General features: G+C 37.9%; 3 protein-coding genes across 5 annotated transcripts in view; 1 reads left to right on the forward strand and 2 right to left on the reverse strand.

The window, feature by feature from the left end:
• The first annotated feature begins 3,335 nt into the window (after positions 1 to 3,335).
• LOC127639879 (cobalamin trafficking protein CblD-like) lies at positions 3,336 to 12,915 on the forward strand. Its single transcript, XM_052122181.1, has 8 exons — positions 3,336 to 3,388; positions 3,782 to 3,821; positions 3,916 to 4,060; positions 4,153 to 4,370; positions 6,797 to 6,905; positions 6,988 to 7,109; positions 11,167 to 11,253; positions 11,676 to 12,915. The coding sequence occupies exons 2-8, from the start codon at positions 3,813 to 3,815 to the stop codon at positions 11,886 to 11,888; spliced, it is 903 nt and encodes a 300-aa protein (XP_051978141.1). The 5' UTR covers positions 3,336 to 3,388; positions 3,782 to 3,812; the 3' UTR covers positions 11,889 to 12,915.
• Positions 12,916 to 19,925: 7,010 nt separating this feature from the next.
• Positions 19,926 to 47,185, reverse strand: LOC127639703 (double-stranded RNA-specific editase 1-like). 3 transcript variants are annotated; one of them, XM_052121869.1, is made up of 13 exons: positions 46,965 to 47,185; positions 44,348 to 44,403; positions 42,448 to 42,507; positions 35,671 to 35,697; positions 31,935 to 32,006; positions 29,226 to 30,163; positions 28,235 to 28,349; positions 27,964 to 28,132; positions 27,462 to 27,613; positions 24,964 to 25,132; positions 23,129 to 23,310; positions 21,822 to 22,000; positions 19,926 to 21,485 (listed from the first exon to the last, which is right to left on the reverse strand). In XM_052121869.1, the coding sequence occupies exons 4-13, from the start codon at positions 35,678 to 35,680 to the stop codon at positions 21,309 to 21,311; spliced, it is 2,163 nt and encodes a 720-aa protein (XP_051977829.1). In that variant the 5' UTR covers positions 35,681 to 35,697; positions 42,448 to 42,507; positions 44,348 to 44,403; positions 46,965 to 47,185; the 3' UTR covers positions 19,926 to 21,308. The 3 variants fall into 3 exon arrangements, with proteins under 3 accessions (XP_051977829.1, XP_051977831.1, XP_051977830.1); XM_052121871.1 differs by lacking the exon at positions 42,448 to 42,507; XM_052121870.1 differs by lacking the exons at positions 42,448 to 42,507; positions 44,348 to 44,403.
• Positions 47,186 to 55,137: 7,952 nt separating this feature from the next.
• Positions 55,138 to 72,089, reverse strand: part of slx9 (SLX9 ribosome biogenesis factor) — a 19,142-nt gene continuing 2,190 nt past the window's right edge. The window contains exons 2-6 of the mRNA XM_052122174.1: positions 71,642 to 71,768; positions 62,115 to 62,183; positions 60,014 to 60,170; positions 57,670 to 57,738; positions 55,138 to 56,066 (exon numbers count right to left, since the gene is read on the reverse strand). Of these exons, the coding sequence (XP_051978134.1) occupies positions 55,946 to 56,066; positions 57,670 to 57,738; positions 60,014 to 60,170; positions 62,115 to 62,183; positions 71,642 to 71,768 (543 nt within the window). The 3' untranslated portion in view covers positions 55,138 to 55,945. The remainder of the gene's footprint in view (positions 56,067 to 57,669; positions 57,739 to 60,013; positions 60,171 to 62,114; positions 62,184 to 71,641; positions 71,769 to 72,089) is intronic.

The raw sequence follows: 72,089 nt of genomic DNA on the forward strand, positions 1-72,089 counted from the left end.
CAATCTCGGAGTCAGCACGGTGAGTACCACTGGCTGGTGCAGGAGCTGCGGCTGGATGAAGTCCGGTTCCAGCGGTACTTCAGGCTTGACAGGACCCAGTTTGATGAGCTGCTGCAGAGGGTGAGTCCCCTGATCTTTCCATTACTGCAGGAGCTGAGAGAGAGAGAGAAGGATCACGTGAGCTCTACTGTCTTCTCTCCTATTGGCTGTCGCTCCCGTAAGTCGCTCTTCATTTGAATATAGTTAAACTTGTCTCAACTTTGTCGCGTCGCTGGACACGCCCACATCTGGTCGCCAACGGCAAGTGTCGCTGGACGCCGCTATGCCCTCATTGAAAATGATTGGGATGGTGTCGCTGTCTTGTGCTACGTCGCTGGCAGTGTGAACGCAGCTTAAAAGTGTATTAAAAAGGGGAAAAGGTTACATTTTGATTTCATGTTGACTTAAAAACCCTTACAAAAAATCTAGAGTTGCCACAAATTCGCCACTCGTTAATTTTCACATGCAAATGAGCTTTGCGGCAAAGTCTTCATTGTCGCCAAAGGCTTGCTGCAGGTTCACCACAACCGCCGAAGAGTTGCAAACTTCTGGCTGACATTTGCGGCGAATAACAAGCTAATTTGCATGTGAAAATAAAGAGTGGCGAATTGTTGAAACTCTAGATTTTTTGTAAGGGTTTATTTACCTCGTTACATGATTTTGTTGTTTTTACTTGTTTGTCTATCTGTATTTTTTGGTATAATGCTCAAGAAAGGACGATAAATAAATATGTTGACCATTTAATATTGCCCTTCAGACCCCATATGGCAGTTTCCAGTTTGATGTGCAGGAAGATAAAGTCATATACAGGTTAATATCTGCCACAGACAACTGCAGAAATGCAGTAATTAAGATTCAGCTCACGATTAGGATTTGAACTAACGCTGATCCCGCGTCGTGAGACTCAAGCATGGCAGGCGATGTCTGTGAATTAGAATTCAACACGTCCCTGTTTATGATCACTCTCATATTTCAGCTCAGAAATATTAGAGCATCACAGTGCCTGTGACTATCTCTGCTTGTAAGAATTTGATGTGCTTATAAGGGCTTTTATTAATATAGAAAAAACTGTGTTCATTTGGGAAGGGGGCGCCGTGCTCCTAGACTTGACAATAAAAATTAGGCATTAGGGCATTTTGATCTTTAGGTTGGGTAACTGGTGCTCCTTGAGAATGTCGCTTGAGTTGGTCCCCCTTGATCGCGTTTTGCCGTTGGTCCGTGGGGCATCGGAAGTACTAGGAAAATCTAGGGGGGCAATGCCTCCACAGCCCCCCTCTTAGACACGGCCATGATTACAAGGCTATTCAAAGCTTATAATAAAAAATGTAAAAAACTTACATTAATTCTTCTGCTCTAGCTTGTGTATAATTTGCGCTGTTAAGTTGTTTAAATCATCGCTTTTACGGTCGTTTCATGCTTTATGGCGTTACGTTGTCATGGCAATGAAGTTCAAAAATTGGATATAACTTTACACAGAAAAGGTTAGTAGGCAAATTTATCGCACTAAAATCATGTTATTAACGCATATTGTTTACGTCTTGTGGCTATACTTTTGAAACAGTTAGTATTTTAACATTGTAGTAGTTAGTATTGGTCCCATTCACTTCCATTGTAAGTGCCTTTAACAAACACTTAGTGAATCCAATCCAGCATTGGGTGACTGTTGGAGCGCTACATAGTTTTGTTAATCACTATGCTGTTTCTAAAGACAGAAATTCCTTCATGAGCTTGGGTTGACCTTGCAGGGCCGAGAGATGGTCATACCGCTGGAAGTGCTCCCACGCGACACACCCATCCCAGAGAGCCGCTGACCTGTTCGTTCTCTCGTCCGGCCTGAATGCACCAGATGGTAGATGCTGGTGATGCAGATGCAAGTGTACATATGTGGGAGTGCGGTGATGCAGAGAAACTGTTCACTGGTATTAAATTATGTCATTTTATTTATAATATTTTATTTTGTTTCCATGCATGGCGAGGTCTAAAGGACAGTGAAACAATGAAGGGGAAGTCCGCCCCCTGGACTGACGGTGAAATGATAAATGTTGACCACCTCCCCCAACCATGGTGCAAGTGCCCCACCAAAGATTGCCAAGTACCAGCCCTGTTTCAAATATCGCAAAATGTACAAATATCTGTCATGAAGAATAAGCATCTTAAAACTGAAATTGAAAAGCAGAGAGAGAGAGAGTGGGAGGGTGCTTCTGGCCAAAGCCTCACTTCATTTCAACTCTCTTCTAATCTAAGGACACATTTGGTCAGATTTATACACAGTCTTTAAGGGACTACCCTGCCCGTTCAAACAAGCTATTTCGCCCTGCTGACACATTCGCCCTGTCTAACCTTCCTATGCTGCCACATTGCCTCATTTGACAGGCTCTGCTCTTTTATAACACTACAAACTCTCTTTTTTCTCTCATGATCTTTGCTGTAATTTCCTGCTGTTTAGGTCTCTGATTATTTTGAGCCATCCAAACTATTATGTTTCTGCTAAAGCTGCCTACGAGTAGCTTTCCTTTGCTTTTGCTGACACCTAGTGGACACTATCTGTCAACGCGGGTGGAAAGTCATGACGCAATCGCAGGTGTACAGTCATGACGCAATCGTCCATTGCGATTTCGCAGTTGACCGATCGTCAGTATAAGCATCACACACACACACACACACACACACACACACACACACACACACACACACACACACACAATTTTAATCAAATGAGTAAGATATGAAATGTCGCGAGCGATTTGTGAACTAAATTAAGAGTGGAAATACTCTGATTTATATGAAAATGTTGATTATTTACATGCCTACTCGTTAAAATATATTAGTAAAAACTATAGCATAATTTTAATATTAGACCATTTTTTTCATGCTACATTACCTAATATAGTTGCTGATTGTAGATGGTCAGGCCAGTTAAGTTTTTCTTAGTTTGCTTTATTTTGTTTTGATTTGATTCATATTGCGATTTTATTTTTACATTTCTTTTACTTTACTTTTATATTTGTTTTGTTTTTATTGTAACCTATTTGATTTTGCTATGCTTAATTTAGTCTTTTATTTTGTTTGATTTAATTTTATATTGTTGTTTATGTTGTTTGTTTTCTTTGGCCACGCTTTGCCTTTTGTTTTTCTTAGCTTTTGTATTTATTTTATTTCATTCTTTTTTTTTATTATTTGATTATTATTATTACTATCATTTTTAATTTATCATATATTTAATATTTGTCATTATTGTATTTATTTTTTCATTGCGTCGCGTGTCCTGTGCGTCGCACCGTCATTACGTCACGAGTCACGTTTCTCAGCGTGCTGACGTGATCAGCAGACTCTGAAGAAGACGAGCAGGGTGAGTTACGGAGAATACACTGTCCTTTACTTAAAAAACACTGTAAAATAAACACACATCACAAGTATACCTGTGACATTTACATCTGTAGTAAGAGAAGAGCGCGTCTTTGACAATTTGACTGTTAAATCACACGTTATTTGTGTTTGACGTGATAGTGATCTGATCATAACAGCATGTGTTTGTGTTGAGCTGTCTGTCAATATTATCATGCTTCAAAATAGATGTCTGGTTTACACATGGCACGATGTGTTAAAACGCAATTGCATGTTACAGATGTTTTATGTATAGGAACTTCAATGGGCTCAATTGTTATGTTTCTCCTTATTTCATCTTTTTATGACATTTAATGTACCAGAATCCCATAACTGATGATATATATGTTCTTTACAGCATAAAGTGAAGTTGACCCGTCTCCACCAGTATGGCGAGTGTGAGTCTTTAATTGATCTTTCAGTTCTTCATTCAGATCTTTCATGTGTTTGCAGTGCTGTTGTAACACTGTTTCTCTTGGTTGAACTCTACAGGTGATCTGCAGGAGGGCCCGACAGGTGAGCCAGTCATTTGCAGTTCACGCACTGGCTCAGCGAATGGCAATGTTGAGAGGATTTTCAGAAGCTGGTTCATCTGGTTCAGATGAGCCTTATGTAGCTTTACCATACCAATACTCAGGTGTGTAAAATTGTGTCAAAAGGGCTGACATTTTTACCCATCTTTGGACCGAGCAAAACTAAATAAACATGTTGGATTAAATTCTCTTACAGGTCCTAGAACAGTTTGGCCAGACGAAATGATGGGTCCATTTGGGCCTCAAGACCAGCGCTTCCAGTTGCCGGGCAACGTGGGCTTTGACTGTCATCTTAAGGGCACTGGGTTACAGAAGAAAGGGCCAGTACATCGGACCGTCCCAGACGTTCTGTCTGCCCCATCCAGCACAGAGCGGCACAAGTTTATACTTGCCCAGTTTGTTCATGAATATCAGGTAACAACCACTTAAAAAATGATTTAGTTCTTCAGTAGGAAAAAAATAAATAAGTGTTGTAACTTACAACCTCACTTCCAAACAAGTGTGGACAGTATGGAAAATTATAATGAAAACATAAAGGAGTATTTTGTCAATTTTATTCACTCTCTGCTATATTGCAAGCACGACAACAACACATTATTTGGTGTTTTACCTTGTTTTTTTTAACACATGTTAAATCAGATGACAGCAACATGCTCCAAAAAGTTGGGACAGTTGAGAGTTTACCACTGTGTAACATCATCATTTCTTCTAATAACACTTATTAAGCATTTGGGCACTGAAGACACACGTTTAGCAAGCTGATTTTCCCCTATTCATTCATAATGCAGGTCTTCATCTGCGCAATGATACGGGGCCTTCATTGTCAAAATTTGCCCTTCATAATGCACCACACATTTTCAATTGGAGAATGTTTAAATTTATTTAAAGGGGTCATAAAATGGATAATCAAAATACTCTAAATGTTAGAACTCAAACCTTTCCACAATCTAAAAAGAGCATTTACGGTTATCAAGCTATTGAAACGTCTCATTTTGAAAACTGTGTTTGTGATGTCACAAGACAATGCACATATGTTTTTACACGCCCCACATGTCATCGCACCCTTGGCCCCGCCCACTGGTGTTCAGTTCATATTGTAAAGAGGGAGAGAGAGAGAGAGAGGCCTAGTGTTACCAACTATTCTTGAACATAGTTGGTAACACTAGTGTATGTGCAGCTAATATTTGCGTGGACTGCTTGTGAACCAGTCATGATACAATTCAAGCTTGTCATAGGAACTGTTATTGAAGAATGGGGCAGTTAAAAGCACTTGGACTTATCAGCAAAACCGCAAGTTAAGTTTAATTCATGAATATTTCAATGACTGTTTGATAGTTATGTTTCTAATGTGCTTGAGTCAACTTTAAAATATCTGGATGCAATGTGTTGGTATTAAATGTTGCCCACACAGATGTTTAAGTTAACCACTGGTTTTTCAACCAGACGCTGTTAACAACTTGGATGATCCTTTTCCTCTTTGGCCCGGAGAACACGACTGCTGTTTTTTTTTTCCCAAAACCTTTGAAATGTGGACTTGTCAGACCGCAAAACATGATTTCACTGTTCTACTTTCCATCACAGATGAGACTGAGCCCAGAGAAGTCTGCGGCACTTCTGGACAGTGTTGATGTATGGCTTCTCCTTTGCATAGTAAAGTCTTAACTTGCATCTGTGGATGCAGCGGCTAAACTTAAGTTACACAAGAAAGTTACACAAAAAAAAGAACAAATAAATTCACAAGGCAAAACATCAAATAATGTGTTGTCGTGCTTTCAATATAACACAGGGTGAACTGTTTTTACAAACCACTTCTTTTTGTTTTATTCGTATTTTCCGTACTGTCCCAACTTTTCTCGGAATTGGTGTTATGTAAATCACATCTTTTCCACATTACTGAGTTTTTGTCCAAACCAGCCACTACTTTTGGCATTTGACACATTTTGTCAGTTGCGTCAAGCTGAGTAGCTCCACCCACATTGGTTCTCAGTGGTCCACACCATAGACTGTAAAAAAAAAAGATGGACGACGCCCCTTCGCTCTTTTCCATTGGTGAGAACTGAAGCCGCCAGTGTCCCGATATGGCGCTGACATCTTGGGACTTGAGTCTGCGCAGTTGCGATTTCGGGACCAGACCTGCGCAGTAGTGAGCAGGAAGTAAAGCCGCGAAATCAAGGCCCCGCCCTCACTCTCGCTAAATCAATCGCAAGCACACGCCTCTGCACTTTTGACTTTTGATTTATGATGGTGTGAAATAATTAATTATAGAAATTTAGATATTAAATTTAAAGCTCCAATCTCCTCAGTCCTCCGAAGATCCCGAAAAAAAGTCTGTTGGTGCTTCAGTGACTACTTCGCTCAGAGAACCTGTCAATCACAGCTGTCAATCATGATGTCACAGCACCGTTTTTATAGCATCAAATAACTAAAAACAAACTTATTTTGAAAACAAACACTTGAAATTACATCAACGTGATAGAAACGACAGTAAATGACAGAAACTATCTTTGGAAAAAAGATATGTGAAGTGTAATTTAATTGTTTAGTTGGTCTCACGTCCCGTTGAATAACATGGGGAGGCGGGGTTTATGACCTATACTAGGACCAGTCACCGGGGGGGCGATCGAGATGTTTTGGCTACAATTTTGAGGGCTTGTGCGGCACACTTGGTCCACACAGATGTACATTAAACATCAAACATGTTCTGATTGGCTGTAATTTGGTCACTTTTAGCAAGGACAGAAAATAATACTTGACATGTTGCACCTAGTTAACAATGTAATGCTTTAGTGCTGCTTTTTTAAATAACAGATGCTGACTTTAATCTTTAATGTGTTGTGCAGGGGAAAGAAGTTTCTCTCATGGCACAGCGAGGCAGCAAAGCAGAACACTATTTTAATCACTCAAATGTAGAATGTTCCATGCATTCCTGTCCAGAGCTGCTAAAGAAAGGTAAAGCAGATTTCTGTAAAACACTTTTATATAAAAGTTGTTTTGACAGTTTGAGAATAATGTCTTTGTTTTGTTTGGACAGAGTTGGAAGTATTTTTCCCTGCACTTCCTACAAGTCCCATCACGGTTGTCACGGTGACACAGAGAAATGAAACTGTGGACACGGAGGAACTGGACAGAGACCACAAACAACTGCTGGATAATGTGAGTTTTGTTATTATACATGAGTGGATTCTGACACACGTCACATATGCCTAAACGGTCTGTTGCAGAGATTTCAGAAGCAAGCACTTAGCGGTCTTTTATTTTGTAATTTATTCTTTTTATGTAAATGCTGGATGTTTCTAGAGTGTTTTGCAGCGCATACATTTAAATTGACTCGCATGATTGGTCACCACATTAAGAAGCATAAAAATTTTCTTGGTTTGAAAGCTGGAAATAAATAAAAAAACACAAAGCAGTCAAAAACCTGTTTTGGTCTAAAAACACATTTCTACATAAACAGCCCATCGCAGCTTCTGGCTCAACATGATGAAATGCCTCACATTTAAAACAACCCAGTAAATTCATTAAACGTCTTATCTTTTGGAATTTAAGACCGTTTTATTTTTAAAACTTTTTCATTTTTGGGGGGGAATACAAAATAAAATACTTTTTTCTTAAGTTAGAAATTAAGAATTGTCGCCAGTGGTGGCTCAGCAGTTGAGGCTCTGGGTTACTGACTGAAAGGTCGGGGGTTCAAGCCCCAGCACCTTCAAGATACCACTGTTGGGCCCTTGAGCAAGGCCCTTGACCCTATCTGCTCCAGGGGCGCTGTTTCATGGCTGACCCTGCACTCTGACCCCAGCTTAGTTGGGATATGCGAAAACAACTGCATTTCATTGGCTCTGTACCTGTACTCTGCACAATGACAATAAAGTTGAATCAATGAATCAAGAACAAAATAGTATTTTAGAAGAACTTTTGAAGGACTTTTCAAGCTTAAAATGCCGCCTCTATGTTATTGCGAGTCTCCGTAGCAGGGGGCAGTAAGCACAGACCAGCTGTAAAATAGTCAGCTGGACAGAGCAGAGTGAAGGAGTCTCGAGACGTGTTTTTTAAAGTTGTAAACTACATTCAACTTGACACAGCGTTTACAGCTAGAGACGATGAAAACCAGTGAAACACGACGCTGCCAAAGTTTCGATTTACCAAAAGAGTCTAACGAATGTGTACAAACGTAACGCAAGATTGTGTGTTTTGAGAACAAGTCTACCTTTGACAGATTGATGAGTTCAATTGAAAAATGGATTAGTGTGGACTGCATCTTGTCAATGATATGGAAATAAAGCAAACAATTGGATATATTGATTTCTGAAGCCACTGTTTGTATCTAATGAATGCTCTACTTGTCTTCCAAAATTATGTAAATGTCTTTGAATTATCTGATATTATTATAAATAAATATCACATTTATTATGCAGCATATTATAAATTGAACTATCTTTATTTGAGTGTCTTTTTCAGCCAATTAAATGGGATTAATTAGATTTACAATTTTAAGTGATTGATGGCCCTATTAATTTCAATTTGAAAAAAATTTCAATTTGTCCTTTAAATGTTGTTATTTTTCACTCTGACTGTTTTAGTTTAGTTGGCTTTAAGTTAGTTAGTTTAGTTAGTTTTAGCATTTTAAGGCTACCAAAGATCAGGCGTTAACTGAAATTATTTAAGTATGGTTGACAATGTCAAATGTATCATGGCCGTCTAGTGTTAATCACAATCTAGTGGCTTTTTCATGTTTAATTAAATTTAAAAAAAAAAATCATATTTTATAATGTACTGTGTATCAAAAGCTAAAATTAATTAATTTGTGGTCATTTTTACTTCATTGTTAGTTTTGGAGTCATGGAAAAAAAAAAATCTGAAAGTATTCAGACCCCTTAATTTTCATTTTTCACTCCATACCTCAATGACAAAGCAAAACCCAACTTTGCAAATGTATATTTTGACATAAGTATTCAGACATTTTACTATGACGCTTTAAATTTAGCTCGGGTGCATGCCTTTTCTTCGAGATGTTTCTACACTTTGGAGTCCACCTGTGGCAAATTCAATTGATTGGACATGATTTGGAAAGGCACACACCTGTTTAAGGTCTCACAGCTGAAAATGCATATCAGAGCAAAAACATGCCAATAGGCCAAAGGAACTTCTGGCAGAGCTCAGAGACAAGATTGTGTCTAGGTACAGATCTGAGGGAAGACTACAAAACCATTTCGACTGCATTGAAGGTTCCCAAGAGCACAGTGGCCTCCATAATTCTTAAATGGAAGAAAATTGGAACAATGACTGGATGACTTGGACTCTTTCTAGAGCTGGCTGTCCAGCCAAACTGAGCAATCAGGGGTGAAGGGCCTTGGTAAAAGAGGTGACCAAGAATCCGATAGTCACTCTGGTTGAGCTCCAGAGATCATGTGTGGAGATGAGAGAAACTTGCAGAAGGACAACCATCATTGCAACACTCCACAGATCTGGGATTTATGGCAGAGTGGCCAGACAAAAGCCTCTCCTCAGTGCAAGACACAATAAATCACCTAAAGGACTCAGACTGTGTGAAACAAGATTCTCTGGTCTGTTGAAACAGATTAAACTGTTTGCCCTCAATTCCAAGTATCATGTCTGGAGAAAACCAGGCACCGCTCATCACCTACACAATACCATCCAAATGGTGAAGCATGGTGGTGGCAGCATCATGCTGTGGGGGTGTTTTTCAGCGGCAGGGACTGGGGGACTGGTCAGGGTTGAAGGAAAGCTGAACGCAGCAAAATACAGAGATATCCTTAATGAAAACCTGCTCCAGAGCACTCAGGACCTCAGACTGGGCCGAAGTTTCATCTTGCAGAAGGACAATGACCCTAAGCACACAGCCAAGATAATAAAGGAGTGGCTACGGGACAACTCTGAATGTCCTTGAGTATATAAAATATATAATTACAAATATTCAGATAATTTAAATGCATTACATTCCTGTAGCAGAAGAGTTAATCATTGATAAGACAATACAAAAAGCGGCGATATTTAGAATACAATGTATTGTTTACTACCATATTATTGATCATAAGTCAATCATTGTCATACAGTTCACAGCAATCCATTTCACAAGTGAATTTGTCAATCGGAGATTTATTATGAGGGCTTGTTTAAGGACCCGTTAATGTACAGCTGCGTCAGACATGCTTGTGTAGCGTCTCGGGTGCGTTGTGTCATAAATATAAAATGTTTAGTTCACTGTTTCAAGTTAAATATAGTTTAATACTCAATCTTTAAACACATCATGAGATCCCTTAGTTCGGATTTGCACTCCTTTGAGTGTTTTGAACGCAAGAACGTAACACATGTCTGTGTTTTGGGTTGTTTTTTTCACTCTATAAACCGAGTTGCTCATACAGCTGAAATTTAACTTACTGCCCTCTGGAGTAAACTGGTGGTACTACAAGCTTGCATTTCTCAGGAATCTTCCTTATTATGGTGCGATTAATTGCATACATTTTTTTTAACGCATAATTTTTTGTCGAATTAACGCGTTAAATCGACATCCCTAATAGATATAGATATATACTGTGTATATATATAGATAGCTAGATACTCACCGAACACTAGGGTCCTAATAAAGTGCCCGACATGATCTTCTACTATTGTAGTCCATCTGCCTCTATGTTCGACGTACATTGTGAGATGCTGTTCTGCTAACTACAACTGTACAGAGGGGTTATCTGAGTTACTGTAGCCTTTCTGTCAGCTCGAACCAGTCTGGCCATTCTCCGTTGTCCTCTCTCATCAACAAGGCATTTCTGACAGTGGATGTTTCCACTCAGTGGATGTTTCTTGTTTTTGGCACCATTCTGAGTAAATTCTAGAGACGGTTGTGTGTGAAAATCCCAGAAGATCAGCAGTTACAGAAATACTCAAAACAGCCCATCTGGCACCAACAATCATGCCACGGTTGAAATCACTGTGATCAAATTTGTTTCGCCATTCTGTTGGTTGATGTGAACATTAACTGAAGCTCCTGACCCTTACCTGCATGATTTTATGCACTGTACTGCTGACACACGATTGGCTGATTAGATAACCGCATGAATAAGTAGGTGTACAGGTGTACCTAATAAAGTGGTCGGTGAGTGTATATATACTGTGTGTGTGTGTGTGTGTGTGTGTGTGTGTATATATATATAATGGTGGACTTGATTGACCTAAAATATATGATTTCTCGCTGCAGTTTGTCAGAGGTGCTAAAGAAATCTGCTTCATGCTGTGGAGAGGAGGCTATTGGGCAGATTTCATAGACCCGTTATCGGGGAAAGCTGTAAGTACCTTCATCGCTGTCAAAACATCTGTGGTGTGTTTGAAGAATATTCGGTAACACTTTACAATAAGGTTCAATGCATTAACATTAGTAATGCGTTAGGAATTACACACTTTTATCAATCTAAGTTAACATGAATTTACAAATATATTAATGTTCATTGTCACAATGTAATTTATACAGCTTTGAAATGTATAAATATATTGAAATGATTGTATTACTGTAAAAGTATTGATATTCTTGGTACCTGTTGCATTAAGGAATGTTTTGAATTAATGTAACTTTATTTAACTGAATATTTAAAGGTGCAAATTCAGAGTCAGTAAGATTAATCTGCTTTTAAAGTAAAATGGCCTAAAACGTTTTTCTACACCATTTGCATTTGATCTGGAAGGTCATGTTTAAAACTTTTACACTTGCAGTTTTTCGGAGACCAGACACAGGCCTCCATCCTGCGTAAAGATGTTCACCATCACGCTGGCTTTCACATCGAGGACCAGGCGTCCTGTACGGTTATACGTCATGTCTTAAACACACCATCGTTTGTGTTAACACTGATCACTAACGCACCTTCCAACAGTCAAATCATGGAGAAACTTCAAGGACACTTTATTGCTTCAGAACAAGCGGACTGACAGACCTTTTGAAAATTGCACAGTATCTAAAACTGTTTCTTAATTTCACTTAATGTCAGCAGATTTGAATGGAAACTTGCCAGTTGTGATGTTGCATAAATGCTGTGATTGATTCACAAAATGCACAGCACAAATGCAGTTTATTTATAAAATGTGAACACTTAAAACTAGCAATATCGTATAACTAACACGCAGTAAAACAAACTATTTCAGACATACATGAACATGTTAAACCAGGTTTGAAATCACATGGTGCTTTACAAAAATATTGGCCTTAATTTGTTGGTGTTGACTTGAGAGAACGCACTGTTGGTAAAATATCGTCTAGATTCCGGACATCTGTAAAAGACAAAATGGAAGTGTATGTATGTACATTTCTTTAATTTGGTTAGCTATGACTTGCAGTGTTTCTGAAATTCTTGATGAACTGTGAATAAAGTTTGGTGAAGCTCCAATACGAAAGAATTCATCATGTTCCTTAAGCTTTCCGATGATGCTGCCAAAACACCAACATAAATGGCGCACAGAGTGGTTTATACACGTGTTCAACGTCCTCTTGAAAGCAGTTTTAAGTATTTGTATGGTTAATGGGCCTCTTTTGTGAAACATGAGTTGACCTCATTTCTATGTAAATCATTTGTAAAACCGTGACTTTACGGAAGAATGGTTTACAAATGATTTTTTTTATACCATTCTTATGTCATTTTATGCATCACAGGAGACAATTTATGCATGAATTTAAAGTGACAAGTGAAACTGAGCCATTCAATGTAAAGCGAACATGTACGCAATGGTTTTTACATCCATTTTTTAAACCATTTGTTTGTCATTTGATGCATTGAGTGAATTTACACAAATATGGTTTTATGGGAATATTCCGGGTTCGATGCAAGTTGAGCTCAATCGACAGCATTTGTGGCAAAATGTGGATTTATTTTTACATTATTCATTCATTGTTTTGGATTTACATTATCATGTTGTCATGCTACAAAGTTGTAAAATTGGAAAGAACTTTACATTGATTTAATCACACTAAAGTAAATATCATATAATTGTGACGTGTGTTGTTTACCTCCTGGTGTGACCATGGACTCATGGGTGTGTCTAGTGGGACTTCGCAGAACCTGTGTAATATTGTGAATATCAGTATCTGGGGCCGCATTCTTGAGATGTTCGTGAATCCAGTATAAACTTATACATTACATTTACATTTATGCATTTGGCAGATGCTTTTATCCAAAGTGACTTACAGTGCACTTATTACAGGGACAATCCCCCCGGAGCAACCTGGAGTTAAGTGCCTTGCTCAAGGACACAATGGTGGTGGCTGTGGGGATCGAACCAGTGACCTTCTGATTACCAGATATACCAGTTATGTGCTTTAGGCCTATAACTATATGACTGACATCATGATTGAGTTCCTTGCAAACATCCAGATAAAAAGTCAAAACCAGAAGCATTAAACTCATACAAACAACATTGACAGCTGCAGTAGACCTGAAAACATCAACACAAGACCAAAACGGCACCCACGTTATTGTACCTCAATATGTCAGCGCATTTCTACACATTTTATGGGATTTTTTCCCAGGTGCTGAATGCTGGTGTTATCTGTGTTTAGCATCTCTGCCATGTTCTAGAATTTAGTCTCTAAATTTATGGTAGAAAGTTTTTATGGAATTTAGTCTCTAAATTCTAGGGACTGTTGTGTGAAAATCCCAGGTGATCAGCAGTTACAGAAATACTCAAACTAGCCCATCTGGCACCAACAATCATGCCACTGTCCAAATCACTGAGATCGCATTTCTTTCCCCATTCTGATGGTCGATGTGAACAATAACTGAAGCTCCTGACTTTTTTAGATCGGGCCACTGCTGCCACACGATTGGCTGATTAGATGAGCACATGGATTATGTAGTAGTAAAAATGACCAAATCCCAATCCATTTGAAATGTTATCTGAAGTAAAAATGAGTTCAGGCTTAACTTGCCTATAAGAACTCAAAATCGTTTCTGATATCAACGTAACTAACTTTGGGCCATCGCTTCATGTCGTCTACCCACTCAGATGAGGCACTGTCAAAAAAAAAAAAAAGGTCATCGTGAGTACAGTATTCTGTAAAATATCGACACTATTGGAACCAAGTGTTTTATTTGTTTGTTTTTTGGCAATTTGATATGCTAAACATCACATTATACACTAAATCAAATTAGGAACATAGTGTGTGTGCGTGCATGCATTGATAAAATCATATTGTTAAAAAAACATGTATATAGTCTATACAGTCACAAAAGGGAAGGTGAAATCCCTAAAAGCATAATAGGGCCTCTTTAAATGAAACACACTGTCTGTAGTGGCGTCACATAGAATGTCCACTAGATGGCAGCAGAGAACGAGCATTTGAATCTGAATTAGAATTTGGAACGTCTCACGTGAGATTGTTTTACATAGATGAAAAGGTGGAACACTTTCACAGGTAAAGAATTTCTTGTTTATTAAAAATAAAGATAGAAATAATTAAATAAAAGATGTAGATTATTCACACTGAACAAAAAATAGATAAAATATAGAAAATATTACATTTATATATTGTTGTATAATATGAGTACAAAAAACATTCTTCACATTTATAAATGTCATGTTCCTCCTAGGTGTGATTTCTGATACTGATACCAACAGTGTGTATGCAATAATTAATTATAGGCTATTACACATTTACATGAATGTGTTTTCTGCCATCACACGTCAAAAGATGCAGCATGTTGTATAAAGGTGGCAGCTGGCATTTACTATGGCATTAAAATGTCTTGTGACCCTGTAACCAGAGACATAGCCTTAAATGCAAACCAGACCACATCAGATCAGTTAGCGTAATCTTTCAAACCATGCTTTGTTAAATCCATTTGAATTCCAGTGTCTGTAATCTCACTTCACAGGTATTGCTTTCCAAATACACCGAGCATTTCTTACACTGTACACTGATGTTTCCTAAATGTTCTGTTAAGTATGATCTGATATAATGATGTATAATGTCATAACTATTAGTTTAGTCCTACTGTGGAATACAAGCATGTGTTTGTTTTAACACCTGTATGTTTACCGCAGGTATAAGAGAAAAATGAGAGGACTGTCAAGAATGGAACTTCATGTGCTTTTATGGCTTATCTGAAATTTTAGGAATAAGCACTTGAGTCAATTTTCTTCGAGGCAAAATGCTTTCATCCAAAGCCCCTCGCAATTTTTTTCCAGAGTTTCAAATCATGTTATCACGCTTTGCCAATTGGAGGCAACAAAAACAAACACACCTCCGTGACTCCCAACAACACGGGCAGAAAGACCGCAGCTTTTCCCTTTTTACAGACGTCACCTCCTGAAAGGCAATTTGGAGATAAAGGATGAAATCGGAAAGCATGAAAGGCGTCTAACACCAATCCTGCCACACCTAGAGTCTGATCAAACTCTGAACATCATCCACAAATCTCTCGTGAAGATAAATAGATCCACACTTAGGTAGGGGGAGGCAGCTTCTTGGGTAGCTTTCTTCTTGCACTTCAAGATGGTGGCGGCAGATTGGACGTTTTTCCAGTTTTGATGGCTGATAAGGTCACTTTTATATTGTTTGTCCCAGATTCCATGAAGCACAGAGATGAGGCAAATCCATGACAATGGGATTATCTTTGACTCCCTCTCACCTTGAACAGGTGTGGAGCACTGATATGGCCCAAACCCACATAGCCCAGATGCACCATGGGTAGAAATGAGACCGCTGTGACAATAAACCCACAGTTTTGGTCGGATTATCAAAAACCATCTCTCTACTTTCATACGAAGGTTAAAAAGGTGCTATATAAGTGCAGACCATTTACCACTCGGCACCTCACATTTCTCGCTTACAATGACTTCCACACGTATTCTTCATAAATGTTATTTTAGAAATATGTGTAACCCTTGTAATGTACTTGCAGTAAAAGTAATTCGATCAGTTAAAAGCCACTAACTGTGATCTAAATCTCAAATGTAATGCGTTACTCTACTTTTTGACAAAAATGTATTAATCACAGTAAGTAATCACTTTGTAATTGGATTACACCCAACACGGCCTACAATATGGGAAGATCTTATTGCATACTTCATTGGGGTTTTTTTTATAGCCTTTTCTTCCCAATTTTGGAATTTCCAATTTCCCACTACTTGGTAGGTCCTCATGGTGGCGCAGTTACTCACCTCAATCCGGGTGGCAGAGGACAAGTCTCAGTTCCCTCCGCTTCTGAGACAGTCAATCCGAGCATTTCATCACATGGGTCATCGTGGAGACTCACAGCATGTGGAGGCTCATGCTACTCTCTGTGATCCACGCACAACTTACCACACGCCCCATTGAGAGCGAGAACCACTAATCGTGACCACGAGGAGGTTACCCCATGTGACTCTACCCTCCCTAGCAACCGGGCCAGTTTGGTTACTTAGGAGACCACTCAGCACACCCTGGATTTGAACTCTTGACTACAGGGGTGATAGTCAGCGTCAATACTCTAGCTACCCAGTACCCTAATGCATACTTCATTGCTAAGCAAAAGTCAAATTAGCTTTATCTTTGTAGAGAAACTACATGTCATTGTTTCTCTACCATACATTGTAAAATGCGTCCATTTCAACCTGATCGGACCCCTAAAAATTATTTTCTTTGGTGTTCCTTATGTAGTCAGGTCGATTCAACTAAAGTCTGGCCAGTTTAACCTTTTAAGGGAAAGTTCTCCCAAAAATGAAAATTCTTTCATTTACTCACCCTCATGCCATCCCAGATGCAAATGACTGACTTTATTCTGCAGAACAGAAATGAAGATATTTAGAAGAATATCTCAGCTCTGTAGGTCCAAACAATGCAAGTGAATGGCGGCCAAAACTCTGAAGGTCCAGTGGTTAATTCCATATAGTCTGAAGCGATATGATAGGTTTGGGTGAGAACCTATCATACATTTTTTACTATCAATATCCATATTTGACTAGCAAGTGGCTGAATATGAATTTAAAAGTCACTAACACAACAGAATGTGGAAGTGAAAGTGAAAGTGTAGATTTTCAGTAAAAAAAGAACTTAAATATTGTCCTGTTTCCATCCACACCTATCATAACGTGTATGAAATTATGGATTCAACCACTGGAGTCATATTAATTACTTTATGTTGCCTTTATGTCCCTTTTGGATCTTCAAACTAAATTATGGTCACCATTCATATGCATTGTATGGACCTACAGAAAATTAATTTGTTAAAATTTGCGGTAACCCTATGAATAGGTAACGCATATGAACAGAATAAAACGTGACAAATACAAAAAACTGAGACATTTCTTGCATTCTTTTGAAAACATAGAGGCTTAGGCCTTGAAAACAGGAATGCTAATGTAAAAAGAGATAAAGAGAGATACAGAACGCTCGTGAATTTGAATTAAAGTAGTGGATAAAAGCATTTGTTGTCAAAAGAGCCATTGTTCAAGACCAATCCAGCACAACGAAGCTGCAAGCACATATAAACACAGTTTCACTCTAGTCACTGCGATTACATGCCACTAATCTCTTCATATTCCAGTTGGTATTTCAAGTAAACAAAAGGTCATAATTTAGTAGAATTAGAATTCTGAAATGGAATCCACTTGAACCTTGTTCTTAAGAACACACGGAACACTGATTATGAATTTATAATCCTTTCCCAGGCCAATTGTATTGTTTAGGTACTTTAAAGCTTTCAAAAGTATTTGGGATTCTACAATGCAGATATTATAATTTTTTTTTATTTGTTTATTTTACAGGGACAGTGCTCATTAATTAACAGTAAAATAACTAAATGAGCCAGAGTTAGCTCAACAGGCTAATTTTCATCTGTTGTCCCTGGCCAGTTATTATGAAGGCAACCTAAAATCAAGATATAAAAAAACATAAAATGACTTTTACAGTCCACAAATAATAACAACATAGAAAAATAGTGATAAGACAGATACAACACACAACAATAAGTAACAAGCAACATCAGCACACAAACATAGGCTAAAACATACTTACACAAGACAATCTGCTAGCATGCCACAATTCTCAGTAGGCAGTCAGTAGTCTAATGTGCACATATCTGATTATCAATTAGCCAGTTCTTAAGCTGACCAGTAAAAGAACGATAAGTGTTTGTTTCTCTTATCAGCCTTGGCAATAGATTCCACTGTTTAGTTGCTGTTACAGAGAAAGCTGACTGACTAAAGGCACTTTTTCGAGTGGGAATGATACAGTCCCCTCTTGTGATACCTCTGGTGACATGAGTGCCTGCTCTCTGCGTAACAAATCTCTTCAGTGGAGGTGGGGCCGTGCTATGCAATTTCTTATAAACTAGACAAAGATTACTGTAAGTGATCAAGTTTTCCCAACTCAGAAGTCTATGGGTATTTAAGATTTGACAGGTGTGAAAACTATTAGGTTTCTGAACTAAAACTTTAAGAGTATGTTTATAAAGACTTTCAAGTGACTTCATTGTAGACTTGTTAGCTTGTGCCCAGCTTGTCAAACAGTATGTAAAATGAGGAATAATCATGGCATTCATATATATCATAGCAGTTTCAAAGCTGAAAGATTCCCTAACAAATCTAAAATTACTTAAATTTAATCTAACTCGTTTACACATACTTTTTACATGAGTTCTAAAACAGAGATTCGAATCAATCCAAACACCCAGATACTAGATATATGTCAGGGTCTGGAACGCTACATGGTCACTTTGAAAAGAACATGCTAACCGTTTTACAACCATTTAACGTTAGACATGATCTGTCAAGCCATGTTGTGATATAGTTCATTGCACTGGTTAGTTTTGAAGCAGCTTGCTGTTTTGTGCTACTATGTACATAAATAACAGCATCATCAGCATATAATAGGATTTCTATATCGGAACAAACTAAAGGCAAATCATTAACATAAAGACTGAACAACAATGGCCCAAGTATAGATCCTTGCGGAACACCAGTATTATTTGTATAAACAGTGGATTTATGATTTTGGACCTTTACATAATTTGTTCTTCCCTTTAGATATGAATCAATCCACTTAATGGTATCCTTGGAAAAATTAAAAGAAGCTAATTTGTTAACAAGTATTCCATGATTCACAGTGTCGAAGGCCTTTTTAAGGTCCAGGAAAATTGCCCCCACAATACCACCCGTATCCATCATGGATTTAATGTTTTCCAGAAGGAAAAGGGTAGCAGTCTCTGTTGAATGGTGAGCTCTAAAACCAAATTGCATAGGATGCAGGCTAAAGTCACTGTTGTTCAAATAAAAGACTATTTTCTCTGAAACCCACTTCTCCATCACCTTAGATACAACAGGCAAAATACTGATAGGTCTATAGTTACTGATAATCTGGGGATCTCCTGCTTTAAAAATTAGTGACACAATAGCAGTTTTCCATGTGTTTGGAAAAATCCCTTGAAATATTGAAAGGTTTATGATATTTGTAATGGATGGAGCTAAGCGGTCCTTTAACAACTTGAGCATTATGGAGTCCATTCTGTAACAGTCATTAGCTTTGGAAGTCTTAAGTGTTTTAATTATCCTTAATACCTCTTGCTCTGAGATGTTACTTAAACAGAATTGGGGTTTAGAAGTTTGAAGCTGACAGTCCACTAAGATGTTATCCTTTGTTTCAGTGAAACTTTGAGTAATCTCATCCACAGAGTCAATGAAGTATCTTTTAAAGGCTTCAGCCATTTCAAAGGGATCCTCAGATATTTTACCATGTAGCTTTAACTGTAGTTGCTTTGATGATCCACTGTTATTTACACCAATTAATTTCTTAATATGCTCCCATATTGAATTTGAATATAATGGAAATTCAACTGAATTATCAGGATTACAAAACACATGTTTGCTGGGATCCGTTCAGGCCGTTGAAATGTTTTTGAAATTTGAGTATGGTTTGAGGTGGTCGAGCAAGTGTTGGTTACTTTCTGATTAGAGAGAACAAAACAACAAAAGCAAAAACAAGATTTTTAGGGGAGTTTTTATTTTCTGAAAGTACAGACTATCCTTTGATGTCTTTTCATGCTAAAACTCATGCAACGTTTGAGTCTTTGTCTGTTTGGACACAGAGCTTAAAGGAAGTTCTGATTCAGGTGTTACGGAACCAAAACATACAGGATCCATAGTCCACCCCAAGTTCAGACAATAAAAAGGAGAGCACCCTTGATTGCAGAACGCAGTAGCTTCATGGACGTTTTCCAGGGAAAAGATATTGTTTCGACATCGAACTAGGTTGAGTTCTTGAGTTTATTCTATTTTAGAATATTATCCAAATGAAGACTCTCACAAATTAAGAAACAAACCAAAACTAAAGAAAAGAAAAATACAGCTTTAAAGGGTCAGTGCAGTAACATATAGGTGATAGGTAGCAAGTCATTTTCAAACTGTACAAAGTATAATTGGGGTAAATCATTTCCATTTAGGCATAAAGGCAAAGGTTTAGGAACATTACAGTGTCTCAAAATGCAGCAAACGTATTTCTATAGGAGTTTAAATGTACAACATGATGTTCAAGTGCCGTATTGTTTTATCATATGTACATCTCCTTAATAATGAATCATTTAAGGAAAACTGAATCTTTAAAATCACCCATGAATTAAACACAAATTAGCCTACTTACAACCATTCATAAGCATCTGATGATCAAACTACCCCACCATTTAAGAAACAAATCTTCTGGTTTTCTAAAGATATAGCGTTCTGTCATACAGTCTTTATTATTATTTTGCTGCAATGAAATGGCAGGACATTTATAACATTAAACGAGAAATTTGATGACAAAAATGAGCTAAATTTAAACAAACACCTACTGAATTTACAATGAAGTGGAAACTCGTGACAAGCAAATTCAAATACAAGGAATTTTCTATACAAGCATGTTTATAAAAGTGCACTCAGTATTTTTTTCCCCTAATTAAAAAAGTTAATAAATATTACTTTTTAAAACATATTTAAAATGATGTACACTCACATGAGATGAAGACTCCGGTCATATCAGTAGCCAAAGAAAAGCCATTTTATTCTACATGGAGATTGCCTCATTGAGGTCGGCATATTAAAATAATATGACCAGGCAAGTACTACTCACTTTATCTCAATGACACCCCAATTATCAGACTCTTTTAATTGCAGAATAAATTAATGGCTAACTTCCAATAGCGCATTTCTAAAAACAATTGCCATATTGGCCCGTGCAACAAACAAAACAATTACTGAGTGCACCTTTAACTGATAGAAGGAGCCAAGCGACTTGCAATTATAACGGAGGCAAAAAATTGACAAGAGGGTAAACGAACTGTGCAGGTTAGATTAAAACTTAAAACTTAGCGACAATCCCTAATGTTCTCTTTCTCTTGGTGTATCTCATGGGGTGAGAGTAAATTGGTCCTGTTCGATGGGTTTTTCAACCCACGCTCCCAGCCCCGCTTTGTTGAAAGCTTTGAAGAGAGTCTGTTTGGCTGTGTGATACTCTACGGCCGCTTGCTTTGCCTCGTGATAGGAGCCTGGCCGAGAACCCCGGATCCTCAGCGTTTCGGTGAGCTGAGAGAAGTAAAGGGAGATTTGCTTCTTAATATACTACATTTAAGAACAATTGAAGTGGTTATACCATGGAAGACGGCATTTTCCTTGCTATTTCGAAGTTGTAAATGTACTGTTTTATGTATGTAGACATATTATATGTTTAACAACGTAAAGCTCCCCAATTTGCCCAGACCATTCATGAAAATTGAGCAGCAAATACAGCTCATTCCAAAATATTCACTTGAGTTGCTGTCACAACCATGAGCTCTTTATTAAATCACTGACCACGTTTACATATCAATGCCTATTCAGTTTTCAGCAACTTGGCCCATTCTGATGCAGGACAGTGTTTACCTTGGCATGTAGACAGACCCAGCGACTGTAGAGGGCATGTTTGCAGAGGTGAGAAGGTCGTCCTTGGTCATCTTTCCCCGTGGTGGCATTGATGATCTCTAACCCCTGATCTCCTTCTGTCCAGTTGACGCTAAAGTTGGGAGCTTTCCCAGGTTGCCTTGCTTCTGTGTTGCTGATACCTACAGTAAGAGAAGTGAGAGCAGTACATTTCAATCATCAATGCAAGTACCACCTTAAAGCCCCGTTCACGCCACAAGTGACACGGAATGACCAAGCGGTAGGATGTCATTCATTTTCATTGAGAGCACAGCGACTAGTGACAGTGACTGTTAAGGACAAGATGTGGGCGTGGTGAGCGACACAACAAAGTTGAGAAAACTTTAACTTTATGCAAATGATGAGCGACATTTGTGAGCGACTACCAATGAGAGAGAGAAGACAAAAGAAGTTCACGTCACCCATCTGCTGTGAGTGTAAGTTGGTTAGCCATTTCACTGTTCTACTTTATATAATTTGTCTGTAACTACATACATGGATATGGGCAGGGCTGGACTGGTAATCTGGCATGCCTCGCATTGTCCTAGGGGGCCGACGCACTTTGGGGCCGATCAGGGGCGGAATGGCCATCGAGAGAACTGATCGGGCCTGTGGGTTGGCCACAAAACGTGCTGAATGGGCCGCGATAAGCTAAAACGAGCCGTCGCGTTATGCTGAACAGACCACAAAACGCTGCTGCGATATGCAGAAAAGGACAGCGAACAACCCCAACCCCCTCAACTAGTAATGGGCCAGTTGCCATGTAAAATCCCGGGCTGATTTCTATTCCCAGTCCAGCCCTAGATATGGGCTAATAAAATGATGTGTGGAAAACTATGGCAGCAATCTGAGTGAGTTTCATTCACTCAATGATAGATAGTTCATCTTGTTAATTATTTCTAGTGTACATATGAATTATACCCCAGAATCCTGTTTTCAAGTAGACCTTTGTTTTATGGACTCATGTGGACACCAAGGAACCAAACTTTAATTTGGAGAACTGTTTTCACACCAATGAAACAAATCTAACCCTGGCCTTAAATGGTGCCTTGATACGCATTTTGCGAGATAATGAAGAAAAAGGCAAGAGGCGTTGCAATTGTCAAAGCAGTCTGATGCAAAAACGTGTCTGGTGTGAACGATTCGTATGGACTTTTTGAACCACCAGACTTTATTTCTTATCCATCTGTCTATCCATCCAAACAAGCATTCATTCATCTATTCTGTCTTCCATCCATCAGGGTGAAGCGTTTCTGGGGGGGGGGGTTTACCGCTAAGGAGGGGTCTGTTGAGAGTGAATGGCTGGGTCAGATCCTCCATGTCAGCGATGCGTTGGTACATGGCTCTGGACAGGTGGCCTGCATGATACAGGCTGCCGAGAATTAAACTGGAGAAATAGATAGGTTCTGTGAAATAACTCAGAAGAGACCCCTGTATTCCGATCACATTCCATCTGTAGAGAGAGAGCATCCAAGAGAAAGAAAACAGGAGAGGAGGTTATTGAAATGTACAGGTGTGCACCTGGCAAACATGAACATTTCTTTAACAACATCATTGAAAAAAGTCAGGAAGTTAGTTGTTGGAAAAAAAAGGACTCTAAAGAGAAACCCTGCAGACATGCAACAACAGGGTACTAATGGCAAAGAACACGTCGTAGCAAACCACGAAGGAATGAAGCGACATCCTGACGATGTCAAGTGAGTTCACTCCCATTCAGTCATATTTACCATGTACCATTACAACGATCAGAAAAGTAACACCTGGTCTATAATCTCAAATCACCATGATTTCTTCAAGTCCTTCAGACTTGAGTTTTTTTTCAAAGGTGGCGCACAAGATCCGAGCTCTCGAAAAGCCTCTAGCTCACAGCTGGTGGATAACGACCGTGTTTTACTTAAGTGGGTTTCTTGGCATCCAATGCCGTGTGCGTATGGAAGGGCGTGAGTTGTGTGTTTGTGGCAGTAGGCCTCCCCTCAGCATGACGGCTGTTTTCTGGAGGCCATAATCAGCATCCTAATCAGAGGCCCAATGCCCCTGCTCCAGGGAGCCACCCGCTCTGGAGAGAGCTGAAGTGATTGGGGTTTCAGACCCAAAAAGGCAACCAATCAGCTGCTTTCTGAGTGCCACTGGATGCAGGCGAAGGGGGATAGAATGCTAACAAGGGGACCACATTTAAGGTGGTGGTGGGATGGGGAGGGGGTGTAAGAGGAAAAAGGTGAGTCGGTTGGAAGCGTTTGACTTCAAGCCAACAATATGAATGATCAAACATAGGTGCTGCCAAAAAAATGGGCCACCTGATTTTAGCAGGCGTTTTCTGAATACAAATCATCAACTGAAGCTTCCGCCATGTTTTACATTAAAAGATGTGGTCTAAACTGAGCAAAACAAAATCTACGTTTACATGGAAAAGTTTCAATTTAAAAAGTCAATAGAATTTAATCATTGTCATAGATGGGAAGAGAAATCGGCCTGGGATTTTTCATGACAATGACGTTTTCATGGCATTTTGTGGTCCGTTCTGCATAGCGCGATGGCACATTTTAGCTTATTGTGGCCCATTCAGACCATTTTGCAGTCGACCAGCCAGCCCGCTCGGTTCTCCCGATGGCCAGTCCACCCTTGATTGGCCCCAAAGAGAGTCGGCCAACTGGGAATATGCCCGGTATGCCAGATTACCAGTCCAGCCCTGCGTTCTGGTATGCAACACACCCACTGTTCATGATCCAATCATTACAGATAGATAAAATCAAGTCCCAACCTAAACTATTTTCACATCGAATATCCAATTTCATTTAAAGTATTCACATTACTCATTACAGTAGTAAAATTGGTTGTGAAAGCTGGTTTTGTATTGACTTTAAAATCCCCAATACCAGAAGTGGTTGAGGAGATTCCCCCACCATGCATGTGAAGTGCGATATAAATGTAAAGAATTATTATTATGAAACCCACTTTGGTTTCTAAGAAAAACAACAATTGAAATTGGTCAAGCAAGTGGTAAATGTGCAATTGCAGATGTTTAAAATCACATGCACAAACAATCAGTCGTTCATTCCCATCTCCAATTCATAACGTCATCATTGTTGCTTCAGTATTTACATCATACCTTGTGATCTTGTCACTGCATGACATGGTCAGCAGTCTTTCTCCCTGCAGGACTCCGTCCCAGGTCTGAATGGTGTTACTCGTACGAACAGGTATTGTTCCTTCTCCAGACTCAATCTTGGTTCGCAGCTGTCCACGGGCCTTTCGGTTCGGATGCCGGTCTCCCTGGTCTAGAAAGGAGAAGTTGGGATTTAGTTCAGGTTGGCCTTGCTGTATCTGTACAGCACAACACAAGAAGAAAATGTGAGTGAATAGTGCACGTTCAAAACTCAGCACCCAGTGCTACTGAGTTACTATGCAGTTGCTAGGGTATTCCGAATGGTACTTTACTGGGCTAAGTTAAAAGAGCCCATTTCCATGTCTTTATTACATTCTGGGACCGGATTCATGAAATGTTCTTCAGAAGAAAATTCTAATTAAATACCATTTTCTTCTTAATTTCGACCTTAAGAAAAAGTTACGATTATTTAGTATTCCCGAAATAAATGTCTTAAGAAAGTTATTTTTTCCAGGGCTCGACAATAAGGACTTCCCGATGGCCTTTCGAGTTTGTCTTGAGACATGTCTCTCGAGTCTCTTGTGACTCGAGACTCTTGAGAGATTCGGGCCAGTTTCTAGAACGGTCACTTGCCCGATTTATAACGTTAGTACAAGCAAACAGTGAGAGAGCACAGTCTTCTAACAAACCACTCGGAAAAGAGCGAGCACAATTAAATGTAGTAATAATATATGAATAATTAATAATATACTGGACGTGGCGACTCTCAGTCGTATTAGTGCCCAAGAGCGTGCAGACACTTCTAGAACTGTTCTCGATATTTTCCAAGTGTCTTTGCCGCATCTATTACCAATGTGTTGAAAATTGCATGGAAAAAACCCACTTCATCGATTCTGGAGCGGGATTGCACGTCTTGCGCAACATTTTAATTATCCCTGCACATTCCATGTTCACTGTGTAGGAAATTCCCACGTTCTTTCGTTGTAAATATTGGGGAAAATTAGTAATCCACACATACTGTAGGAACACAAATTAAAAATAAATGTCTATAAGACTGTAAATCCTGTCTCTCCATGCAGTATATAATATCTACCTAATATACAGTATATTACACATCACACCCGATTCAGGAATTCATTTGTTTATTTCATTCAGCCAATAATCAAATCTTTAACTCAGTGACTAAATCTTTGATCCTGGTTGTGAAAACGCTACACAGGCCCAAAAGTTGACCGCATGACTAAACGGGTGACCGAAATCCCATTATTTGTTCCACTGAACATGTTAGAACTCTTCGCTGAAAAACACGTGTAATTCATATCTGTAAAAGTACGGTGGCCATAAAGTGCAAAACAAATCCGATAACAAAACAGCAAGATAGAAAACACAACAGCAATTCAGTCGAAACCGAAAGGGTAGGTGCCATAGCTTCTCACCTGATTGGCTGTGTAAATGAGTCCTAGTCCTTTCTTCGGGACTGGTTCACTGATTATATCAAAATCCATGTCAAAAGGTCACTGATTGAAAAACTAAATCATTTGGAGTGTTTTCTCTATCGGCTAAACAGTAACTGGAACTTTATAGCACAGAGAGTAAAAACAGTAAGTTATAAATAGTTTTAGGTACGATGTTCATTTATGGTCTCGTGGTTCATCTAGTGCGCAAGGGACAATCTTAAAGTCCACAAACTGCGCTAAAACATTGCTGGTGTCCAAGCGTTCATTCAGTGTGCATGTTGTTGTTTAAAATTTTTTTATCAAAATGATAAAGTTTCTGGTTGCTGCCAATCGATAGATTTTCCAAGTAAATACACAATTATATGGAAACAGTATTCAATTATTTTAGAAAAAAAAACAACAAGCCACATGATTTGAAGTACCATTCAAGTTTGTAGCAAAAACAGACGAGTTATGCGGCTTCAGGCTATTCAGATCAAACGCATTCTTGCGCTAAATGCAGTGCAGCGAACAGAACAGAATGCAGGTATCTCGAGACACATTGACAACGCCAGACTCGGCACAATGGTCAAACAACTGGAAAACTGCGCAGATGCAAAATGCAATCGGTGCGGTGTGAACGATTGCAAACTATTTGCCTGTCCATTATGAATATTCAGTCTAGCCATATACAAAGCACTGTCCACACTGAGGTCACTGCCAAACCAAGCAACCTCCTATTGGTCAACACTGCAAAATGGGACGTCAAAGTTCGCCAACCTTGAAGCCCACGAGAAATTCGCCAACAAAACTCGCTAAAGGTAAATGTCACCGCACCTTTAGTTTAATAGTAATAGTTGCGCTTCCTGAGCATATTACAAGTCCTGCTTGTACCTAAAGGTGCATGAGATGATAAAGATGCTCTAACGCTGGAGCTCAAAACAATGTTTTGAGAAGAAAATGAACACCAAAAATAAGTATTGCTTTGAGGGTGATATTCTACATTATTCAAACACTGTCTAGATGAACCTGCATCAATTAACTATCAAATGAATAATAACATACCCTCGGCACAGGCCTCATGAGGAGAGAAGATGCGGGCGTCTCCACAGGGCGACGTGCTGATATACAGATGAAACTGAATGTCGTCTTTTAACCGGTAGCCATGTTCACTGCACCATCTGAAAATGGATTTCTCCTGTTCCTCTTTGCTATCACTTCATAGAGCACATAAACACATTTAGCAATGATGTCAGCGGAGACTTCCTAGACAGCATACAAATAATGTCTATAATTGAAAAGAGGTTCATGGCCTGTCACCCATCTCATCCAATCTGTCATTTATTATTTCACAGTGAATAAGAGCCATGTCTGATCAATTATACACACACACACACACACACACACACACACACACACAGCCATGTCCAATCAATTTATCCTTATTGGAATCTTAAAATGTACCCAAAAATAACTTTTCATATCAGTAGACTGGAGTGAAACTTGTCCCATTTCAAGCTAAAAGGAAAACTATGAACTATATTACACGGGTATGTTCGTATGTCACCTGAGGAAGTGCTCCAGTTGACTGTACAGGTATCTGATGAGGGAGCGCCGTGCGATGATCTCGGCATGGCAGTCGTTAAGTGCCAGACCCCGATCGCTCATGTACTCTCCGTTTATACACTTAGTTCCCGTGGAAACGCAGATCACCTGGGCATCCTTCACATCCCTACCTACCCATGATAAAACAAAACCGCACTCTTGCATATTTTGCATAATAGAACAGTCATAATGGTCACATGCATCCGACCCTATACATTATGCGCTCTGCATACCAGTTGTCATGACAACACCCGCCAGGACTTTCCGTCTTGCGTGTGAAGAGGTAAAGTTGTCCGTCAGCTCTCTGAACTTCTCCACAACCAAACGAGAAACGGCATCCGCTAGAACCTGAGGAACGTACAACCGTAACAGTACAAACATACGTACACTGCTAATAATACAGCTTGCACGTCACCTAGCAAATCCTTAAAGAAATGTTGCAGGTTCAATGCAAGGAAAGCTCAAACAAAGGCATTTGTGGCATTATGTTGATTAAAAAAAAATTGTCTCACGTTTATTTAAAAACACTTTAACCCCAAGCAAGCAATTTAGCAAGCACCACTAACTAGCAAAAATGATATGTACATGTATCTGTTCTAATGGGACAAAACTGAAATCCCTGAAGATATGAATTGCTTGACTGACACAGACCTCTTACTGAAAGATCTCCTTGGCCAGGAAAGTGACAGTGATGCATTTTTCTGTTTGAGAGGTGCTCCTGTTTGTAATTTTAATTAAGATTACGTTTATTCTCCTCTGTTGTTATCAAGGGGAAATGGGAGGGATTATAAACAGGATTAGCTAATGTGTAAATAATGCCTTGTACACTAGCGCACCGATTAAAGGTTTAATACTTGTGTTCCTTTCAAAGCCAATGGAAACATTTGTGTACATATTCTGATTTAATTAAAATGTTAAATGAAGACTGGCAAGAACTTTGGTTGAGCAGTCACCGAAGCATAGCATTTAATCGCATTAAATGCCTTTTTTTTTAAATATCAAGCCTGACAAATATATGCAATGTGCAATGTATGCACTTATATAGAAAAAACTGAATTCAGCTATGGGATAGTCATTTAAATGCATCCTAGTTTAAATGTCAACATGTACATCTGCAACAACCTGTTTACATTTATCTGATGTGTGATTAATTTAAAACAAAAGGGGAAAGTACTGTGAACAACAACCCTTAATAAAAGATGGTTTACGAAAGCACTGCCTCACCTGAGGCAGGTGTAGCTGCAGTCCTTCTCTTGGAATTGGCTGGCGTGATGGTGTCTGGTCCAGTTGCATGTTAAAGAGTCCAGACAGCGCCGCTTGGGCTGCCCTCGCTTTCGCCAGTTTTTTATTCCGCCCAGTACCTTGGAACATCTGCTTATCCACAGTGACCGCCATCACGAAGTTCTTGGCGTGGCTCTCGCCGCTCTCCGCCACAAACTCGTATTTCAGTCCTGGTCGAAGCTCGTTTAAGATCATCACAGCGTTTTTGCCACTGCCAGTAGGGGGTGCTGTGAGCACAGAGGACAGCGGGTGGGGCGGATGTGCCAGCTTGTTGTTTTTTTGACTTCCAGACAATGGGTATTCATTTAGGGAGCAAAGCATCCCGTTGCTGCCAAGACTCAGGTAGAAAGGGTCATCAGGCGGCGCTGGTGTCTCGAATCCGTTAAATAGCATGTCGGGGAAATCCGCCTGGTCTGACGTGAAGTCTGCATTGACCGTTAGCGTGCGCCCCATCGCGAGGTGAGCTTCAGATGCATTTGGGAACTGAACGAAAGAACGCAATGCTCTTTCGGCCACATTCAGTTTGGCTTTCTTCTTTGTTGGGCCAGAACCCTCAAACAACTGTCCGTTAACTTCGACAGTCATAATGAACACGGGTGCATGCACTGGCCCCGTCTGAGACAGCAATTTGTACTGCAGTCCTGGTTTTATTTCGTTAAGCTGCATCAGTGCATTTTTTGGCAAGACTGGCCCTTGCGTTTTCCTGCGCTTCTTGGGGCGGAATTTGGAGTGGCCATGACTCTTGTTGCCCTCCTCAAGAGGGCGTTTCTTGCCCAATCCCCTTGTGCTTCCATTGGCTAAGTGAGGCCCCTCCCCCAGTCCCTCCTTGGAGGAGAGGTTGTCCAGGTTGCAGTTTTCTTTAACGTCCATGCTACACGAACCTGTGATGCCCAGAGAGAATAACTTACAATGCCTTCGGTGCAGGACCTTGTAAATGTAAAATTTAGAGATTCTTTCATCTTTCTTTGCAACTGGATTGAAATGTCATCTTCTAAAAGTCAGTCTATGACAAGCAATGCTTACGTTTATTCTGTAGACTAGTAATATCAATACAATAGAGCCAATTTTAGCTATGACTCTTCGACTTTTACACGGAGAACTAATTACGTTTCAAATTATCGTTTGACCGAACTTGATGCAGAACAAATTAAATACTTAGTTTCCATTATTAGATCATAATTATGATTTGAAATGGTTAATGTTCTGCATTTATATAGCGCTTTTTTAACCTTAGCGGTATTCAAAGTGTAAAGCGTGTGTATGAATGGGTCTCATTCACCCATTCATATATACATTCACACACCAATGACGGCAGAGCTGCCATGCAAGGCGCTAGCCTGCCATTGGGAGCAACTTGGGGTTCAGTGTCTTGCCCAAGGACACTTCAGCATGTGGAGTCGTGTGGGCCGGGAATCAAACCACCAACCCTGAGATAAGTGGACGACCCGCTCTACCACCTGAACCACAGCCGACCCTAATTACATACAATTTTCCAAAATATTTCAATAGAATCTGGGAATACATAGTTTTTTTAAAATAATAAAATTAATGTAATACTTATTAGCTTTCATTGATCTCTTAATGAAGAATAAATGCAGGGTACCAAAACATAGAAATATCATAACCAGTTGCCAAAGCCGATGGAAATAAGCATAAATTCTCATTTATAACATCCTGCATTGAAAGCTTGAAAAGTTACTCCATTTGGTGCTCAAGAAAATAGATTAAAGAGAACCAAAAAGAGCAACTGGAAGGCTTGGAAGGTGAGGAGGTCAGGAATCAAAGGTCAATCTTGAGGTATAACTCGTCTCCTTAAATTGAAGACCCTGTTTGTACCCTTAGTACACAAAAAGCATTAATAAACAAAGAAAAAACAAAAAGCAGGTTCAAAGAGAAAACTCTACACAGCATTTTTGCTTGAGAGTGTGAGTCTATAATCCTCACCAGACTGAATCATCACACTCCACATTTCAGAGTCTGCAACAACCTTCACTTTTCCATTGCACTGCTTGTCAACAATTCTCCTGTAGGGCATGAGTTTACTTCCTGTTAATGGTCCTCTACAGACTCTAAGCTAGTGCAGAGTCCACAGTGCCCTCAAAGGCAACAATCATAAGTGGAAAATGGATCACCTTGATAGGGTGGGACACCAGCAGAAGAGAAAAAGTGCAGAATTCGAGGAGTGTTAAGACTTGTATACATATACGTACACACGGTGGGAAAACTGCTGTCTAGGCTATTCTATTCAAGATTTTTACAGAGTTTCGGTAAATCCGGTATCGTCCGTTTCTTTTTATTTTAACAACAACAAAAGTCACCAAAGCTTGATGCATCAAATATGCTATTGCAGATATAAATCTTTATAGGATTCTTTAATTATTGATGACTAGGAATGTAATCTAAATGAACAAATTGGCAGAAACTAGAGTCCATTAATAAATAATTAAATATTCAAAATTGGCGATAAATATCCAATATTGACCAATACAATAAATTGGAGAGATATTGCTTATATTAACCAATAAAAGATTGGTGCCGATATATTGTGCTGCCCTTTATTATAACAATTATTTACAAGAACATGCTATCTGGAGACAGAAATCAAAAGGTGGAGAGATGAAGTTAATTATGGAAAACAACAAAAGCACTCACTCATGTGTTCCTCTTCATTCACATCCAAACTGAAGAACTTCTGCTGCCCCCTGGTTCGCCCACCAGCCCCGACTACAGAGGGAAAGAGAAGCTTTAAAATTCATCTCTGAACATCACTGATCATGATTTCTACTTCCACTTACACCCTCAGCCTGCTCTGTTAATGAACCTAATTTACCAGCGTTAATGACGAGAGATGACTAATGTCCTGGTGCAATTATTGCCCAATTAAATGCTAACATTTCCCTAATGAATCAGGGAAAGAGACTGGAAGAGCATACTTTCTGAGAAAATCTTAAGTTTCATTCCAATACTCAAACCTCTGCTGAAGTGTGAACCAAAAACGGTGTTTGAAGAATTAGATGAATACTTGGGAGTTCTGTGTTTTGGAGTTCAGTGATTAAGGAAAATGTATTAAGAGGTTGTAAAGAGTTAAGAGCTATTGTCGATTCTTCTATTCTTTGGTATATTGTCGAGTTCAGAGGTTGCTAATTAATGGTAAATGCTTTTATTGAAGCCAACAGTCTGCAATATTTCAACTTTTCATGTATTATTTCATTTTATTCTTATGTGTTCAATAGCATAATCCCTTGTGTCTTGAAGAGAATCTTGAAGAGAAAAACACACAAATCAGAAAATCACGGAAAAGCCACAGCGACTGCCCACTTCCATGACGTGTCCTTACTATTAGAAATGAGCACCGTTTTTTTAGGCAACTAAAAAGGAAAACAACTAAGAGTAAGAAGTGTCACTACAATACCAAAACTTTTACAATTACTCTATTCAGTGGTCTATAATGGTACCCGCATAGGAATTACATATTTAAAGTCTGTAGACATTTAGTCTCAAGTTTCACCATGCCACTGAAGCAATATGCAAGAAATATGTTTAACCGAACATTGGCTGAAATGGAATAACCGGCGTTCTGAATCTAAAGGCACAAAGATATTGAAAAGTCTTTATGATAGGGTTGAATGGGGACCTGTTTAGGGTTGAATGGGGGACCTGTTTAGGGAGGAAACGGCCGTCAGAATGAGACTTTGAAGGGCTGACTGAAGGGAATAAAGTTTGATTAGTGTCTCCGTGATAAACAAGCCTGAGAAGCTTGATAAATCCCGAGCAACACATGTACGGACACTTCAACAGAAGCTTTTCAATGCCATATAATGACACTCAAGATATCGACATCATTATATTCACTGTTATCAAAAGTTTTCAATCATTCAGAAATGTCCCATTCGGTAAAGGACTGACTGAAGATTTTCTTGAGTGAACGAATACATCATGCACATAAGAACTGGAAAACAAGGTGTCAGGAGTGGGATAAAAGCACGTATTCCACAAGCAAAATCCTTTTACATCCACATTTAACTCTTGAGATAAGTGCACCTGACGTTGATGGTGATCAGCGATTAATGTTGACTGCATGAAAGACCATAAAGCGAGGGTTAGCTGTTGCAAACCCTGTAAAAATGAAAGCTCATGGGATAATAGGAGGCAATTCTAACAGTGTGACACCTGACACATTAGCAGGCAGTGGCGATAAATTAGCCGACATCACTCTCCGCTCAGCGTCTTCTATTATAAGCACGAACACGCAAACAATGATCAACTTCACGGGGTCTTTATCTCCTCTTCTGTTTTGCCTTTAGCCCAACATAGGTTGCTTTAGGCAAAGATAAGAAAGATTGTGATCAAGTGATGAAGTGTTGCCCTTGTGTATCAATCAGTGACAGATGACCAAATTAGTCAAGGTAATTTCAAATGGCTGAATGAAAACAATTATTTACATAAAACTCACTCATTGTTTATTATTGACAAGTCTGTCAGTAGATTGAAAAGATTATAAAATGGATGCATTTCTGTTAATCGGCTAAGCAGACAATGCTGATAATCTCAAATATTGGCAGATTAATCGTCCTAGTCGATATATGTCTATCTCTGGAAAATGGAGATAGGAGTCGAAACTATTTTTGTAGTAATTTTGTAGCATTTAACTCTAAAAAGCATGTTTATTATGTGGTTGAAAGCAGACGAACATCTCCTTACAACTGTATAAAGTGATCTTTAAAGCCTGCTGATGAATACACAATAATGATTATATAATTTAGTCTTTAAATTGAACTTTTGAACTTTGTCGTAAAAAAAAAATATTCGCTAGAGCCGAAATGGCGTCACAGTCACACATAAGAAACAGCAGCAAATGGGAGTCCGAAACGGCATGTAATGATGCAATAAATGCTGTTCCTGTTCAGCACCATGGAGAGCTGCTAGCTAAGAAAGATGAATTCAGGACCATGGAGAGCAGCTTAGAATGCACAGCAGGTCATAGTGAGTGAAGGGTAGATGTACGATCACGATACGGAGCCTGAAAGCAAGCCCTAGCTCAGCTCTACAAGCCTCTGGCTCATAAGGAAACACTGGGAGCGAGAGAAAATGAGAGAGAGAGAGAGAGAGAGAGAGAGAGAGAGAGAGAGAGAGAAACTAGGAGGGGTGTGTGGTTGATGTGTTTAAAAAGTAAGAGCAAGCCTCTCCATCAAAGGTCTGGCGAGTAAAAACTAAAATTTACTAGCCAATGGCGATTCTTTCTCCCAAATGATCATAGAGAGTCGACTGGCTACAGAATGTTTGTAAATCATTTGTTTCATCTGAATTTAATCCTACAAGTCATTTAACCATGACTTGTTTGTGGTCAGAGATTCTTTCAAGGATAAAGTGCATAAAGGCAACAAAACATGAGGAAACATTTTTAAGGGTCTACTACTAAATATCTGCAAATGTAGTTAAAGCTAAAGTATGTAACTTTGTCTGTGTTAAAAACTTTCTCCAATTTCAGCTTAATATGCAGGGACAACTAAGAGTAAGCCATGCGTAGTTTAATTTTCTCAAAAACTAAGTATTGTGTTTCTGTGGCACTATGAAAATTGCTGTTTGTTCTGAGCGACTTGCTTAGACCCGCCCTGAAAATGTTACTCAACCATTGGTGTGAGTTGAGTGAGGACTACCTCTCCTTTTAACCACCGGCAGATGGGGGGTGTATTCAGAAATCTGCAGCGCCATGATGAATCTAATGGTCTGTTTTGTGTTTCTGGTCTCAAGACACAATGTAAAAACTACCTAAACGAGCAATTCCAATGGAGAACAACACACATTTATGTGTTATATGGAGTAAAAATTAATTTCAGGCTCAACTTGTGCAGTTGTTAGCTGTCATAACAACCCAAAATAGTTAATGATATCAACATAACTAACCTCAGACCTCTTCGTGACATCACACTGTCAAAATATCAGTGCTTTAAAGCCACATTTTTGAAAATGCTTACAAATGTACTACTGTAATGGTAAATTGTCTGCACTTATATAGCATCTTTTTTAACGTTAGAGGTTACCAAAGCGCTTTACACTGTGTCCCAATCACTCATTCACACACACACACACTCGTACACCAATGGTGGCAGAGCTGCCATGCAAGGCGCTAGTCTGCCATTGGGAGCAACTTGGGGTTCAGCGTCTTGCCCAAGGACACTTCGGCATGTGGAGTCATGTGGGCCAGGAATCGAACCACCAACCCTGGGATTAGTGGACCCCATATTAAACATCCCATTACCCACTAAGAATATGCGCCGATGTGAACGAAAATACTGGGGACCAGAAATTGAAAACAGGCGAATCGTGGAACACTTCCGCATTCAGGAAAAGTTGGATAAGACATACACATACGAAACATTCCACCTACCTTCATTCATTGCCTTAATGATGACCCCTGTGGAAAGAAACAAAGATGAAATTAGTGATAAAATGAAATATCGACCGCTTAAATGGTAAATTTACCTATCTTATTATTTCAACAACATTACTGAAAAATCACCAAAGCATGATGCATCTTATATGCTTTTGCAGCTAACAGCAGGTCACACTAGCTTTAGCATCTTATTTCAACTAAAGCTAGCATCTTTCAGAAGTTTAGCAGCTGCCAGTGTTACATGCATCACTGCAGGGCCTTGAACATTTTTATGACAGCATTCGATTAGTGGCGTCTCCATAGGGATTCAGTGGGCAAAGATGAGGCTGAGTGTCACTTCAAAAAGCTAATCAAATAATTTCATGATTTCGCACATATGCACATGCCAAGTTATCCACATTCAAACAGAGAGAGAACCAGAAAAGTGTCAACAATACTCGGGTAATTGAAATTTTTGCCAAAACCCTAAAAATATACGTACAGTATATTGTACGTATTTCTATATGTATAGATTTGTATTCGATACATGTATGTTCATCTATAAGATGTCATTTTTTAGAGCGTTTGTATCTGCAAATCCCTACCAAAATGTAAACATTTTATACATCACATTTTTTCAATAAAACCTTCGCATTGCACAACACAGAATCGTCCATTCAATGTGAACATTTTTATGTCAGAAATTATATTTTATAATATACATAATTTCACTCTTTTAAAAGCAAATCACCACTTAGCGAGGATCTTTCGTTAAGATGCATTCTTAATGCTTTCCTTTGGAAAATGTTCCTTGTCAGATTTCTACATCTATACTTTCTATTTGCAGTATTTCGCTGAAACTAACCTTCAACCTTTTTTTGATGAACGCCCCCCCACTTTATTCACCTACTGTGAGTTTAAGAGCTTTGAGCTCGCGCTGCTCTGTCCATTGAGCCGTATCCATCTACGGAGCCATGCATGTGCATTATCGGAGGTTGTGCCTCCACCTGTCTATTTGATGCTGCTAAACCGGATACTTCAGATGCGTCGCTAGACTTCAATATCAGATGAACCGTGGTACAAATGCATAACGACCCGTATAATTGAGAACCAACTGATATACTCCAAGTCTAGATAAAAGTTTTAATGCAAAGTGGAACTTGACGATAGATTTGATTATTATGACTGATAAACGCCCCCCATTTGAACCTAATGCCCCCCACTAATTTATTCTCAGCGCCCTTGGCCTCCTTTGAACGCCCCCGTTGAGAACCCCTGTTCTAGATGATGCACTAATTTTGAGACGTTACGGCAACGTACATGTGATCGGCTAAATCTCAGCTAGTTTGTGCTAGCTTTAACAATCAATCAACCGAACTCCCAAGTAGAAGCAAACTTACTAAAAACCATAAGCTAACATTATCCTGAATGTGCAAAGGAGTGCCTTTAAAAGCAAACAGTGGTGCCACTGCTGTTATGGGCAATAGCAGGTGGCACAGATAACGCTTTTATCAGCAAAGCTCCAGACCAGACCACATACCATGGAGACAGACCTTTTGCTCAGACCATCAGAAGGAAAAAGGGGGAGCAAGTGTCAAAGACAGGTGGGATGGACACCGTTTTGGTCTCGGCTGGTCAACTGAATCGCTTGAACTAATGCTGAATTTATCCCCCCCTCCAGTAGATTAAACTCACAGTCTGCCTCAGAGGGCTTCACTTCACTGCACTTGCTCTGGAGGAAATGGCTTTTTTATCTCCTTGTAAGAGCATGAGAAAGGGAGAGGGTGGCACAGGGTATAGAAACGCTTAAGTAACCATGTTTGCTGTGCCTCATTTCCTATGAAAATTCTGTATTTTCAACCAGGCGCCCAAAGGAAAAATCTTGTCAGTTAATGTTTTTGCAGAATGTTACTCCGCTGTTGACTGAAAGATAAACTGCAGAGCTTGCATACAGATTGTTATCCCCACAAAACTTTTGCTTGGCATTTAAATTAACAGATTTCCAACCCCCCAAATTTTTTTTTTTACTTTAACACATTGAGACTATATATATATCACCTATGGTGGTTTCCAAACCACTTTAAGACACCTAGACCTATACACTAGTTTATGCTGCAGTAGGGTTCCTACACCCTAGAGAAAGCTCAGATGGGGCACTTAAAGAAAAAAAATACACAAGCTCTATTTTTATGGTTTGGAAAGAGCCATGTCAGTTTGAAATCAAATCAAAGACAGAAAATGTTACTTTCGAAAGTCCAAATCTGCCCATCTTTCTGAAGGTTTCACTAGTCAGTGGACACCTATGTCAGAGTGCAGTCCAGCAAGTTAAAATGTTCTCAACTTTTGACGCACTCACTGACAGAGCATCACTTTTGCAAACTCTTTGGCGAAAACTCTTTGACCCAAAAACTCTTGGCGAAAAAAACTGTTGGTCAAAAAGTCTTTGGCGAATCAATGGATTCTAGCATTTTCTAGTTTATAAGCACTCTTAAAATAATTTAAATAGTTGATAAGCCTCAAAATTAATTACCCAAACACAGAGTTTGGCCATTGTTTACTTTGTAAAAGGGCATTATGGGAACAAAGGCAAGATCGTGCTAAGAAAGAGCGTCGGTAGCACGATCTTGAAAACAATTGCTTATCATAATCTCAATACAGGAATCTCAAGAGACTGCTGGGAGCTACAAATTGCCGGAGGATGTCAGTCCATCAAGTGTCACCTAACTTCAGAAGTGACCGGGAATTCAAACGTATATCTTTTCGTTGAACAAGCAAAATATTTCAAAAACAATGCAGGGAAGTGTAGCGGGTGAACAAACATTTCTCAGATATTTCATAAACAGGCTAGTTACTAAAAACACAGTTTCAGCAACACGATTGGCAGAAGTCGCAGCAAGTTGCTCCCTCTGTGAATCCTAAATATTTGTAACATAATTGTTTCACGACCTGCGTCTCTTTTATCTTTAACACAAATGCAATCATTGATTTTTCAACTACACCACATGGCGGTCGATACTTAAACTGCGACTAGCGGCGTCACCATGGTGAGAGATTAGCGGCGTGAAGTGGCCATTCTAACGAGAAGGATTAAACTTCACACATGAGGAGCAGTCTGAATTGAACCTGATATCTGCTGCCTTCAGCACAGACTCCCAACACACGCCTCAAAGAGAGAACGAGCGAGAGATATGTGCTTTCATGATCTTTCCATAAGGGCTAGTTGTAGATGAAAAAAATGGAAGACATCTAAACAAAAATATCTTGTATGATTCTGCCACTTATAGGCTAGTTCAAGCATTAATTCTACAACACATTCATTTTAAGATTCACTAGTCTGCAAGTCAACAAGTACTTTTACCAGAGTTCCCATGCATTTTATCAAAATCATTATGAATCCATTCATTTTCCAGTCGTTTCCGGAAAATAATAAAGGAACTTTTTGATAGACTAAGAACAACAAAGAACAATTTCTAAATAAATTAGATATTTTTAAGCCAAGCATAAGAAAAAATTCTATTTCCATTTGCTTTTCCAAGCATTGTAAAATCTAAATGTAAAATTTCTTGATATTTCCAGGTATTTCCGGAATGACCATGGGAACACCGTGAATCTGTTTCTCTTTGTTGATAACAATCCAAATACAAATATAAAACTGATATTTTCAAACAAGATAACACAATGCTCGTTTGCTACACAAACAGAAACAAAATCTACACTCCTCGAAATATTATATCCACTGTATAATATATTGGTCATGCAACTCAGGAATTTTTCACACTTTGTGATAAACGTCAATAAACTCTGAGATGCAAACACTTATAACAAGCGTTTACATTAAAGTAGCTCCAAAGCGATTTCACGTAATTCCATGCAAATATAAGCTTGTTACCTTTGCGTTCGGATCGTTTTTTGCGTCTTCTCTTGAATCTCCTGCGAATGAGGCAGTAATACGCACCCATGTTTTGAGAGCAGCTCTGACACTGTACCATGCTGCTGTACACAAGCCGTACAAACGTTGACTCTCTCTCTCTGCTGTTCTGAATCAACTTCAGGAGTGAGACCAGAGAGATGGAGGAAAGGAGGAGGGGTGTGTTCAGGGGCATAGTTTCCAGGATGGATGGGGGGAGGTAACCCCCCTCCCAATAATCAAAACAATCAAGTACACCCCCCCCCATAGTTATACCATGTTCAATGGAAACATGCAGATGCTTCACACTGCACCCCCCTCCCTCCCTCCCTCCAAATAATCAAGCCAAATCTACTCCTTTGGGTGCGTTTGGAGAGGGAGGGCTGTCTGGACTGTTGGTGGGGTGCAACCAGGTGTGAACTCAAGTCATACCCTCATGCTGACAAATGGAATGCCCCACAATGTCGGAATTCCTACTCGGAAACTCGGATGAACTCAGAGGACCCCGAGTTCAGAAAGCAAGATGGCTGCGAAGAGCATCAACTGTAAGTATGCTGTGGGTTTACTTTTTTTTTTTAGCTATTTTGTCTTTTTTGTGTCCAATTTAGTAAGTCGTAAACACAATATTGTATTACCGTTACCTATTGGCATGTTGCTATGATCAGGGCTGGACTGGGAAGAGAAATCAGCCCCGGAGTTTACATTGCAACTAGCCCAATAGTTGTTGAGTGGTGGTTTGGGTTTGGCATATCGCGGCACCGTTTTGTGGTCCGTTCTGCATAACGCGGCGGCTCATTTATGCTTATCACGGCCAAGTCGGCATGTTTCGCGGCCGTCACACAGGCACGATCAGTTCTCCCGACAGCCAGTCCGCCCCTGATCGGCCCCAAAGTGCATCAGCCCACCGGGAAAATGCCCAGTATTACCAGTCCAGCCCAGGCTACGATCCTGTTATGCATGAATTACAGTGTAATGTGTTGTTTATAAACTGGTACAGCTAAAATTGGCTAGGTCGCTGCTGCTACAAGAACAATGGTTGATGCTGCAACAACAACACTGCCTAACGTTACAAACTGTGAGCAGGATATTGTAACAGACAACACATTAAAAAAGTTTTTAAAAAGTTCAGAACAGCTGTAGGACATACCTACTCCTCTTTCTGTCAACTTCCTCGAGGTCTCTTAGGTGAAGGGCATACTTATTTTGTAGCTCTCTGTACTCCGAAAGAGCTAGTGCAACAATTACTCTCCTGGATGCATCCAACTTTTTCTCAGTCTTGTCGTGTGTGTGTAAACAGAACGCATCCAACTCGGATTTCTTGTTTTATTTTTTTTAACAGATACCTGTATGATGTCCATCCGAGTCCTGAGCTCCGACTTCTGAGACAAATGGAATGCAGCATACGTTCAAATAGTGTTAAATGCTATTTGCTCTCTAGTGCATATAGTGGCAGATACTATTTACACTCCTAACATGCAGTATAGGGTCATCACTGCAGTGTATTTATTGTGCTTATTTAGAGTCCAACTTACACCCTACACCAACCCCTACCCCTAAACCTAACCCTAACCTTCCCTTACAAATATTATGTTTTTAATATAGTATCCATAGTATCACCATGGTATTTTGAAGCAAAGTCATATCAACCACAAAATTAAACATGGTTACTATATTGAATACCAATTGAATATTCAATGTCCATGTATTTATTATTTTGGTTAGTAGCCGTGTAATAAGCGGGATATTGCACAGTCAGCCGGTTGTTATCACAAAATAAAGCCTGACACAGTGATCAGGGCCCCGACATGGCTTACTTATCACACTAAAATGATGATAACGCATCATCATGTGAATATACCTTTAAAACGGTGTGTATTTTAATGATTATGGACTGGCCAGATTCACTTCCATTGTATGTGCCTCACTGTAACTACGAGTTTTTCTTTTATTTTCCAATTAACGAGGGATGATTTGAAATTAATTGTAAGTTAATCAACATTATGCCACAAATGCTCTCAATTCAACAAATGTTTGTACTGAACCTGGCATATTTCTTGAAGCATAAGTAAATAAAGGCCAGTTGCATTAATGGTCAAACTCACATTGGACCTCGAAGCATAAAAATACAAAGCTGTTATTGGAATTTTGAATGAATTATACACATAAGCGAGTAACTGATCTGTCTGTGGTTGTTAACAATGCGCAGCCACTGCAAAAACAAAACAAAAAAAAAAACAAGTTAAATAGAAAATTAAATAGAAAATTTGATGCAACATGAGGAGACCTCCATTTATTTTTCTGAACTTTTAGTTAATTAGTAGTTCATTGTGGCAGCTGTTATTTTAAGGTAAATTTGTTTGTGTTGTGTGTAGAATCTAAATCGATTTTAAGTGAAAAATGAAAAAACAAAATACGATTTAGCATAATTTTACAAAAACTGAACTGCCGCTATTCTTAAAGACACAGTACCGTATTACCGCTTGTTCTGCATATCAATGTAAACACTTGTAAATGGTACAAATAATGCATGTGTTTTAACATGTTAAACATGCAATACAGCCTTATACTATTAAAATGAATGGCATTAGCTGAGAGTGAATCTATTTCATATGCAACAAATTGGGCATATTAACTGAAATATACCTGAATAAATCAGAATCAAAACCCAGCCCTAATAAAAAGCCACAGGAGGTGGGGGGTCTTTATGATAACCAGAATTCACTCTGATGCCACTGAACACTATAAATTCCTGAATACTATTTTAGTAGACTCATTTTGATTTGCAACCCTCTGCCTTCCTCTGGTGGACATTTGCTCTAACATGCCACAACTCTATATTTCAGACCTTTGTGTGTAAAATCAGCACTAAGTCTCTGCATACACACCTGTGTTTTTTTTTCCTCCACTTGTCTTTATTGGTGACACAAAACAGTGTGTTGCGCGAGCTGCAAGTAAATAAGAGGGAGTTCAGTCAGAGATTATTTAGCAGAGACGGGCCACTTCAATTCAAATGAATGGGAGAAACTGGAACACTCAACCAAGAAGCTCCGAGCACCCAACCGTCAATGGATGTTTAGAAAGGAAGTCCCGCCTTACAGATTAAAAAATAGATACAGACATCACCTGTCAATCAACTCGCTAACGCGCATGCGCATTAGCTATACAAGCCGGGAAAATTGCGTGTTTTAGTGTAATGTGAGGTAAAGAAGCGCAGTTTATGCTCCCAATATTATCACAGTTTATTGCTGATTTGAAATATGCTCTTTGATCGTAATCTTGACAAACTGTTTTTGAGATTTCCATCTTTCTCCATTCACGTACATATAGGAGCTGCACTCTCATGACTGGAAATAACCTCCAGAGAGCGTTCCAAAGATGGCCGACAGTGGACTGACTAGCTAGAAAGACTTTCACAGTTTATAATAGATTTAGAATTTATAATAGATATAATAGAAAATGATGTTTTAAGAGCTATACAAATCAAAACAATTCACACTGTGAGTGACAGCGCTGCTTAATGCTTTTGTTTGACAAGTATTGAAGATGAGTGTCAACCACAAGCACTTGGCTATCATGCACCAGGCAAATACTGCCAGGAGATGGCGCCCTAAACAAATAGTAGAGATGAAACTAGACTAAACCAATATTTTATTGAAAGTTGCCTTTTAAGAAATGAAAATGACATTAAACAATAAAATCAAATTCAACAGATAAAATCAATTACATGATTCAATAAATATTAAACAAAGAAAGAGATGTGGTATGGACCCAGTGGCAAGTAATCAGAATAGGCTGATGTGATTGGCTGTCAGGGTTCATGTAACAGGATTACGTATTTAAAATACAAAATATAACTGGTAACTAGCTTTTATTTTGCATACAAATCAAACCACATCCACTAATCTGCATTTACACAGATAAATATGATTAAGCTTCAAATAAAATAAATCCTTCTGCACCTTTTTTCCCCCAAAGGAAGCGATGTGGCATCAGATCAAATTTCCGAAAGGTCCTAATTCACCTAATATTGATTCTCAACAATGCCTGATCCCTTTATTTAAACACATCTGACCTTAATCCTCAATTGCATTTCCAGCCAGAACAATACAGCAGTGAAATTTCTGTTTCTCCGTCCTTTGGTCTGCTAAGGATGTTTAACCACCAGATTCAGATTGATTGCTTTTATGCTGCTTTTAAGTGCTTTTTGGAGCTTCAAAGTTCTGGTCATCATTCACTTGCATTGTATGAACCTACAGAGCTGAGATAATCTTCAAAAAATCTTTGAGTTCTACCGAAGAAAGAAAGTCATGCACATCTGAGATGTCATGATGGCGAGTTTAAATAATGAGATAATTTAAATTTTTGAGTGAATTATCCCTTTAACCACAAAGGCTAATCTAAACAACCTGTACAGTACTGTCTGTTGATGAGGTCTTTTATTTTGAAGTGTCCAGTTATGTTGATGGTTTCACCTAAAGATGTTCACCTGCTTCTGGTTCATTAGTCTGTGTCTATATACCATGCTTGTGTCTTTATATCGTTTTGTGGTATTGTTAAGATTAATGTGAATCTTGAAGTGTTTGCATCACTGCGCCATTAATATCAACAGTACAGTAGCATGTCATTCTGAACACACCCCTTGTGATCCTAAAAGAATATCTGTACGACTTGGTGTAACACAGTGATGCAAGACAAAGTGCAATCACAAAAGCAATCTTTGTTGAAACAGGGACAAATGAACTAAACCAAAACCAGGAAAGCAAAAACCATGAGAAAAAGACTTACCAGTAAGATCAGGTTAATAGGTAGAGTCATTCAGGAAGAGGCATGAAACAAGAGTCCTTCAAAATAAAAGACATGTTGTAATTTCAAAATAAAAGACTGATCAAATTAAAAAACAAGACAAAAATAAAAACTAAACTGTTACACTTGAACATACAAATGTGTGTACATTTTCCTGCTGCTTACATGTATTTTAAATTTCGTAAAAATATTGTAACATTTTTTGCACAGGGTATTTTCTAAGTAAAGATGTCGAGTGAAAGATCAAGGATTATTTTGCCTCACGTTTGTACCAAAAGTTGGTAAGAAAGGCTAAAAATGATCTAAGCCAGACGACTGCGCTTCAAACGAACCCTTTGAGCCCGAACGGATGAAAACACTAAAGTTCAAAACCAGGAACCACAACAAAAATTCAAAGAGAACGAAAAAGAGAGAATAATTTTAGAGTTTAGATTTTAAAATTACGTAAAAAGCACAGACCGATATGTATTTTTTCCCCCACAATTATGCTTAGTTATTGAATGAACTAGCAATTACACACACTTACAAAAGAATAAAGAAATACAGATTTCCCTGTGAATCTCTAACCAAACCTCAATGTCTCATTATTTTGTGGTTTCACGTTTTCAGGCTCAGTTTTACATCTTGGCATCCCTCATTTCTTTACATGCAGAATTCATACTTGCCAGGAAAAGTGCTTAATTTTGTTTTCTGAACATAAGGAGCAATGCACACTCAGACATCAATGTAGAACAGGAACTAAGACTTAAAAGATTAGTTATATTGGGCCTAATTGTCCCATTACTTTTATTGAAATTAACTTTCTGAGAATTTATTCTCCCCGAAAGACAAAAGAGTAAGCTAACAATCTGTGTATATACAGTATATATATATATATATTATTCTCACAACCATAATATCTTTATGCTTAATTCTTATTTAGTAAATATTAATAATGAATATGAATGTTTGGTAGAACATTCTAAGAAGCCCATATTTATAATGTATTGTAGAGGCATTATAAATGCATTATAACACATTAGTATGTCTCATAATACACCTTATAATATGTTGTAAATAATTGTAACCATAATTATAATACTTTATAACTCTTAGCTATTCATAGTTATACCTTAGAGTATAACGCATTATAACACATCCGATTATAATGTATATTTGAATGATATATTTTAGGAATGCTTTAAGTGACAAAAGTAGTCAAGCTGGTCAAATGTAAGTCGTATAGAAATGCACAAAATACAAAGGAAGACATGAAGAAAAACAAATGCAAAGCTAAACAAGATGCGTTTTATTCACACATGTAGCAAAATGTTTGTCTCTTCTTATACAAAACACACCCACAAATAAAAATCAAACTGATTCTATTCTGGACTCTATTCAATAAACTTTAATGTCTGTGCATCTTATTTGGAGGATTATTTTTATATAACTTCACTTCACAAGTTTGGCTTGTATTGTGTTACACGTGCTATGGCTGTTTTTATGAAGTCTTTTGTAGCAAAAGGCCAAGACCACTTATAATGGTGTATGATCACGTCATAAAGCATAATGACTGTTTGCTTCTATGTTGATTGTGTTATGATGCATTATACACTTTTAATGTAACTATGAATAGGTTCATTGTTATAATGTATTAATTGTAGTTACAATTATTTATGAGAAGTTATAATATATTTTTAAGGTGTATTAGGAGGCATTATGAATGCAGTTTAATGCTTTTGCAATACATTATATATATATATATATATGGGCTGCACAGAAAGTGTTGCTGAATTTTCTTTTATATATATCTTGTCAATCTTTTATAAATAAATTTATAAAATAATTTATTTATATAAATTATAATATTAATGTTTAATCTAATAATATAATATATAATACATATTTAATGTATTTTATATATAAAAATAAAGATATTTAATTGTCAGCAATGCTCTATTTTTATTATTATTATTATTATTATTATTACTAAAAATAAAACTTGGACTTTTATATTAAATATTAAACAGTAACATCTTTAGAAAGGTTTAAAAATATTTTTTTATATTTATTAAAAAAATATATTTTTTAAAAATATTCACATTTGTATATAAATGACACCATTATAGGCTATATTATTATTTAAATTTGACCCTTGGTATCAAAGAAAAGCCCCAGGTGGCCTCTTTAAGACACACCTGGACTTAGCACTGTTGCATATGTGATCTCAGATACATTTACAAAAACATAATTGCACAACAGTGGACAGAAATGGATTGCTGCTCTCAGGACATGACAAAGGCAGTTGGGACAGATGCTCCTTAAGCCTTGATTGGTGGTGGTCCACTAAAAGCCCGTTTGTCTGGTCATTCAAAATAACCAAGGCTTTAATAGTAGCCTATCATTTAAAAACTACAATACAATACAAAATCATCCACATCAGTGATGCAAGACCAATGTGACCACACATGTCTTTATCTGGACCATAAATATAGTGAATCATTCCATTCATCCCTCATTTGATGTTTTGATTTCGATACATTGGTAATGCAGAATATAATGTGAATTAAATGCATGCATATATAATGTTTTAAAGTGAATAAAGGAGAATAGTACTTACTGTAGGTTGTTGGATTGAAATCTGGATGGACAAAAAGCCTTCAATGAATAGCAAGAAATAAACGCAACACGTAAAAAAATACGAATGTGCACTAATATGTTGTAAAGACGCGTATGTAGCACGACACCCGTAACATTAACGCATGCAGAGCATCGGTGCGTATCGTTCAGCGAGTGATTTAATCACGCGTTTTCATCTGCGAGGCACAATCGTGCGCTGTAGCGTACTAACCACAGCTGACACCTGATTGGCAGTTGAGGGGGCGGGCACTTGTACTCTCTACCGTTTGATTGGCGAATCCGAGTTTGACAGGTTATATGCTCTCGCTGATTGGTCAGGAGGACAGTTGAACGGTTTTATTTATATATAGAAACTTAGTCAGCTAAACTCTTACCTGGACAGCAAAATTTAACCTGTTATAGATCTAAGAAACGGCAGCATGATAAATTAATTTACTGTTTATTATTATGTTTTTTAATTTTGTTGTTGTTTTATGTTTTTATAATATAAAGTTAATATTTTGTGTAATAGCCTCCCTCATAGTAGAAATATAACAGTAAAACAATGTTCATACACTCAAAAAATATTTAAGCCTATTTTAAAGATTTAAAGAATGAAAAAAATCAATTCAATTGAATCGAGTAGCTTTAACAAAAGTAAATAAATTTAACTTTTGTTAAATAAAACTGAATACAAATTTAGTTAAAGATTACTAAAAGACTACTTGTGAAATTGAAATGCCTAATTTTTTTTTTTTGTGTAAAATAAAAAAACTATTTACGTTTATCTGTATGAAGTACTATACTAATATAGACTAAAATATAGCAAAATTAAAATACATTAAATGCAATCACATTGCATCCTCATGTTTTGGGCCACTGTACAAATAACATATTAAAGATGATTATAATGTAAAGTGTAAGTAGTATAAAAACAGGCCTACTGTATATGTTATAGTCCAGAATATAATACAGGCTTAAAATGCTCACATTATATATTATCATAATAATATGTGTAATGTATAAAGTCAGAGTTTTTCACAATTCCTGACATTTAATCGTAGAAAACATTCCCTGTGTTTGGTCAGTTTGGATCACTACTTTAAGAATGTGAAATGTCAGAATAAAAGCAGGTATAATTATTTATTTCAGCTTTTATTGCTTTCATCACATTCCCAGTGGGTCAGAAGTTTACATACACTTTGTTAGTATTTGGTAGCATTGCCTTTAAATTGTTTAACTTATTTGATTGTTTAACACGAGCTTATCACAATAAATTGCTGGAATTTTGGCCCATTCCTCCAGACAGAACTGGTGTATCTGAGTCAGTTTTGTAGACCTCCTTGCTCGCACATGTTTTTTCAGTTCTGGCCAAAAATCCCTTTTGCGACCGAGCTTTAACTTCCTGGCTGATGTCTTGAGATGTTGCTTCAATACATCCACATAGTTTTCCTTCCTCATGATGCCATCTATTTTGTGAAGTGCACCAGTCCCTCCTGCAGCAAAGCACCCCCACAACATGATGCTGACACCCCCATTCTTCACGGATGGGATGGTGTTCTTCAGCTTGCAAGCCTCACACTTTTTTCTCCAAACATAGTTATGGTCATAATCGACAAACAGTTCAATATTTGTTTAATCAGACCAGAGGACATTTCTCCAAAAAGTAAGATCTTTGTCCCCATGTGCACTTGCAAACTGTAGTCTGGCTTTTTATGACAGTTTTGGAGCAGTGGCTTCTTCCTTGCTGAGCAGCCTTTCAGGTTATAGCGATATAGGACTTGTTTTACTGTGGATATAGATACTTGTCTACCTGTTTCCTCCAGCATTCTCACAAGGTCCTTTGCTGCTGTTCTGAGTTTGATTTGCACTTTTTGTACCAAACTACGTTCATTTCTACGGGACAGACTGCATCTCCTTCCTGAACGGTATGATGGCTGCGTTGTCCCATGATATTTATACTAGCATACTATTGTTTGTACAGATGAACGTGGTACCGTCAGGCATTTAGAAATTGCTCCCAAGTATGAACCAGACTTGTGGAGGTCCACAATGTTCTTTTCTGAGGAGGATTTCTTTTGATTTGACCATGATGTCAAGCAAAGAGGCACTGAGTTTGAAGGTACTGTAGGCCTTAAAATACATCCACAGGTACACCTCCAATTCAGTACACCTCCTATCAGAAGCTAACTGGCTAATTGTCTAAAGGCTTGACATAATTTTCTGGAATTTTCCAAGCTGCTTAAAGGCACAGTTAACTCAGTGTATGTGAACTTCTGACCTACTGGAATTGTGATATAGTCAATTAAATGTGAAGAAATTTGTCTATAAACAATTGTTGGAAAAATTACTTGTGTCAGGCACAAAGTAGATATCCTAAATGACTTGTCAAAATGATAGTTTGCAAATATGAAATCTGTGGAGTGGTTAAAGAAATTTGTTTAATGACTTCAACCTAAGTGTATGTAAACATCAGACTTCAACTGTATAATGTTAATTTTGAAGACGATCACTTTTAATAAGGTTAGATTTATTTATTTGTAAACTACAACAATTGTCTAATAGAAGCAAAACATTTTTACATATTTACATTGAGGTCCCTTGAACTGTAGTGCAAATGCACAATATTTCATGTTGCTGTTAAGTAACTATCATCCTACACAGCAGCAGTCTCATCCCACAACCTATATTCCCATAACTCTGTTCTTTCTTCAAATGCATCCTTATTAATTATTCATGATTTTGTTACACAGACAAAACCTACACAATGAACGCTGTTTTTAAATCTCATGGTTTCTACATTATTTTTTCCCCTTTTCTTTTACAAATACAATAAAATCAGGATCAAATTAACTTATTTAACCCTAATCGCTAAGCCTTTTCTTAATTTTAATTTATTAAAGAGATTTAAATGTCATGCTCACTATATATATATATATATATATATATATATATATATATATATATATATATATATATATATAGTGCCTAAGTAAACATATTTACTAGGTTTTAAAGGAATATTTGGGATTCAGTACAAGTTAAGCTCAATCGACAGCATTTGTCATAATGTTGATTACCACAAAAATTAATTTTGACTCATCCCTCCTTTAAAAAAAAAAAAGCTAAAATCTAGGTTAATGAGGCACTTACAACAGAAGCCAATGGGGCCAATTTTTGGAGGGTTTAAAGGCAGAAACGTGAAGCTTATAATTTTATAAAAGCATGTCTTATTTGAGCTGTAAGTTATGTAAATCGTAATTTTTACAGTCATTTTAGGATTTGTTGACATTACATAGTCAAAGGTAAAAGTTAAATTGTCTATAACTTAACACAGAAAAGGTTTGTAAGTGATTTTGTCACACTAAAATCATGTTTACACGCATATCCTTTATGTCTTGTGGCTATACTTTTTAAACAGTGAGTATTTTAAAGTTCAAAAATTGGCCCCATTCACTTCCATTTTTTGTGCCTCACTGTAACCCAGATTTCTGCTTTTTTTAAAGAAGATTTTTGTGATAATCAACATTATGCCACAAACACTGTCGATTGAGCTTAATTTGTATTGAGCCGGAATATTCTTTAAGATTAAAATATCAGTGTCTAAATGCTATTGCAAAAAAACAGATGAGAATTCCCTTTGTTGTTTGGGAAGAAGAAACCAAGCAAATGCCAATGAATTTAGCTTAAAATTGCCCAGTGTTTCCTGTTACACTGAAATTGCAAGTCATTTTCGAATCAACACTGCATAAATAGTAATTTTGTTTATAATGCTCAAATGGTTGAATCAGACATGTAAAGAGTGAACTTGGGCACAGAAACCTTTATTTGAGCTCTAATAGCATACTACTGTACTAGTCTTACTATTTTTGCATTATGTATATACTGTGCATAGTATGTGAACCCAGATGACAACTGCATATGCCAAAAGTGCAGAATACAACCATAGCACACAGCGTGGAATACCGTATCCCACAATGCAATGTGCTCAACTTGGCCTTGCCGACAAATGAATCCGAAGAAATATCAGCCTCGATCTTTACGTCCTTGACGTATTTGACCAGACCAAATTGTAGAAATTGTACAAGAAATTGGATTGCAATGTAAAATAACCATAAATAACTAGACATCATTTGCTGAATTAAACAAATTTAGTATACTACAATCTGAAAAGGTTGTTTTATGTGCACAGTATACACATACTAAATATTTGGGTGATTCTCACAAAAGCTGTCACCATCGCTGTATAAATCGATCATTTTCATTGAAGATATTCAAACGTTCAGCATTTTAACAACTGAAATATTTAAAAGATTGTTTCACTTGATAATTATGAATGAAAGACAAACAAAATAAGGCTTGAACTTCATAGTTTTAATTATGTGCTCATCAGTTAACGACTTGAGACACTTCAGAAGACATGACAAGGTTTCCAATAAGGGAACATAGTGAGCAACGATGCTCCCTGGTTTTTACGGTGCATTGTGGGATTTTTTTAGGGAGCGAACATTTCAGTGCACTGGAACGATTGGTGAGGAGCTCAGTCATCCACGAGGAGCTCGGAGTAGAGCCGCTGCTCCTTTGCGTCGAAAGGAGTCAGTTGAGGTGGTTTGGGCATCTGGTAAGGATGCCCCCTGGCCGCCTCCCTAGGGAGGTGTTTCAGGCACGTCCAGCTGGGAGGAGGCCTCGGAGAAGACCCAGGATTAGGTGGGGAGATTACATCTCCACACTGGCCTGGGAACGCCTCGGGGTCCCCCAGTCAGAGCTGGTTAATGTGGCTCGGGATAGGGAAGTTTGGGGCCCCCTGCTGGAGCGGCTGCCCCCACGACCGACTTCGGATAAGCGATTTGAAGATGGATGGATGGATATTATTTCTATGTTTATACAGTATTTAAAGTTGTATTTGTGATCCAATTTGAATTAATATTTTTTCCACCTGTTGTCAGTGATTTTTAAGTCAATGCAAAAGAGGCCGTAGGATGAAGTCGGAGAGAGTAAAATGTTTGGATTTGGGAAGATGTAGTGTTAATTTCGTCAGACGAGACGAGACTAAATATGTTCGTCAACGACCTTTTTTTCCATGACTAAGACGAGACGATGACGAGACTGCACCAATGTCCAAAAACGCTGACTAAGACTAAATTAACATGCATTATTGTTGACGAAAAAAGACGAGACTAAAATGTTTTGCATAAAATAAAAACGAAGATAAAATCTATCTTCATTTTCGATCAACAATCGTCTCGACTTTTTCATCATGAGATAGAATATTCAGCTGTTACTGAGCCTTCAAAATATTCGAATGAGTTCAGCTGTTGCTCAAGTGACGGTTACAGGTCTCATACTCCTGTTGCTGCCAGCCTGTGGATGCAACACGAAACTACATGGAGCAAGAACACAACAACAATGACATTGACAAAAAGTCAGAGTGTGTCATTATAACTGACGGGAAGCACTGCGGACAAAAAATATCGGGAAAAAACACCACCAACCTTAAGCGACATCTAAAGGGTACACTCTGAATAGAAAAATGAGACAAAAGGCAACCAAAAACAGCTTTAAAAACCTTTGTAATTTGTCAGTCTGAGTCTGTTGGGCCCCAGCTTTTCAATTGTGTTGGTTCAAAATAAAATAATCTAAAGAACAAGTTCATCATTTGTGAATGTGTCTCTTAAATCAGAAAACCAGACACTTTTAACAAAGTGAATTCAACAAAAATCATTCAACAAGTGTATTTTGTCAGGTAATTATGACATTTAACCAATATTTGAGATGTGTTAAACACTATTTGACTGAAATGGTTATCTCAGAATTAATCTCAGAAATAATTTATTTTAAAAAAGACGTTTTGACTTACACTTGACTAAGATATATTGAGTTTTCTTTTGACTAAAATGACGAGACTTTTAGTCGACTAAAACTTGACTAAGATACCTTAAATTCTCTTTTGACTAAAACTAGACTAAAATGACGAGACTTTTAGTCGACTAAAACTTGACTAACAAAAAAAGATATGTGAATGACTAAATATGACTAAAACTAACAAGGACATTTGGCACAAGACTAAGACTAAGACTAAATTAAAAATAGGTGACAAAATTAACACTAGGAAGATGGCTTTAAATGATTTGTTAACCTCTTTGTTATTTTGATTTTGTATCGTTTTAACTATAATTTAAATTTAGAAATATTTTAGGTTTCAGTTAGGGTTTTAATAAATGTATATAATTTATAAAGCAAAATCAACTGGTAGGCATGCAGTGAAGGGCATGCATGCATGCAAAACAAAAAAGATCCCTCGATCCACAGCTAACCTGGAAAGCTAATACGATCACTGTTAATACTAGCCATGATTTCTGTCAGTAGATAAATACAATTAGTAATACTTACATTCTATATCATTTGAGCAGAGCCTTCATCAAAGTCCTAAACCACATTTTCCATGCGTAAATAAGGAGCATGTCACGGTCATAAAAAATGCCAGACATTCAGTTAATACACAAAAGAACAGGGAATGGACTATATAATTGGACGCAAATGGTGCAATAACCGGAGAAGAACCTCCCAATTAAATTGCACTTGACCCAGGACATTAGCGCTTTGTTAATGTGCCAAACCCACCTGTGCCTACTAGACTTAGCACATACATGCATGCATGCATGCATGAAGAATAAACTTCATAGCTATGCCCACTGACTTGCGTGTGATGTATCACAAAGCGTTGCACTTAGCGCTCTTAAAATAGGGCCTGATATATATAGGGCCATCATAGCAGTACTCCCTTTAGTACTCCCAGTACCTGCCTTTTAATTTAGCTGATTTTGATTTACAAAACATCACTGTACAACAGCAGCTTTTTTATTGTAGAACAGCTAAAAAAAAAAAATCACTGAGTAACGGTAATGAGAATCATCATTGAAAACAATGAGAATAGTAAATATAAACTGTCCAGGCGCATTACGGTAATGAGAATGGGGGGTAAAATGTGCTTAAGTGTCCTGAAAATAATGTCACAATGCAAAAACTCCTAATTGTTCTCCTAATGTCCTTCATTTTCTTTACTTAAAATATAATTTCATGTTTTGTATTGATTTGAGGTTAATTATGACATGGACATTTTGACATACATATAAATCGCCCATAGTACAGCAGCAATAGAGAGTAGTATTGTACTATGATATTCCAAACATAGCCCGTGTGTCTGACTAGATGTGTATCTTTGTGTACTTGATGATCAGAGCGTGCATTGAATGCTCCAGGCGCAATAAAGGAGACGCTGACTCAACTAGCACAGGGCCCCATGCAACTATTGATAAACAGTCATGAAGTTGTGTAGACAAGGACAAATGCCTTATCTTGGCTCCTGACCTTGTGTGTGTGAATCACATAACGGGTAGGCACAAGCATGCGCTGACTCATACGAGGGGGGATTGGGGTGCAGTCACTTTTGCTTAAGCATCCGATCCACTGAAGGATGAAGAGAGACGAAGATGAATTACAAAGGGAGCGCGCGAGCGGGGGCCGCCTCAGTCATGCATATTGCTTTATATAATAGACGGTGTAGTGTTTCAGAAATATAGCAATTATTTCAGAGCTGACATCTCTTTGGCAGTCTCTCTTGAGAATCTTCCCTCTAAATGCGGGACATTGCAATTTTGACCAAAAGACAGGTCGTCTCAGATAATACAGGACAGTTGGCAACCCTATGCAATTATAATATTTTATAATATTCTAATTTATTTTATAGTAAATTATAATACTTACCTTTCCGTTGTTAAAACTTGAATGCATTATAAAAATAGTGCACTGTATAATGCATTAAAACATAGAAAGTTATTGTACTATACTATGATTGTAGGGTGAACACCATCTAATATCTACACCACATTTACATTTACATTACATTTATGCATTTGGCAGACGCTGTTATCCAAAGCGACCTACAGAGCACTTATTACAGGGACAATCCCCCTGGAGCAACCTGGAGTTAAGTGCCTTGCTCAAGGACACAATGGTGGTGGCTGTGGGACTCGAACCAGCGACCTTCTGATTACCAGCTATGTGCTTAGACCACTACACCACCACCACGCTTTCTCTCCAGTTGATGGTTTCCATGGTGTTGCTCATGGTGTTGGTGTGTAATAAAAAAACAAATACAAAAATAACATTTTCTCTACTGGTTTTATTTTTATATAGTCAAAAAACATGTCGACCAGAATGTGTGAAAAGTAACATTCATTAAGCATTAGATCATGTGATGTAACTGGAGAAATGGATCATTCACACTGAAGACTCATTTATTACATTAAAATCAAACCTCCAGCGAAGATGCAGAGGAACTGTGATCAATTATTTTACGGTGTCCGCTATAGTGTTCATGCAGTTCAGACAGACGTTGATGCATTGGGTAAATCTTGGAACACCTCTTAATTACCATATTTCAATATAAAGTGATACGGTACAACGTACAAAACTATTTTGTTTTGTGTACATCAGGAACTACCACGGACAATTATATAGGGTTAATCTTACTTAGACATGACTGGGTCGTATTTCGTCCAAATATCAAAAGAAAAAAACATGCAAATATACGGTATTTTGCAAAGTGAAAATGAAGCGTATTTTGCATTGTTTACAATTAAATTTACATATCAATTTAAATACATAAATCATTTATAATTTATTATATTTTTTGCATAGCAGGTAGGCTGGAGAAACAATTGGAGAAGTTTGGTTTAAATGTGCTTAATTGTCATGAAAATAATGTCACAATGTGAAAACATCCTAATAATACACTATGCTTAATTGTCTTTATGTAAATAATAACTTCTTATTTTTTTTACTTTTGATTTTGGAGAAAATTATGTCCTGGACCATTTTCGTGAGATTCACCCGCTAGTTAGTTTTGGTATAGCAGGGTTAACGTATATTTGACGTGCAGTTATTGTAGTCTAAAAGTAGGGCGGCGCTCCAGAGTTGCAATTAACTCTGTTCCTCTTCTTGTTTGAGTCGTTTTCGCAAGTGTTCGCCAATCGCAGCCAAGGGGTTGGTCTTGTAGGCGGGGTTTTTCATGGCTTCGCTGAAGTGCAACGCTTCATTCTCGCTGAAACAAAAACAAATAAAAACTGTTAAAAATGTTACTTCGTTAAAGAATCTGCTCATTAAAACAAACATTGTTGCAAAGCCAAGAACGTGTTTACAACGTGCAGTGAACAAGCAGACCTGCTAAATGTCTTAGAAAGTAAACTTTTCAGAATTATTATTATTATTTTATTTTTATGTATTATGTTGAATCTCACAAAACCTATGACCAGGCCACATTTGACCCCAAATCAAAAGTAATATTTTAAATAAAAAAATAAACATAACTTAGTATTTAACACCATTTATTTACTATTTAAAAGCTTGCTTACAATTTTTGCAACATTATGATTATTTGCATTCTGACAATTCGGCATATTTTCAAAAAAATTCTCAATAATGTAATGTTTAGAACTATTTATTTTTTTTATTCCTATTATTCTTAAAGGTGATTATCATTAGATTCTCTGTAATAAATTTTTTGCAACTATTATAGCAATACTGTGCAAAATACTGTAATAATATATATATTTTTTCATTATTAAATCGGCTTAAATGAAAGGCGGTACAACAAATACTATCATGATGTGTAAATACTTTGCAGTTTAAATACAATCATAATTTGTATTTTTTTTGCATTACAGTATTGAACAATGAGGTGAAACATGCATCATAAAATAATCACAATGGAAACAAATCTCAAGAAACCTAAATATAATCACATTTAAGCTAAATATAAGGGTGATATGGACACATTTTTGACACGTTTTGTGAGATTCAACAATTAACCTCTAATTAAAATTAACATTAGGGAAAACAGGCAACCATTAAGGAAAATTAGCTTTTTTCTGGTAACAAAATGTATCAAGGTGGCGAGGGAATCTTTAATTCCACATTTGGGGTAAAAGGCACCTAGGGGGGATTATAGTGATAGTGTGTAGATACCCGGGCAATAGTTATAGGGCACAATTAGTCAGCTAATGCAAATAATTTTTTAACATCATCAAGATGCATTATTTTAGAGTAATAAATTAAGATAAATTCTACTCAAAAGAACTACTTCAGAAAATGATTTCTTGATAATTTCAATCACGTTTGACATTTCATTACATCTCCAGTATTCTAAACAAATTAATCTCTATTGTGACTGGGTCAGTCAATGTGAGCCCACTTTAAACAATTTTAAAACAAGTCTGTTCCCCCACTTAAGAAAAACAATGTGTTTAATAGGGGCCTTTAGCCCATGCAACAGGGGGGCTTTTTACCCCAAATATTATCCTTAAACTTATTGGACAGTTATTGAAAAACTTTTGATTTAATGACCTTAAAACTGTATTTTGTCTCAAAATAAATGTGTTCATTTCAGGGATTTTCATTAGCTACATTAGCTATTTTAATTTGCATCATTTAAAAAAAAATATAAAAAATGAGATCAAATTGCCTCAAACTTTAGACATTGCATGCAAAGATCTCATCTGGTGTTCAGGAAAGTACTGTGGTAGATTTTGTTGCCATTTAGTGTTTTTGGCCGAAAATAAAATCAAAGGAGCCTTTTACCCCGCGGAGCCTTTCGCTCCATTGTACCTTTATGCATTTTTTAAAATAAAGGGACGGTTTCATCTTACAGCAGCTTTCGTTTCTGGGCTGGTTTCATCAGACTGAAGTCTGTAGGTTCTGGTTTCTTCTTAACTGGACTGAGACAAAAAAACAAGAACAAACATTTAAATTACATTACATGTGGAAATATGAGACTCTTACAGAGCATATCAAATGTTTTATATATAGCGACTAAGAGGCATCTTTGAGGATGCACTTTGAAGAACTACATAGCACAGGCTTTCCTTGCACAAATATGATTTATTTCTGGAGTTATACATGCACGATAAAGAAAGCAACACTTCACAACGTACATCAAAAACAACACTAATGCAAAAGGAGAAAAACAGATGAATGTCTCGGTTCAAAGCAATCGCATATCAGTGGAAACGAGTTGGTCTTTGTTTTGTGTGCCCAAAACAGCCGATTAGTCCACCAAAACAACAAGATAGATGCCAACCGATGCGGTGTTGTTATAAAATCTTACAAGTCAAACCTTAAGCATTGCATATAATCCAAAAATAGATGCTGGTTTGTTCTGTAGAATTACATTTAGAGACTTCATGTGTGACATAAATGGACATCTGTTTAAGAGGACTGCCAAAATATCACCGCCTGAAGTGTTTGTGTTTATGTTTCATGAGACGTTTACAACAGGTTGATAAGAAATTTTATGACATGAATTCCTAGTTAAATTATTTCATAAATGTCGAGTTTGCTACGCAGACAGACAGGGCAGAATTTGATACAGTTGGCAGGAGGAATGCATCGCAAGAGAATCAGACATTTGTTGAAATCTGTTCGGATGTGCTGTGGTTCTCATGACATTCGCTCATACCTGGTTTGACTATATACTGCCGCTAATTCAGGCAAACGAATACGCACAGGAACATACACATTTGCCAATACGCACAGTACATGCATGCCAACACAAATCAGCTTATGTCTGCATTAGATATGGGTAGAAATTCTAACTTATGATTAAGAATAGGTGTGCATGGGGACCTGGGTAGCTCGGAGTGTATTGACGCTGACTACCACCCCTGGAGTCGTGAGTTCGAATCCAGGGTGTGCTGAGTGACTCCAGCCAGGTCTCCTTAGCAACCAAATTGACCCGGTTGCTAGGGAGGGTAGTGTCACATGAGGTAACCTCCTCGTGGTCGCTATAATGTGATTGCTCTCGGCGGGGAGCATGGCGAGTTGTTCGTGGATGTTGCAGAGAATAGCGTGAAGCCTCCACACGTGCTACGTCTCCACAGTAACGCACTACTCAAGCCACGTGATAAGATGTACGGGTTGACGGTCTCAGATGCGGCGGCAACTGAGTTTCGTCCTAAGCCACATGGATTGAGGCAAGTCACTACACCACCACGAGGACATAGAGTGTATTGGGAATTCCAAATTGGGAAGAAAATCGAAGAAAAAAAAAAAAAGAATAGGTGTGCATAAACAGGAAATGACATTACTGAAAGAAGGCAAAGGCAAATAAAACAGGGTTGAAAAAGAAGAGGGATGTTGAAGATAAACAAGGGCTGGGAAACTTAACAGGTTCATTTCCACGATTAAGAGATGACTGTTTAAAGCGTTAAAATCATTTACACAATTATTGCAGCAGTATCCATTTTTTCCACTTACAGAAACTAGTGGAAACTTCATTCAAATTTCATTGATGGGAGCAGATATACAGTACAAAGAATGAACACTTCACCCGCAATCTGGTGAGTCAGGTGTGGAGCGATACGGGCTAGCTGCCATATCTCTTCACATCGGCCAAATACACTCACTGACTGCCATGTGATCTGGTGTCAAAAGCGAAACCGTGCGAGAGAGACCCAGCGTGTGTGCGTAAGAGACTAAACGGCAGCCAGAAAATTTCGTTTTGAGATTTTAACCTTCAGCAAATAAAAAATTATATTTGTTTTATATCTGTATGTATAGTGTCTAATAATGCTCTTGCCAATAAAGATTTATATGAATCGAATCTGCTCATTTAATCCTATTGTTAAAAAAGTCCACTGGAAAACACCAGATGATTATGTCCAACTTTTAATTAGAGCATGCCAACTGATTTAATGGCCTGTATAAATATACTAGTTTCAAATTTTTATACATGTAAAAAAAAATTAAAAAAAAACTTTTTAACGTGTACATATTATATATTACAATAAATGATGACTAACTAGTTTCTTGCAAGTACTTTATAAATTAAATATATTTATGAGTATGTTAATGTTTGTTTTAATGTACCACAATTACTCATGATTAATTACATAAAACTGTGCGACTAATTAGTTAAAAAGTATTAATCGATTCACAGCCCTAAGATGAATAAATAAAAACTGCTAAAGAATTAGAGAGTTTTGAAGTGCTTACGTTTTATTTTTCCGGTGTGTACTTCTGAGTGATGGGATGAGCTGGGAGAGTTCAGGAAGGGCGTCGGCCAGCGGTCTCATGTCTCCCACGACGGGCGTGGCCTTCCTTCGAGCTTGTGCCACTTGCTGTTCATGTGCATGTTTAATTGCACTGATTTCTAGAAACAACAGACAGACAAACTCAGACTCCACCTTATATGATCAGCACACAAACAAAAATATCTAACCAAACCCAAAACAAAAAACACATCAGAACCAAATAAAAACCAAAACTAGTGCAGGTTAGCCGTGAAATGTACATTGGCAATAAACACCAGTAAAAAAAAAAACAACCATCCTTCTAGAGACAGAAAAAACAGAGTTTGCTCAAACTAAACTCAAGCTTAGCTGGGTAGCCACTAAAACCGGCTTCATGCCCCTATCAAAACCACTCCCAAAAATAGATGTTCTGTTAATGGTCTCAGCAATTTTTTGTTTTGTTTTTTGCAATATGGTTTAATAAAAAAAAAGACCATTGAAATGAATGAGAAGCTATTTGGGCAGTTTTTGAGTATGTTCAGTGTGTCTTTCTGTCCATGTCATGCCTATGCAGTGGTGTCATAGAAAGAAAATAACTACTGAGGTAACGGACTGATGTCATCCAATAATCTACAAAACAACCAAAATCTCATCTACAGAAATCACACCATACAAGCAGCCTCGGTCCAATAGAACAAGTACATATAGGGAGAAAAAACACGAGTATGAAGAACCCCAAACACAAAAATAAAATGTCTTCATACTTCACCGGAGCATTTGGTAACATGCCCATCTTATTTTTCAAATGTAAAAAGCATGTCAAGTGGCATAAGACTCTCAGTCCTCAAGACTTAAGAAGCATTAAGATCTCAGTGTAAGAACCGGTTTGATCATTTCACAAAGCCAAGATCACAAACTTGTTGTTATATGGACATTTGATTGACACCTAAAAAGATACGAAGAAGCTCTCGTTGAAGAGATTATAATAGTTTTTTTCTGAATCTGAGTAAAGTTGAACCTGTCACAGGACAAATAGTAGACTAAGCGACCTTTTTTCAATTTATTTGGGATTTTTGCAAGTTCTTAGATGAATCATCTTAGCAGAAGTTAGCTTGCTTTTTTCTCCCAAACTCGTTTATGGAGTGTTACACGATGCACTGATCAGTCAAAACTATTACAGGTGTCAGAATCAGGGTGTGGCTTAACGAACCTGCCATCTACGCCAAACAAGTTCCCGTTGGCCAATAACCACGGATCAGTTTGTGATACTCATCTGCAAGAACTGTCTTGTTTTGTGCAGTTTAAGATTGGGTGTTTAGAACTTTTGATAAATGATTATCGTTTTGTGAGTAAAAGTCTTTAACATAAAAAGAGTTCACACCAAAAGCAACATGAATACTTGCCATTAGCACATTCATTCCTTTACAATTGTTGGCGCCGATTGAAAACACATTTTTTCTGGTACAGTAAGTGGCTCAACGCGCCTTTCAGCTGGTCAACATCCCACCCATCATAGAGGTTTACGTAAAAGGTTTGCAAACCAACCATGGAATTACAGCTGTAAACACAAGCAAGCGAGTTCTCTAGCGAGATGATCGGGAAAAAGAAAATGAAAGAAAATGCATTTCTCTACAAGCTGAACCACGATGACGAGTTTGTTGTTGATTTGTTTAATGTGAACGAAAAACATTCAAGACACTTTTTCATTCGAGAAACTATTTCAATTCACTTTCTGGACAAGTTGACTGGCAGTATAAACATGTCTGAGAAGTGATTAGAATAAGTCTAGTGTAAAAGAATATTAAGGGGCTGTTCACACTGAATGTGTCCTTGCAACAACAACAAAAAAGCTCTCAAAAAGGCACATTTTGAACAGATTAAATTATTTTTTACTTCACACAGCATCTAAAAGATCAGCGATCCTCCACGAGATGCCAAAAAATCTACAAGATGCGCCACAGCAGTCAAAGACTTCCGTCAAATGCATGTTTACATAAGAAAACAATTGAAAAACGGTGTGTAGAGGCACAGAAATGCATTCGGTGAAAACAGCCCCTAACAATGGAACATTGAAAAATACTCACTGTTCAGCCATCTTTCTCTCCGCTCCTTAATTTTTTCTTTCTTCGACTGTTGTTTCTTTTCCCCTGTGCCTGGAAACAAGAGGTTCATATGGATTATTATTGACCAATTCACCAAAATGAATTACAGTATATTCATTCAAACGCATGTCATTCACAAAGTTGTGCACATCACCTGTTTCTTTTGTTTTTTTACTAAAAATGATCACATTGGAAGTCGGCATGAGTTTTCCAAGAGTTCCTATAACCTATGATATGTCACATTATGCCGACTCACAGACAAGCGGCACATGCTATCAGACATTTTGCATCGGCTCCAGCATGTTTACCTTCCTCTGTGGCGCAACTGGAACCACGTCGCTTCAGCAACAGCATGAGAGACCCGGGTTCGGATCCTGTATTAATTAAATCCAGGAAGTAATCCAATTCGAATAATCAGTGACTAGAGCGATTCGGAGGTTGCATTTTCCCCCCTAGCATTACAGTTTTTACTCCACTGATAGTTAGTTAGGTTTAGGGGTAAAGTTTATAAAACATGCATTCCCCTTCACTATATTACAGCCTGCACGGCTGAAAATAACTCACTTCAAAACTTGCCTATCTGGCAAGTTTTCACCTATCTGTGAATATTTCACCTGGAAAATGGAGCCCAACAACACTTACCATTTTGGCCACTGGGGGCAGTGTTTTGAATTCGGTAAGCACAGAACGATTTCAGCTAAAGTCAACCTACTGTTTCCGATTTCAGTGTGAGATCTGCCGATTAGTGTAGTACTTTCAGCTGTGTTCAACACAATTTACCAGATTTAAATCCCTCCTGCAAAATAGCATCAAAAACAGAAAACTCGCACACTTACTCACTGCTCCATCAATAACTTTAATCCAAATCCACGTGGTTAACTTTTCACCTGATTTTGGATTCAAGTTATTGTTGGAGCAGTTTAGTATGCTTTTTAAGACTTTTGACTTTTTTTGATAACAAAAAAGATAAACTTCAAAAATCAGTCTGGGCAAAACAAAGAAAAAAGATTATTTTCAGAGCAGATGAGATTTCACAGTATGAAATGAAAACACATGCAGAGCATCCTTTGAAGAAGGCTTTCTATTTGGCTTTGAATGCAGACGTTTGGGTTATTTTTGGTTTTGTTTTGTCTGCAGAGCAAGAACTCTGTGTGACCTGTCAAAAAACATTGTGGTTGCCAATCAATGAAAGGGACAGTTCGTCCAAATATGAAAATTCTGTCATCATTTACCCACCCATTTGATTTTTGTTCTTCAACTGAATATAAAAGGAGATGTTAGGCATACATGTCAGGCTATCATCCCTTTTGTGTTCAAAGGAAGGAAGAATGTCATATGAGTAAGTAAATGATGACAGAATTATACTTTTTAGGAGAACTACCACTTTAAGAAGTAACAGGCAACATAAACATAATATTCTGGAAAAATAATGACATGAAGCAAATTGTTTTTACTCTTATGTGCACATGTGAATATTATGGGATGTGCCATGGCTAGGGGGTCGTGTATGAAACGAGAGATAACAATGTTTCCATGAGCTGGTATCTATGCAGGGAAACAGAAGGGAATGTTGTTATGTATAGATTGCTGTAGGATGTGTTGTTGTAACTGTATGTAACTTCCTGTTCAAAGATAGTGACGTTTGTCAGAGAGGCCATACTGTGAGTATTTATTTAATGATTGCACTGAACTCAGGGGAACAGAGTGGGTGTGATGGAATATATATATATATATATATATATATATATATATATATAAACCCGTGTGTTGGTGTGTGAGGACTGTGCAATGATGAAGCTTTCTTTCAGTTTGACAGAGAGAATTAACAGACCACAGAAACAAAGAGGTTAGTTTGCAGATACATTTTTTTTAATCTTTTTTAGTCTTATATTGTTAATTTAATGTTATTATTATAATAATAATAAATCATAATTAATCATTATTACACGGCTCTCAGGAACACTCCATTCTGATTGGTCGAACCACCCAGATACCTAATATTTCGGAATAATGACCGCACATTTGGGAATAAAGTTATATTTCAGAGTCATATTTCTTCACGTATCACTGCGATCTTTACAAGTACGCAGGTAAAATCATTTCAAATCGAATCAATTGTCTATTTTTTTTTATTTAATTTGCAAGTAGTTGTATAATAAAAGGTATAATGAGCAGTCAGACTGTCATTATCACAATTCAATTAATAAGTATATTCAACTCAACAATATTTCAGATCAATTTATTTTTTGTTTACTTATTTTCATCCCTTTTTCTCCCAATATGGAATGCCCAATTCCCAATGTGCTCTAAGCCCTCGTGGTGTTGTAATGACTCCGGGTGGTGGAGGACGAGTCTCAGTTGCCTCCGCGTCCGAGACCGTCAATCCGCGCATCTTATCATATGGCTTGTTGAGCGCGTTACTGCGGATATGTAGCACGAGTGGAGGCTTCAATGCTCAACTCACCATGAGCCCCACAGAGCGCGAACCACATTATAGTGACCATGAGGAGGTTACCCCGTGTGACTCTACCCTGCCTAGCAACCGGGTCAATTTGGTTGCTTAGGAGACCTGGCTGGAGTCACTCAACACGCCCTGGGATTCAAACTCGTGAATCCAGGGGTGATAGCCAGCGTCTTTACCACTGAGCTATCCAGACCCCTCAGATCAATTTATTTATTTATTTGGAAAGCAGTCATGTAACTGTTTCTGGAGACCGAGCAGTCTCTTTCATCTCACATATTAACAATTTCAACGCAAAACAATATTTCAAATCAATTTACTTATTACATGACTGCATGCCAAATAAATAAGTGGGATAATGAGCAGTCAGATGATTAATTCAAAAGATTTTCAATAACTGTCCAATAAGTGCAAGGATTGTGTTTGGGGTAAAAAGCCCCCGGTTGCAGGGGCTAAAGGCCCCTATTAAACATAATTTTTCTTCAGTGGGGGGAATAGACTTGTGCATCATTTTCTGAAGTAGTTATTTTGAGTAAGCATCATCTATATTTGTTACTCAAAAAAGCATCCTGATGTCTAAGAAAAAATATGACCTACTAATATTTTCACTTGGTAGTTTGAAACGATGTTAGATGTTAGAACAGTTAGGACATATTTCACAGCAACACAAAAATGTATTAATATTTTCTCCAAAAAAAACAAAACACAAAGATTAAACCCATGCTGTACTACGAATGGCATGAATATGAGTTCACCTCTGCCATTTTTATCCTCAGGGGAGCAACACAGTTTTGGGTTGCCAAGCAACGTTCAGAGAAAAAGAGCATTTGTATTAAATGTTTGGATATAAAGGCCTTCTCTCTCTCTGTAAAGATCTTTTAATGGAGAGATGAGAGGGAAAATCGGAGACTTTAACAGCCTTATTGACCCGTGCGGACCTCACCTGCCTTGCAGTGGGCATTGAACACTAATGTCTTCCATGATACATACTTATTTTTCAGAATAAATACAAAAGTACGCTGTTTTTTTTAGGCAAATTAATCTCATTGAAAATATGTCCAAGTCTCATTTCACTTCAAAATCAAGCCCATTCTTAAAACTATTACATTTTTGTGCATTGTGACAATATTTTCATGATTGTTAAATACCCTAAATTTTTGTTACGGTAATACATCTGTACATTTTGCTTCTAAGTTAATTTGATATTCCCATTATTCTCAATGGGGATTCTCATAACTAAAACACAGTAAACATTTCTGTAATAAAGGGGGCCTGGGTAGCTCAGCAAGTATTGACGCTGACTATCACCCCTGGATGTATGAGCAGAGTTTGAATTCAGGGTGTGCTGAGTGACTCCTAAGCAACCAAATATGCCCAGTTGCTATGGAGGGTAGTCACATGGGATAACCTCCTCGTGGTCACGATGAGTAGTTCTCGCTCTCGATAGGGTGCGAGGTAAGTTGTGCGTGGATCACGGAGAGTAGCATGAGCCTCAGCGATGTCATGCCTAGCAAGTCACGTGATAAGATGCGCGGATTGACGGTCTCAGAAGTGGAGGCAACTGAGACTTGTCCTCCGCCACCCGGATTGAGGCGAGTAACCGCGCCACCATGAGGTCCTACTAAGTAGTGGGAATTGGGCATTACTGTAATACGACGGAATAAATTCAAGGCGATGTAGAAATTCATTACAATTCAGATAATATACCTTTATTTTGTCACATTACAGCATTACAATGCAAAATATTATAATGTTCTTAAACATAGGCTTCATATCCTTCAAGAAAAATTGAATTTCTTATTTCTTTCTTTTAATTTTGCTTTGAAATACGACCCGAACGTGTTCTTGACTAGAATAGGGAGATTCATTAATAAGGATGCTAAAAATGATGAATGCCAGACAGTGTATGTAATAAAAATAGGATTAAAATGTCATTGCAAACTGAACAAATACATTTTTCAAATAAATTCCATGTTGTTGTTGTAGCAGTTCCTGTGAATAATTTATCACATTATTCCCAACATTTAATGCCAAAGATTGTTTTTACTCATTTCCAAACCACACAAAGGCAATTAAATACCGTAATCCACTTCAAAGACATTTACATATTTGTGCCATAATGCTTTTTATGTGTGCATCAATCACACAGAGGTGAATGGCCTGTTGTGTGTGTTAAGTTCAAGAGAAATGACATCTCAAGCTGAAACTTGGAAAGATCCAATGCTGATTGTTGGCAGGAGACCCCAGAGATTAACATTAGTTACTTATCAGTCATAAAAGATTACGTGTCATGTGCAACTTCAGAACTTTCAAAAATACCTACCTACCATCTATCTATCTATCCATCTCTCTCTATCTATCTTCCCACACTTTAATTTATTGTGACTCAATGAACTCAACCATGTAAAAGAAGTTACTATCAGTCCTACAAAATCCCATAAACATGCACAGATGTCATTTGGCACAGCTGTGAGGGAAAAAAACTGCCATGGACGAACGGTGTTTGAACAATTCACTTTGCCCTCTGGATAAAACGCAGAGAGGTGACTCTATAACAATATATCGAAAAACATCATGTCCTGTGACCCACATTTTCCATCTAGGCCACTTTTAACAGATCGCCATTCGCTAACAGAAAGGCCTGAACGTAAACTTAAAATAAAAAAATGCCCTGGGCCTGCATCATTTAACGATAAACCGAATAAAAACATTTGCCTTTACAAAACGCCACTGGAGAAAATGACAGTGATGTAATAAAAGGGGAAGGAGTCGTGTTGAAAAATAGCAAATCACTCAAGCAAGAATGATTCCAGAGACAGACGCAAGCCACGTCCTCAGCACTGACATAAACAGAAGGGAATAGTGGTGTTCCACTAAGGGAAAGGAAAGACTAAAGGGTGCTATTTGCATATTTGCTAATTAATTTATGGTAATAATGGGTGAAAAGCCTATCCAATCATTATGAGCGGCATTTGGAGATAAAAAGAGACCTTATTCATAAAAAAATGTAAAAATTTCTTTAAGGAATTGTTCACCATTATATAAAAATTCTGTCATAATTTACTTAACCTCAAGTCATTCCAAACCCATATGACTGACTTTCTTATGCGGTCCGTCTTTTCAATACAATGGCAGTTGATAGTGTATCACTTTAAAGCTTAAAGCATCGAAATGATTATAGAAAACAAGCAGCTTGTGTATCATATTTCAAGTCTTCTGAAGACATACGATAAGTGTAGGTGAGAAACAACCGCAAATGTAACTCCATTTTTAGGGAAAATCTTTGAAATAGCCCGCTCATAAGAGCTACGAGAGAAGCTTTTTTTAGTGCTAAAAACAACGCAAGTTAATTATGAAAGAATTTTCAATTTCAGGTGAACTACTCTACGTGGCCAACATGTCAAATACTGTATATAACTACACAGCTCTCTGAAATACTTGTTTCTGATTGGTCAAATGCAGCATTCTTCAGACAAATAATTTTGTATAATAATGCTAAACTGTATAATTGGCAGTTGTCATAGGCAACCGGTTTCCTACGTAGAGTTATGCCATTTAAAAAAAAAAATTCCCCAATTTGGAATGCCCAATTCCCAATGTGCTTTTTAAGTTCTCATGGTTACGTAGTGATTCACCTCAATCCGGGTGGTCCTGAGACCATCAACCCGCACATCTTATCACGTGGCTTGTTGAGCGCATTGCCATGGAGACATAGCGCGAGTGGAGGCATCACGCCATCCACAGCGGCACCCACGCTCAACTCACCACATTATAGCGATCACGAGGAGGTTACCCAGTGTGACTCTACCATCCATAGCAACTGGGCCAATTTGGTTGCTTAGGAGACCTGGCTGGAGCTGGGATTCGAACTAACGAACTCCAAGGGTGGTAGCCAGCATCTTTACCACTGAGCTACCCAGGTTCCCGTGCTTAATAACGTGTTTCAGCCTAAGGGGTACTATGCGCTTTTTTATTTCCTATGACATAAGCATCTAAAAAACATGAGCACATGTTGCTAAAAACCCAGTGAGACGCAGCACAAAGTTCAAAGACGTCTATCTAGCGCATGTTTACATACATGTAAAACACGTGTGTGAACGCCCCCCGCATGTTTTTTTTAGGTTTTATTTTTATACCCATTAATTAACATTCCTGGAATGTACTGTGAATCAAAACAAAATGCAATTCAAAGCTGACACTAACCGCACAAATGCAATTTTTTCTACCCATTCAAAACTTCCTTGCCATCTTCCACTCTCTAATCCAGGTTTGAACCATTTGAGATGGCCACAAAACTGCACTCAGATCAGCAGCCAAAGGTTGAAAACTATTCGACAGCTATTCATCACCATCAGCCACCACAGAAATAACAACAGTTATGTTTTTCTGCTGTATCTGCCCGATAGCGATCTACACCCTACCTATATCTCTCCACACTGGAAACTCAATCTCGTCTGTTTGCCATGAACGCTGGATAGGGGAAAAAAAAGTCCATCTTTCCCACCACATCCCGGAGAGAGCGTTACATTTTGAGAGCTTGCTGAAATGGACACAGCCAATTAGGAGCGGACAGAACATTCCGACTGCCCTTTCCTGTTCCCCTGACCCCTGCACTTCTCATCTCCTCATACGTCTCGGGGAAGGGAGGTGGCGGAGAGTCTGGGGAGCTGGAATGGTGGTGAAATTCTGAGGTCAAGCCAAGACATTGATACCCCAATTAAAGTCCTGAAGATATTGTATCAAAGCAGAGCCACGGGCACAATGATTCTCTATGTCAACATCTCTAAAGTGTAGAGATTCACATTCAAAGAGAACTAGATCATGAATAAAGCATATTCCAAAAGAGCAAATTATAGATACATTTTAACATTGTAAATCTTTGTTTTCAGGATTATAAAAAAATCTGACGGGAGTTGATGCAGAGTGAAGACACAACTTTGTAAGATTTGTAAATCGTTGATTTGTAATGCCAGTTTCAAGACAGCAGAGTGGCTGATGAACCAATTTAATGCCAATATATTCAAGTTCAACATGTAATGGTATTCAAAACTCATTTCACTTCCATATCGTTCCGTACCGATACTTTTCTTTAGTACTCGCCGATACCCGTTTTTTATCTGAACAAAAAATCAGCAGTTTATTTCAGTTTTATCATCAAAATTGTGTTTAAATAAATAAATTAATAATAGAGCATCACAGATGTGAGATATTGCTTAAATATATGACAGTTACTATTGATTTATTATTATTATTATTAGTATAACAGTGAATACTATATAACTATACAGTAGTGCTCCATTTCTGTCATACTTTATTCATTTAAATTGAGCTTTTATTTTGGCAGAGCTTTTATTTTGAAGTGTTTCTGTGTTGTTAGCTCTGACACAATGACGGCAGATTTCCAATACGGAAAAGCAGGTCGCTACGTGACCCAAAGTGATTATTAAACCACAAAAGGCTACTATTCAAATAAATATGTAGTCTGTATATGACTCAAGTTAAAATGTGGATTAGCGCTCTACCTGCTGTCATCTGCTACAAACAGAGCATGCAATGCTCATAATAGTGTTTTCCGTGTACGAGTCAAGGATCTCCTAAAGGTATGAGCAGATTGTGTCTCTATGTTAGCACAACACCGGCTCCACATATTCACAAGAACCCACATTTAAAACTGCACGTGCAAACTATATATTTATCTAATTATATGACAGCTTTTGCTTTTGAATAATGATGTGATTTTAGTCTGTGAGCTGAATGTTTACATAACGACAATTTGGTATCGGAGCATTTTTACGAGCACCAGTACATGAGCATGATATCCGACTTAATTCCGATACCAGTATCTGTGCATCCCTAGTGCTGATTTGTAGGTAGATTTCTAATGCCGATAACTAGACAGCAAGGTGGCTGATGAACCAATATCATGCCAATATACAGTATTCAAGGTCAACATGAAACACCTATTGGCCCTTCGCAGGGAAACGTTTGTGCACCTCTGCTCTATGTATTATGCTATATGCATTTTATACACTACATATTCAGTATAAATGGTAGTATGCTATTCCAACAATAGTCTTTGATACAGAGCAGGTGCTTGGTCACCCTCCCTTTCTGTCTCTCTCATATACACAAAAGGTGCTTTCATACGAGTAGCAGGTGGGACACTCTACTGACAATACTGGAGATCTCTCCTCTACACAAACTCTCATTCATTTACATGTTACCAGGCGGACAGCCAGCAGTCAAGTCAGCGCATTGATGCAGCAGAGCGGTCATTTTCACGCATCAGTTATTTGCACTGCAGAGAACCAAAAGAACAGGCTTCCTTAAACAACCTCAATTATATTTTGAGGAGAATCAAAACCATAGGACCTGTGTGCTAAAAAAAAAACCACAGGGGGTGCTCACTCTGTGTGGGTCCTAATGCCCCGGAATAGTAATAGGGACACTATAGTGTAAAAAGCCACCGTCCCTCGGATGAGACGTTAAATCAAACTCCTGACTCTCTGTGGTCGTTAAAAATCCCAGGACACTTCTCGAAAAGAGTAGGAGTGTACCCCGCTGTCCAGACCAAATTCCACCATTGGCCCTTCTCAATCATGGCCTCCTAATAATCCCCATCCATTAATTGGCTGTATCACTCTACTCTCTCCTCTCCACCAATAGCTGGTGTGTGGTGAGTGTACTGGCGCACTATGGCTGCCGTCACATCATCCATGTGGATGCTGCACACTGGTGGTGGTTGAGGAGAGGTCCCCTGATCAATATTTAAAGCGCTTTGAGTGTAGTATCAGAGAAGTGCTTTATTTATGCAACATTCATTCATTAACTATATTATACATTCTTAGAAATGTTACAACTTTGGGACTTACACTGGAAAAACAACACCAACAACCATGACTTATGGACTTATATACATTATTTAATCAGAATTATTCAATATATTAATATAGATTTATTAATGTATTTTACCAGTTTAATTTTTGTTATTATATTTAAATACTAATATTAATATCATTTATAAGCAATCCAATCTGTTATCACTTACCTTTCAGTTCTCCTCCTGTCTGTTTGGTTACGGTAACATTTGATGGTTCATCAAACTTCAGGGTTTGAACTAAAGTCTCTGGGGTGATTTTAGTTCCAGCAAACACTCCACTGGGAAAATTAAAAGGCTACATGGGGAACACATAAAGCAGAATAATGATCTCGTTTAAAGCAGGTCATCAGAGGATAAATTACACAAGGAATTAAGCATCAAATAAATACATGACAATGATGTAATGAATAAAACCTGACATTAATCTTAGAAAACTTACTGTATTAGGTGGTAATACCAATGTTTATTGATAAATACCATAGTATATACAGCACATACCAACTACTAATTTAATGCAGCATTGAAATTACATAGTATTTCAATGCACTTTAAAAAATACCACGGTATTCTGATGTACGTCTCGTAAAGGGGTTATGACATGCCTCTTATATATATG

This window comes from Xyrauchen texanus, chromosome 48 (genome assembly GCF_025860055.1).
Source record: "Xyrauchen texanus isolate HMW12.3.18 chromosome 48, RBS_HiC_50CHRs, whole genome shotgun sequence".
Classification (NCBI taxonomy): domain Eukaryota; kingdom Metazoa; phylum Chordata; class Actinopteri; order Cypriniformes; family Catostomidae; genus Xyrauchen; species Xyrauchen texanus.

What these genes read in the sequence shown, in the direction of transcription:
- LOC127639879 (XM_052122181.1), top strand. An exon ending in TCCAGAGCTGCTAAAGAAAG is followed by an intron (nt 6,906 to 6,987) that starts GTAAAGCAGATT and finishes TTGTTTGGACAG; the next exon opens with AGTTGGAAGTATTTTTCCCT. An exon ending in ACAAACAACTGCTGGATAAT is followed by an intron (nt 7,110 to 11,166) that starts GTGAGTTTTGTT and finishes TTCTCGCTGCAG; the next exon opens with TTTGTCAGAGGTGCTAAAGA.
- LOC127639703 (XM_052121870.1), bottom strand. An exon ending in GGGTGTTGTCATGACAACTG is followed by an intron (nt 28,133 to 28,234) that starts GTATGCAGAGCG and finishes TATCATGGGTAG; the next exon opens with GTAGGGATGTGAAGGATGCC. An exon ending in TGCAGTGACAAGATCACAAG is followed by an intron (nt 23,311 to 24,963) that starts GTATGATGTAAA and finishes CTCTCTCTACAG; the next exon opens with ATGGAATGTGATCGGAATAC.